This window comes from Elephas maximus, chromosome 6, assembly GCF_024166365.1.
Source record: "Elephas maximus indicus isolate mEleMax1 chromosome 6, mEleMax1 primary haplotype, whole genome shotgun sequence".
Lineage (NCBI taxonomy): Eukaryota > Metazoa > Chordata > Mammalia > Proboscidea > Elephantidae > Elephas > Elephas maximus.
In genome coordinates, this window is record NC_064824.1 from 15,008,812 (window position 1) to 15,080,900 (window position 72,089).

At 41.2% G+C, this 72,089-nt stretch overlaps 1 protein-coding gene across 6 annotated transcripts; it reads right to left on the reverse strand.

Annotated features, from left to right (window-relative positions):
* Positions 1-10,370: 10,370 nt before the first annotated feature.
* IWS1 (interacts with SUPT6H, CTD assembly factor 1) lies at positions 10,371-46,838 on the reverse strand. Of its 6 annotated transcripts, none has more exons than XM_049889093.1 (14): positions 46,772-46,838; positions 43,981-44,096; positions 34,029-35,178; positions 32,429-32,618; positions 31,825-31,882; positions 27,981-28,078; positions 24,472-24,622; positions 23,277-23,359; positions 21,722-21,851; positions 20,602-20,719; positions 18,818-18,929; positions 17,918-17,974; positions 15,005-15,116; positions 10,371-10,747 (listed from the first exon to the last, which is right to left on the reverse strand). In XM_049889093.1, the coding sequence occupies exons 3-14, from the start codon at positions 35,128-35,130 to the stop codon at positions 10,616-10,618; spliced, it is 2,343 nt and encodes a 780-aa protein (XP_049745050.1). In that variant the 5' UTR covers positions 35,131-35,178; positions 43,981-44,096; positions 46,772-46,838; the 3' UTR covers positions 10,371-10,615. The 6 variants fall into 6 exon arrangements, with proteins under 6 accessions (XP_049745050.1, XP_049745049.1, XP_049745048.1 ...); XM_049889092.1 differs by lacking the exon at positions 46,772-46,838 and adding an exon at positions 46,352-46,642; XM_049889091.1 differs by lacking the exon at positions 46,772-46,838 and adding an exon at positions 46,352-46,642 and having other exon boundaries at positions 43,981-44,099.
* Between the last annotated feature and the right edge of the window lie 25,251 nt (positions 46,839-72,089).

The window sequence follows — 72,089 nt, forward strand, 5'->3', positions numbered from 1 at the left end:
ATTCCATTCGGTGCTTGGCTGAGTTCTCTATCTCTTCACTTGGCACTTCAAGTTCCAGGAATGACGTTTGTCTGTGTCTTACTTAGTTTTCCAGGTCTTTGCTGTGGAGGGACAGTGTGGTGCTTCTGTCTGTGGCGCCATGTTGGCTGGAAGTCCTGGATGTATTTTCTGAAGCCAGTATCAGGGCAACTGTAAGGGCAACAAGAAAGTTCTTGTGCTCCTCCTTGCTGTGATAGCTATAGGTTTAGATGCCGAAACCCTGTAAATGCCGTAATATTTGTGGTTTTAGGGGAAATGAGGCAGAATATTTAAAATGGTGCGTATTACTTGATGTTGGGATATAGGAGCAGACCTGATACTTGCATTCCAGGATCTCATGAGCAATAGGCCTTACAGTTTACAAAAACCAAAGAGCTGTGCTTTAAAGGAATAAGGTCAACATTTGAAATACTCCAGGATTTAATCCAGCAGATCCCTTGGCCTTCTCAGGTTCAACATTTTTGTTTGTGCTGTGTGTCCAGATTTGAGTGGCCTGAGCTTTGAGGCTGAGGCCAGTGCATTAGTAGTGCTAGAGCTACCGAGGAAGCCCAGCTGAACACTGGCATCCAAGCCATCTCAGCTTGGCTTTGTTGTGCTCTATCATTTTTGCAGTCACTCTTGCAAAGTAAAAGTTTCCTTCACCCATCCTTCCTTTTGTCATTCCTCCTTTCCTTCTTATCTCCCTCTTTCTCCCTCCCTCTCTCTTTTTTCCTTTTCCCATCCCTTCTTTCCTCTCTTCCTTTTCTTCCTCCCATGAAAAATGGCCTCCAAAAGAAGCTCAACTATTAGAGCTGGTGGTAGAAGTGAGCAGAAAGTGGTTTAAAAGTGAGAGCCAGAAAACAGAATTTTAGAGTAAGGGGCAAAGCGCATTGCAGGCTATGGAGATGTTGAAGAATCTGGGGAGTCCCAAAGTCCTTCCTTGGCGATGTCTTGGGTATCCTGTGCCTCTCTGTGGAGGCTAGCCCTTCAGAGTTGTTCCCGCAAGGAATCGTTATTACAAGTGCAGTGAGTACATAGCAGTGTGCACACTATGCCCCCACCTGCTGTTTAAAAAGGGACTTAATGTATCTACATACATAGGCTTATACAAGAAAGCGGAAACAGCGATTACCTATGGGTGGTGGGGAGACTTTTCACTCCTACTCTTTTGAGGGGTTTATTTTTTAAAACATGACCAGGTTTTACTTTCCAATTAAAATGTAATATTAACATAAAAGTCACATGAGAGTGAATGAATGGGTATGGAAACCAAGTAGCATCTTCAGAGGCGGCAAAGTGCTCACTCCCGCAATGGAGCTTCTGCCCACGCTCTGCTGGCACCGCTTTTTTGGATGTATCTTCATGGGTTATAAGAAACACGTTTTTTACCCCACCTCAATCAGTGGATTTGGATCTCAATAATTTACAACTGTTTCCCAAATCCTCCTTCTGGAAAGAACAATAATTTGCACCAATACATTCAAATAACTGTGCCTCAGACTCTGAAAACAGTGCCAGGAATTGTTAAATATTTTGTGCAGTGGCATATGCTCAGTTTTGTGATGTGGCAGTATTCATCTAGAGGGATACCAGATTGTGATGGTTAACGTTATGTGTCAACTTGGCTAGGCTATGGTTCCCAGTCATTTGGCCAAGCAACTGGTTGGTCTAGTTGCTGTCATGGAGTAATTACATGTGATTAAATAAATTGGCCTTGAGTAAAGCAGATCACCTTCCATAATGTAATCTAACGTAATGTAATCACTTCTATAATGCAATCTAATGTAATCAATCAGTTGAGATCATACCAGTGTAGTGTGGATCCTAAACCTAATCGCTTCTAGTTATAAAAAGACCAGAATAGACAGAGATATGCACACGCTGGATGTAGACAGTCAACATGCCAGGATTATCTACAAGCCAAGGAACCAAGGAACACCTAGGACCATGTACAAAGAAGGCATCAGCATGGCCGAGACCCCAATCTGGACTTTTAGCCTCCAGAACTGTGAGAAAATAAATTTATGTTATTTAAAGTTGCCACTCATGGCATTGTTGTTATGGCAGCTCTAGGAAACTAAGACAATATTTGAATACTTATGTACCAAGCACTTCCCATGCATGGTATCTTAGTTTCTTCTAACAATACCTTATAAGGTAGATGCCACCATTATCCTCACATGAACCACTTAGGAAAGTTACTTATGGAAAGCCAAAAAGCTAGTAAATGATGGAGCTAGAATTTGAGGCTAGGTCTGGTTGAATTCCAGAGTCCAAGCTCACAAGACTATACTGCTGATAACTGTGGTAAAGGAAATACAAACTCACCAAATCTCACGCTATATGGTTAAATTGAAAATACAGTAGGCATTTGGAGACTAACCACAATGAAGTAACTCCATCTGTTAAGCACTTCCTGTGTACTGGCATCACACCAGACACCTTCATCGTCATGGCCTCTTGTGAAGTGGGCACTGAAACCCTTCTCGTCAGGGAAAAGGAAATCAAGGCCAGAGAAGTGAGGCAATTTTGGCCACATAGCTCACAGATGGCAGAAAGGAGCACAGAACTCAGGGTTACATGACCCCAAAACACCCTTTTCTGCCACTTCCATTCTTGTTTCCATTACTCAACTGTAGGTGGGCAAAGTCTGAGAAAAAGACCTCCAGGAAGACTGTTCATTCGCATCCTCATTACAGTAATGGTGTGGCCCTGCCCTTCCTGAGCCAGGAGATGGTCTGGGCAAATGCATTCTTCCTCTCTGCCTTCCCAAACAAAACCAGGGATCCTGCTGACCAAGAAGGGGAGACAGGGATGGTGAGCGGCTGTGGCTCTCTGTTTTGCCTTGGGCTGTTTCCTGGTTTCTCCTGCATGTAGAGTTGCACTTTGTGAATGTGGACACTTGTCAAAGATCAACAACCAAGATCCTCACTGATACACACTTTGGGCTGGCTACCATTCTGAAGGACACCGGCAAGGAGCAACAGTGGGAGGCCCAGGCTGGGTTTTACCTGGGCACTGGATACCTGTTGGGTACTGTGAAATTGGGAGAAGGCTGTGCTAAAATGGGTCTGAACTTAAGCTTCCATGAAACCATGGTAGCTGTAACTCCAGACAAGGCTGTGGAACCCACTAGGAAATGGAAGAAAATAACTGGGTCAAAGGTTACAGTCTTGAGACGCCCCCTGCTTGACTGAAGGGGCTTCTAATCCTGCCAGTCTGCTCAGACATCTATAGAAGAAAATGCTGCAAGGAAATCTTATGTCCTGGATAATTTGTTTAAACCAAGAAAATTTCAAAAAAAACTCCCTGAATGGTTTAGATAATACATTTGTCTGAAAATTATTCCACATAAAATTATCTGAAAATAATCTTATCTATCCAAAGATGTCAGTGCTAATGAAATCTATAGGAGGAAGGTTTCCAGCATTCACAGCTGGTGTTCCCAAAGGGTTTCACTCCCAGTCTGTTTGTCTTTCTTTGGATCCTTTCTGGACAGAATACCCAGAAGATGGTGTTCATCCACTCTGTGACTCCAGCCCAGAGCTCCAGCCTTATACATCCCAGTCAGTATTGGGCATCTTGCTCCCCGATGAGCCACAGTTACTTCAAATTCACCTTGCTCCTAATCTTCTGCACTCCCATCCAGCTTCCTCCTCTATGCTCTGTCCCAGTTAAGGCACCACTGTCCTCCTACTTACCAGATTCAGCCTTTTGCCTCTCCAACAGCCAAATGATAACCACATTCTAGCAATTCTATCTTTTAAATCTGTCCTCTCTCCTTCATTCTCAGTTACTACCCTTCTCAAGGACTTTATCTCCTATCTGTGCTACTACAACTACTTGATCAATCCCCTGACTCAATCGTTGAATTCTTTTTTCAGGTCAAAGCATATTCAGAGGCCCAAAGCATATTCAAAAGCAAGGAAGGAGGAAGGAGAGAGGAGTCAGGAGGCACAGAGAAGTATGGAGACCTGTGGCCTATGGGGTCACCTTCTTAGTGGTGTATACTCCTACCTCAGCTCATTCCATGTCTCACCCCGTATTTGAGCCATACTGAGCTTGTGGTTCCCTGAATACACACAATTCTTGGGATATGTTATTTCTTCTGCTCACAATGTCTTCCCTCCTTGTCTCCTTAGCACAGTGATTAAAGCATGAGACTTGGAACAGAAAGAACTGAGTTTGAATCTCAGTGCCACCAAGTACTAGCTCTGTAACTGTAGCCCTCTCTGAGCCTGTTTCCCCATCCCTAAAATAAAGGTAATATTAGTACTTATGTCATAAAACTGTCAACCCGATTAAATGAGACACTACATTCCAGTTGCTTAGGAGATGGCACACGGTGAGCACTGGATAAATGTGAACACATGTTGTAACGATCCTTACCCTTCATGAGCCAACACCATCTCCTTTCCCTGATCTTCTCCAGTGAAGCCAACTACGCTGAATTTAGAGTTAGGTTTGCTTACCTGTTTTCCTCCTCACATCATGACCTTATTAAGGGCAGAGGCTGTCTTCTTCATCGTTGGTTCCCTGCTATTCAGCAGTATCTGGCACCTAGCTGCGCTCAGTGTTTGTTGAATGAATTAATTATCAAATGAAAATTAAAAAAAGTAGGGCCATTCATTCACCAAATTTATTAAGTGTATACTATGTAACTAACACTGTTCTGGGTGCTGGGGGTACATCAGTGAATGAAACAGATGGCGTTCCTGCTCTCATGGAGCTCACATTCTAATGAGAATACACTCAATAAACAAACAAGTAAACATGAAGTATGTCAGCTGGTGCAAAGTACCTTGGAGAAAAATAAGCCAGGTAAGGGGTATAAAGCAAGGGAACAGGCATTGCGCTGCTGTGTAAGAAGAGCAGGGAATGCTTCAGGGCTAGGGTGGCGTTTGAGCAGAGGCCTGAAGGAAGCAAGGGAGCAAGGTGCATGTGTATCTGGGGCAGGAGGTAGTGGCACATGATCCAGATCAAGGGGACTGGCAAGCACAAAGGCTCTGAGGTGAGGATGAAGTGTTGGGTACATATAAAGAAGTGGAAGCCAGCCAGTGGGTGCTGGAGTGGGTGAGCAAGGGGAAGACTGGTAGGAGAGGAGATCAGAGGCAATGGCGGCAGGGAGATGGAGGGTGGGGGGAGAGGAAGTGGCTGTGGGATACAGATCGTGGGGCCATGAAGGGCTCAACCATTGTTTAATGAAGATACAAACTAGTACTAATTGGTAACGCTCTTGGGCTTCTTGAAAATCGTATCCGTTTACCTATTTTAAAATGCACCAGGAAGGAAAATTTTCCTATCCTTAATCAACCATGAGTACAAAAGAACTTGATTCCTATTAATACCTAAATCTCAATGGTTCTGAGTTTTCGCTTATGCAAACGTAGGGAGTCCCACCTCAAAAAAAAAAAAAAAAAAAATCCTACCTCACCAATTACTTCTAGGAATCCTAAGGGTGTGCACCTGATCCTCTATCAGGTCAAGCTGCTGCACAGGATTCGGTACTGTAGACATTTTTGCCACGAAGATACACAAGTGGCTTCAGGCCCTGATGGTTCTACTGGTGTGCCTCCAGGGGGCGCTCCACTCCTATCACCATCTGAGGAGCCAGGAAGCCACCACTATGCCTCAATGCTGGAGATACCCTCCTGAGAGTTTCTTGCATTCCTCCTGGGTTCTGATGAGGGGGCTGTTCCACAGCAAAACTTTCTGGCTGCAGTGTTACAGCATCCAATGACACAGCTTCTAGTTCACATCCAGTTCTTTCCTCCCCAGGCAGCAAAATTGGCTGGGTCAGGATATACCTGGAAGGGCCTTACTTTACCAGACTAGTCCTTCTTTTAGGGTAAATATGCTCTTGGGGCTCCCAGTGTCTGCAAATGGGCCTGTGCCAGGGCCACCCCGCCAGTCAGACCAAAAACAAAAACAAACAAAAAAAAAACCCGTTGCCATCCAGTTGATTCCGACTCATAGCAACCCTATAGGTCAGAGAACTGCCCCATAAGGTTTCCAAGGAGCAACTGGTGGATTTGAACTGCTGACCTTTTTGGTCAGCAGCTGAGCTCTTAACCACTGCACCATATCAGACAAATCATGAGCAAGGTTCAAGACTTTCGCCCCGAATCCTGGGCCCCAACAAGAAACAGTGGCTGTGATGTCTGAAGACGATATCAGGTAACTAACTACTCACCTGTGCAGCTGAGTCCCAGCACCTCCCCAGCACTGACACACTGAGACTCTTCCTCAGGGTATCAGCTGTATCAGCATCCTAGGGGGTTCCATTTATAACGCAAGGTATGATACATGCAGCTGCAACAGCAAAGCCTGGAAAAGAATGGACACAGGTGCTCATTTCAGATGACAGTGTTACAAGTTTAACAAGATCCAAGGGCAACCTGAGGCTCAACATGAAAACACTAAGCATACATACTTCAAGTCCCAGCAAACAGTGTAAATGAAAGCTTTGAAGGCAGAAAGAATTTTAGATACGTGGGTTGCTTTCTATTTACTGTGTGACTTAGGGCAGCCATTTCACTTTGAACCAATTTTTGTAAAAATTGAGTAGGGTAATGTGAGTAAAGGCCATAGTAAGACCTAACACCTGGTAGGCACAATGTCAGTAATGTACAGAATATTCCTTGTAATGCCATCTATGCCATGAGGTTGCCTTACAAGGTTTTTGTTTTGTTTTGTTTTTGCTTTACAAGGTTTTATTTGGTTGATACAAGATCAATTTCAATCTGAATTCTACTCTAAGGTTAACATTATGCTGAAATTGTTGTATTTGTTTCCTCTTCTTTATTTCCTATTGAGCATCTTTATATTCTCAAGAAACCCTTACATGGTTTTATCTAATTTATAGTTTTTTCTCTGACTTCCTCAAAAACAAAATAGCAGTAACTAGGGAACAGTCAGGGAAATAAAAGCCAAAGAACAAGTCTGAACAATAAAAGCTACCACAAAGTCCACACAGAAAAGATCCACCTGACAAGGGTACTTGAAAAGCATACAGGGTCTGGAGTCAGGAGACTCAGCTTGAACCCTGGCTCTGCTGCTATTCACTAGGTGGGGGTACCCTGGACTCCTTAAGCCACTTTCCTCATCTTTAAATAGGGACAGTACAGTGTTGTAGAACTACATATGACTGATGTAAAAACGCAAAGTGCTATAGAAATAATTAGTTCAACAAATGGAATCATGGATAACCAGATGGACCTGGCCCCTGCCCTCCAGGAGCTTACAGTCTATTTTACATGGCCACCGCTTCCTTCTGACGTGGATCTGAGTAGGCCAGCTCAGTGATACAGATGACTACATGTAGCCCTTCTCAAAAGGCCAGTGTTTACACTGACCTTCTAGCCTCTTCTGTGGGCCTCCTCAGATCTGGTCTGGGGAATTCATTCCATTCCCGCCATCTCTAGTGGAAGGACTTAACTACTTGCCAAAAGCACACAACAGAAAAAGAATTACAAAGGCATCACCCCTCTCTCAGAAGAGCAGGGAAGCATCCCTCTCCTTTCAGGACTCTCCAACGATGGATTTCCCTCACAACAACCAAAACTTTAGGTTTCCTAATTCCCGATCCAATGCCTTTTTAACATGTTATAACGAAACATTTTACAAAGTTATTTTACTTAAAGCCTTTCCCATTGCTCTCTAGTCAAAAAACTCATGGGGTATCTGGCTGCCCTGCAGCCTAATACCCCGGAGTCTCACTGCATTCGTAACTGCAGTTGTACCGGGTAAAGACCATTTCAGGCTCAGCATACCATGCTGTGTAAGAACTCAACTAGTTCTTGGAAGCACAGACCCAAACACTTTTGTTCTGAAGTGAGTGACATTTTTGCTAGTTCTCCTTCAAACTTGGCAATTCCATTTCTACTTTAAAGCAGTAAGATTGTTTTAAAAGAATCTTATGGTAAACCCTTCTGTAAACAATTACTTCCAAGCCTTGGTAAAATCTTTACTGAGTTTGCTTAAAACTGGCATCCTGGTGTAATCCTGTGACATGCACTGCTTTCTTCAAAAGCTGATATAAAGTGCATGTCTCTAGCCTAATAGCACCAAAGTCAGCCAACTTATACTACCTTGCCTCTACAAAAACCCATGTCTTTGTAACATCTATAGCGCATGACTACACTAGGCAACCCTACCTCTGAGGACTTACCTAACATCTCCACAATCCTTTTATACACCCGTAGGTAACATAAAAATTAAAAAAAAAAAAAATTTTTTTATTGACCCAATTCCACACTCAACTCTACCTGTCCCAGTGTCTGATGTTGGAGGACTTCTGTTACTGCACTAGGTCAGGAACACAGGCAGGTAGGTGGGCAGTCAGCTTGGAAACAAGGGCTAATCCAATGCTCTCCAAGTTGTTCAGTACTTCTGAAGTATTGAGCTCTCCCTTTGCCTGCTAGGTCACAATCTCAACAGAAGGTAGTAAATTGCCCCCAGACACCCATCCAGACTTGTTTCCAATCAAGTTGATTATCAGAAGGACTGAAATTACAGGGCTCTCACTATCTTATCTCTGGGATAAAGCCTGAAAGTCTTCAAGTGATTTTGTACCATAACCAAGTGGTCACGTTAGCTGCGTAATATTGGATACATTCTTCTTGGGAGAAATGTGTATCTGGAGATCACAGGGCAAAATATCAGCAAGTTACTCTCAAATGAGTTTCAAAAAATATATATACCTACATGATCAGGAAAGACCAATTGCTAGAAAAGGACATCATGTTTGGTAGAGGGTCAGTGAAAACAAGGGCAACCCTCAATGAGATGGATTGACACAATGGTTCCAAAAATGGACTCAAACACGCCAACGATCACGAAGACGGGGCAAGACCAGGCAACATTTTATTGTTATAGGTTGCAATGAGTATGAGCTGACTCGATGGCAACACACACACACACACACACTCTCTTACCATACAAGGTGACAGTAAATGTGGCAAAATGAAAAAATGCCAACACTTGGTAAACATAGGTAAAGGGTATAATAGTGTGTATTTGGGTATTAAAATTTTATTGTAAATTTGAAATATTTTCAAAATTTAAGTTATTTTGGTCAGCCAGGGTTTAGACGCCTTAAAAACATGCACCAAGTATTTTTAAAGATGTAGCACAAGAGACTATCCTTAGCATTTTGACTCCCCAGGTAATACTGCCGTATTACCAGGCACCATCAGTTATACCCTACATAAGTAAGATTTCCAGATAATTGGTGCTTACCCCATTAAACGGCAAAGTGCTATAATAAACCAGCTCTTTGTTAAAAACTGCTACTCATGCCTTTGTTTAGAACATGTGTAAGGCCTTCCACTAGATGGCTGTGCTTTGAGTCATTTCAAGTGTTTTGAGGGTATTTATATAACCAGTGCTCTGGTGGCACAGTCCTTAAAGCACTCAGTTGACAACCATAAGGTTGGCACTTCAAACCCACCAAGAAAGGAACCCATCTGCTTCCTTAAAAGATTTACTGCTTTGGCAATCCTACGGGGCAGTTCTACTACGTCCTATAGGGTCACTACGAGCAGGAATCTACTCAAAGGCAGTGGATTTTCATATAAAGTAAAACCATACCCCTGACAATAATTTAGACTTTTGTTTCCAACTAGGTGGTCAGCTACTACCTTTTAATGCCTTTAGTGCACCTGCCTCTTGCAACTTCACTATCCCATTTGTGTTTCTAAATTTGTTGAAAGTAAGTGTAACAAGGCCCTGAGAGGTTCTCTGATGAGTGACGTGCTTAGTGCGTGAGCATCATGCTGTCTTGGATGTTCAGATGCCTTACGGCCAACAAGATTCTCGTGTTTTTGAAAACTGAGCATGCCAGATACTCTGCCCCCAGTCATATCCGAGCACACTTTCTATAATTACAGCGATTTAAGGATAAGTTTTCCTGGATTTAGTCATCTTGACCCAGCAGGGATTTATCAAAACCAAATCTTTAAGTCTTCAGAGACTATAAAAAAAAAAAAAAGCTCACAAAAGCAGAGCAATGGGAAATAGAGCTATAATTCTTATTTCTACACAGTTGCCCAACTGCTATAAGCAATTCATAAAGTGATTTTCAAATGCATGTGTATTTCCTCGAAGGCAGGATTTCCCAGGCTTTTCTTCATTACTGTCCCCTAAGGAGAAAGCTTAAAAATTTAAATTCATTAATTACAATCAATTAATTAAATTTTTCCCTAAAAAGAAAAATAGTAAGGAATAAAATTTTGTTGGGTTAGATTTTGGAGGGCCACAAACCACTGTAGCATCTATGATTTTTTCAACTCCCAAGAACCAATTTTCACCCCATTGAAAATCTATCTTCTAAGACAATGAAGAGACAGCCCCCCAAAACCAGAGTGGAATTTTATTGTGTAAAGTTTATAGAGCAGTATGACTAGTATTCCTCTGTACAAAGTACACAACAAACAGTCTTAAATACAATTGACAGAAATGCTAGTCCTATGACAACATTTGATACAAGCGGAACCAACCATTTATAGATACACTAAAAAAATTTTAAAATGTCATCTTCTTCCTCCAAAGAGTCTCTCACAGATTTCTTAGAGATGTGGGTCCGTGCCAGGCAAGGTCACAATGGCATTTTATTGCCCTCGATGCTGATTTTCACTGCATGTGCAGACCTGCTTTTTTTCCTGATATCTGTGAACTTTCTCATCTGTTTATCCAGCCGGCTGATACCTTTCTTGGAGGTGCCCTGAAACTAAGAGTGGGGAGAAAAATTAAGGAGCAGTAACTGAAACACACAAATCTAGTTCTGTCCTTCCTCTCCTTCTATCTGAAAGTTAGCTGTCAGAAGACCTCCTCATGCTGGAATCACCAGAACGTGCTTTGGAGCCCTCAGAACAGCAGTGCTACAGACACTACAAAGCTCCCTCAGTCAAGGGTCATGTTTTTGTTGTCTGTGCCCTATTATTAACCGTGGCTTAGTCCATGGAAACTTCTTGACGAGAGAAAGGGTGAAAAATTAAGATGATGATCCCCCAATCCCATCAGATGGTATTTTTTATGATTTGCTTTTCTTTTCAAAAGACCGTAGCTGGGGTTGACCACCTGACATACGCTTTCAAACAGTGCTGCCAGAAAAGGTCAGGATATTCTAAGGCAAAGGAAAGTCATCTGAGAAAAACCCTTAAGTGTAAGGAGAGAGGTTAGAGAGTTAGTAAAGCAAACCCATATGCGCTGGAGCTCTAAAGCTGCAGACCTTGGCTGAATCCCTACTTTGACTCAGAAGGTTCTGTAGCCCTGGGCAAGTCACTGCCCTGGTCTGTACTCCTCACGTAACTCCTAGGAGAAGTAAATGAGGTAATGACGTCAAACTCAAGTACTTCAGCAGGTACAGAGTCAGTGCTCAAAGTTCATACTATTACCATTACTATCACTGTGCAAACAACCAGATTTAAGTTAACTAAAAAAATTTTTTTTTTTTTTAAGGCTCAACACAAAAACCAATGTGCAAAGAAAATAAAATTAAATTTCTTGATCCAAGGGGCTGATGACTACTTAAAAAGAGAATGTAGAATTTCTGGAAAGGCAGATTTAACCTAATTTAAGATTCAGCATCTCTTCCTACTTGGTCTTTATGTTTAAAGGTTTGATTGTTCAGCTATTTCTTTTATATTTTGAAAAGATCAGATGTCTTGCAAAGATACGGTCTCCAAGAAACCAGCACCTTCTAGAAATGTTGAAAGGTCTGCCATTTATGTCAAAGGCCAGGGTAACTCTTACTTGCCGACTGTGTTAATTTTAAGAATGGTGAGTGGTTAAAGAGAGATGAGTATTTCCAATTCTTCCACCCCAGTGTTTATTACTCAATCACTCTGAAGTTCAAGTCACAAGTTCTTTTGAGTCTGGGAGCTTCCAAAGTCTTCTCTCCCACATCTGGACTCAGCCTCCACCCCAGATGGGAGGTCAACCAAGTATTAGGCAGGAAACTATAAGTCATTCTTGAAGAAGATGAATGTTAACCATTCATCCCAGATTTTATTTTCTAGGAACATCCCAACTTCAAACAGTTTTATGTATCAATATAAACTTTTGTCACTAGTACTGAGAATTAGCATAAAAACTTGTCAGATGAGAAAGAACTATGCCACTGACAAACTAACTCCTGGATTCCCCAGATATTCCCAAATATGTGACTTCCTTTCTGACAATGTGCCCTGATTTTCAGTACGTGTGCTCAGTCCACATCTGACACTGTATATGCTTGGATTTCTGCCAACTGCCCAACTCCCAGCAGCTCCCTACACCAGTCTGACTGTTCTGTTTACCCTCAGAAACTGGGACATACCCCGGCCAGCACCAATCTACTCAGTTATGACACTAGTCACTCAGAGCTGGCAGATGCCTAGTTACCCCAAGCCTGAAAACATACAATCATAGTGTGTCAAGCCTAACAAGTCAAATTCCATGATCTCCCCTTCTGATGCATTAACTGTAAGTCATTACTGAACAACAGCCACAAAAGCTGGCTGATTTTAGGAGCAAAAAAGCAGAAACCACCGTGGAATCACTAAACAAATTATTATACGGTCACATGATAGACTATTATGTAGTCATTAAAAATGATGACTTTATAAGGAGGTTTAAAGAGGGAAAATGATCAAAATTATATACAGTATAATTTCAATTATATTTAAGATATAAACAGAAGAAAAGGCAAAACATGTATCAAAACCTACTTTTACATGGTGGGACCATGGGTGAGTTTTTCTCTTTATAACCTCAAATTTTTCTACAATTAAAACCAGAAAAAACTAAATTTGAAGCACTACTGGAAATACATATAAAACATAAAATTGTGAACAGTGGCTACTTAGGAAAGAGTAGCTGCTTTGGGAATGGGGGTTACTATACAGTATTTTATATTTACTTATGTAATTCCAAAAATAAAGATATTTACAACAAAAAGTTTCCCTTGAAAGCTGTTAATTCCCGATTTTCTTCTTGGACATTATAATTTTTAATAATACTCATTAGCGCCTGTATAATGTGGAAGCCCTGAGTGAACATGCAAAAAGTCTTCCTTTCTACGGAAACAGTGTCAGGTGGTTGAAGGATAAGCAGGCATGTGGCATGGTGGGATCACCTGCCCCAAAACACACCTTCCTTTTTGACAGAGCACTACAGGCCAGACTCAGGCCTAGATCGACAGCAGCACGTTATGATTCTGGGTTGTGCTGGGAGGGAAGGAAAGGCATTCTCCATGAACTCTCCTCTCCTCATGCTGGCCACCTCTTCCCTCCTCCCCACCACCTACCCAGAGGGCTGGACTGGAACCAGCAACACCAGCTGACAGGCACAGTGCTCTTAAGGACACGAGGCGTGTTTCCAAAGTAGAATGGCCACTAAGATTTTGTATTACATTTTCTATGTCACACTGTAGCTCTTAATTCTCAAAAGCAAATGTCGGGAAAGAAAAGTATTCTGAAAGAGAGAGGTAAAAGGAGGGAAGAGACTGAAAAAAGCAGAAGATAAAAAAGAAATGGTAGAGAGATGGATACCAAGATGTGGCCAAGGGCCATGGATATGGGTGAAAGTAAGGGAAAAAACGGAAGGAATTAAAAAAGAGGATATTCTTGACAATGGACTGGTACTCCTCTACCCTTTAATTTCTTCTCAGTAAGTAAGTAAGTGGCTTTGCCCTGACTGTCATTTAACAGTAAACTGGTGGGAAGGTGAGAATGGAGTTGATGGAAATAGCTGCCAAAGCAGGGGTCATGGAGATGCTACGAAAGGAAGGAGCATTCAGGCTCTCTGGGTATGTTACAAAAAAAGCACCATTTTTAATTTCAAAGCTTCGTGGATCAGTAAGTCTGACTTCACGAATGTCCCAAAGTCTTTCTCATTTCTGAGTGGTACTGGATATTTATTAAAACAGATCCATTACACTTGGTAAAGGCTTTACGCAGTGATTCTCAAATGTATGTTTCTGAGCGCTGACAAGAGGAAACGAAGCCACCCCCCTCTTACCATGAAGTCACTAACAGTTTAGTTTATGTGCCTGTAATGGAGATCACCTATGATTCTGGGCCCTAATAAAAGCCTTTTTCATAAAAATATGTACCAGCCAAGAAGACCAGAATGCTTAAGAGAGAAGTAATACTCTTCTAGTCACTAGAGTAAAGATAAATGAAGCAACTTCTGTGTCAATTTCTAAATATTCAAGAGGGCTTGAATGCTACAAAGTGCCTGTTAGAGTCATGGTTTCAGAAACTAGAAGCGGGCCTGGCCCTTTCTGGTTAAGGAAGCGCACACACCACACGTTTCGCTCTGTGACTGTTGACAAAGCACATGCACAGCACATGCTTCCTTGGGGGTACCTCTCTGACACCCCCTGGTAGGGCTAGGCCTATAGGGGCATCCTGTTGCCTTCAATGCTGAACTTGACAGCACGGTGCACTTTGCTGAGTCGTTTCTGCTCTGCAAATCGCCTCTTATGCTTTTCCAATCGGCTTAGGCCCTTTTTAAGGATACCAGACTAGAAAGAGTAGATTGACAGGAGAATAAAAAAAGATTACTGAGAAACACTGAGTAATACTTACAATGATGACACAGGAAATGTCCACCCTAAATATTTCACAACACAATTACTTAACCAGTTGAAGAGAAAAGGAAGGGTAGATGTGAGGAAGCAGGTATGTTCTGTGTGTCATGGTTCTAAAAACATGACTGTATCCAAACACTCCAGGCTTCAGGATTCACTTGAAATAGAGGTATTAGTAAGAAGAAACTTCTTGACTTGGTAATTTGCTCTAAGTCTAAAGTAAAGCTCAACAGCAGTGAACTTTAATCTTTCCTTCCTCCTGATTCTGATTTGGCTAGATAAGAGACCCAAAAACAGATCTCTTTAAATCGCATACACCTCAAGCACTGGAAGGGTTATTAAGCATGAAGTACAAGATGAAATAGCAATTTGCATCTAAGATCAACCTTGCTGTTCCCTTTGCTCACTTACCCTGGATGACTCCATTTCCACGTTCCACTTGGGCCTGACAACATAGTCCTTGTTTGAGGGCATCGGGACCCTCGCTCGAGCACAGAATCCAGGATCTCCAGGTCTAAGAGCCCTGAGAAAGGAAAAGGAAAACCATGCTTGTTCCGTAGCCAGCTACAGCTGGGACCGCACCATGCTATTGAGCATTCTTTTGCTCACGCCCATCAGTTCCGCGGCCTACCTGTTTAAACCTCCTCTGCTCTCCCTGGGCCACCCAACCCTCCTTCATGCTGTCTCAGCTGACCTCACCACACTCAGATTACCATACAGATTTCTTAACTTCCTTCCCGAAGAGAACTTCCTCTGCATTTTCACAGACCTTTACACCTCTCCTCGGCTTCAGAGACAGTCAAGCCTTTCTCCCTTTCGAGCATGGCTTGTTCCATCCGGGCTCTGAACACCAATTTCTCCAACCTAGTGGAGTTACTCAGAGGCTCATTTGTGAGGAGAAAAATCAGATAGAGTCACATGAGCCCCCCAAACCCTGTGTATGTTCTGAAGTAGTTTATGTGATTTTGCACGTGCAACTCATGCAGTAACTTTTTGTGTTTTATCTTTAAAACCCTTTTTATTTTGAGCTAATTGTAAATTCGCATGTGGCTGTAAGAAATAATCAGAGATCCTGTGTACCTTTTAACCAGATTCTCCCAATAGCAACAACTTGCAAAACCACAGTACATGACAACCAGGATACTGATGTTCATACAAACCGTCAATAATAGTATTATTTAAATTTCTCCACTTTTACTGGTATTCATTTGTGTGTATTTAGATCTATGCAATTTTATCACGTGTAGGTTAGCAACCACCACAATCAAGACACAGAGCAATTCCACGCCACTAGGATTTCTCCTGTTGCCTTTTTATAACCATGTCCACTGCCCTCCCTCGTCCCTAACCCCTGGCAACCGCTAATCCATTCTCCATTTCTGTAATTTTGTCACTTCAATAATGTTATATAAATGAAATCATACAGTATAGAGCCTTTTGAGGTTGGCTTTTTTCACTCAGCACCTCAAATCCATCCAAGTTGTTGCATACGTTATTTATTTTATTGCAGCATAGTATTTCATTACTTCTGAAAATCAGCCAACGGAAAACTCTGTGGATGACAACAGTCAGACCCCGTTGAGCATGACGTTGCCATGAGTCGGGGGCGACTCGATGGCAGCTAACAACAATATCCCATAGTACCTACACCACAGTTTGCTTAACCATCCACCTGTTGAAGGACATCTGGGTTGTTCTCAGTGTTTGGCTTTTATGAATAAAGCTGCTATGAGTATCCATGTATAGGTTTTTGCATGAATGTAAGTTTTCATTTCTCTGGGATAAATGGCCAAGTTGCAACTGCTGAGTCATATGGTAGTTACGCATTTAATTTGTAAGAAACTGCCAAACTACTTTCCATATATGCACAAAACTGAGAACTACCATGCCAGGCTAAAGAAGAACAAAAATTAAGTCTCTACGTAACGCCTACGGTTTCAAGGCACTCAACCTTGAACTATCTTCCCTGGTGGTAAATGGAGGGCAGGTGTATGTGTGTCCAGGGAGAACTGTTTCTATGGCCTTGCTGGATTTACTCCATTAACATTAAGCATCTCTAACATTCATATACACGCACATATCTTAAGAGATTAACTGGCTAGTTCAAGGAACACTTCTCATAACCCCTGCCTTCCCTGGAAGCTGTCTGTCTCATCATCAAACTTACACATACAGACAACACCCGCTCCCTTCAGCTCATCTCCCATTCTCGTTCTGCAATCTGGGTGCTGTCCTGACTGCCCTCTGCAGCTCTGCCACTGCCCACATCCCCGGCCACTGTCCTCCCCCAGTGTGGCCTCATTTCCTCCTAGGTTATTCTCTAATGCACAGGCCAAACTGGCACACTCGCCTTCACTGGCTCCTCTGCTCGGCCCGTCCCTTTTCAAAGCCCAGTTGTTCACTTAGATTCTTATTCTCTTACTTCAACAATCTTTTCTATGGAGAAAGCTATCAAATCTACATTTCTTTGAATTTCAAGTTCTAGATCCATTATAGGACTATCTGGTTAGGCATCTCACATTTAATATGCTCAAAACAGAACTCATTTGTGCCCTCAAATCAACTCCTCCCTGATTTCAGTGACTATGGTTACTAGATTAAAATTCTGGTTGGCTTCTTCAACTCTAGCCACTCCCCCTCCTCTAAGTCACCAACTCCCGGCAATTCTGCCTCTGCAATGACATCTCAACTTCTCTCTCCTCCCCACTCCTATTACTGTCTCAATCTAGCTGTTCTCATGCTTCATTGCCTCTGCCCTGCAACCCATCTTAATGATGTCACCAGCACAAGCCTTCCAAATAAAATCTGATGACTTCATGTCCACGCGCTTACGACTTTCTATGGAGCCACAAAGAAAGGTGAAAATTATTCATATTGATTTAAAGCCTTTCCACATCTCCATTTCTTACCTTATCGTCTCATCTCAGGGCTACTAACCCCAACCACTTAGGTCCATCTGCCATTCCTAAAATTGGCCTTGTATGTCTACCCCAGATCTTTGCTTAAGTTCTCTCCTTTACCTATAATTCCTGTACGGATTTAAGCTTTTTGACAGAATGGACTATGTTTAATTTGATTTTGTATTCCCAGAGCCTAGCACAATGCAAGCAGCAACAAAATCTTTATCGAATGAACTATTCCTCAATTTTCCTTATATCCCCCAGAGCAACCAATACAAAGCTTTGTTCATTGCAGACATTCAGTAAATGTTCAATGGAAAAGCACCTCCCGATGTGAATGTAACATTGAACATAACATCATTTCATTTGCTGCTTTCCTTAAAACAAAGCAGTCTAAGAAAAAAAAATTAAAAGGAAAACTTACTTTTCTTCTCCTGTCAACACCTTTTCAAGGTCTCTTCGGGGTGTCTGACCACCAGTGCTGGGATAAAAAGGTAATAAATGAAATATCAGAAATTATAGAACCCTGTAACTAAGAAAGACAAACAAAGAAAACAACCTACCAAATTTAAATATCGAACATACAATGCAATAGCTTCTTTACATTGAATCAGGGAAAATAACTCCTACTCTTTAAAAAGTACCAGTTAGGTTAGTATTTAGTTAGGTTAGTATTTATTTGTCTAACAGGTTTTATGATGATGAACCCTGAACAGTCATATTAGTTAACAAATGAGCCTACCCTCCTAGATATAACTGTATTCAATATATTGATACAAGTTGGGTCAGTAATATTTTTTTCCTCCTAGGAATTTGGAAATGGAACTGAAAAATAGAAAGTTGTTTTTTTAAGTGGGTGGAATATAAGGAGCAACCTCTGGAACCGGGAGAGGCCATGTTCATCTATTTGACCAAGTAGGTGAGGGCGGGGGGGGGGGGGTGAGGGGGTGGAGGATCTTTACCATATGCTAGCACATTTAAACTAAGAGAATATTACAAACTGGACAGGCATATCGGAGCCCTGGTGGCACACTGGCTTAAAAGCTTGGCTGCTAACCAAAAACTTGGTAGTTTGAGTCCACCAGCTGCTCCTCAGAAACCCCATGGGGCAGTTCTACCCTATCCTATAAGGTTGCTATGAGTCAGAATCGACTCGATGGCAACAGGCTTGGTTTTTTCAGTTAGACAGGTGTGTATCATGCTGAGAGGACAGACAAAATCCTGTCACCCTGCAGATTTCCTAATGTTCATATTTACAAAAAAAGCTGAGCTGTTAGTGCACCAATAACATTTATCCCACTTACTCATACCTGTTCTCTCATACCTGTTCATTCGTCGTCGTTGAGGCATTTGCTCTAGATCTCTCTGCTCTCGTTCTTCTCTTGTCATCCCTTTGTAGTTTGAGGTGAGGCCAAATATAGGCCGAGACCACTCATCTGTGACAATTACAGTTTATAAAGCCACATTCCTCCTGCCTGTCTTTCAAATAACCACACCCTCCAGGCATTTAAAATACGCTTTCTTTAAAGACCCCATGATTTCAGAACCATTTATAGGATAAACAGCATAACATCAATATCGTAACTATGGCTAATTCAGAAAACAGGTGTTAAAAAACCAGTCGAATCACTCACGTAGATTTAAAGAAAGTGACATTTGAGTCACTTTGATATTCAACTAGATGAATTGATATTTCGTAAATACAGCCTACATTTCTAATTTACGCTACTGAAAACAGAAAATCTTGCAATTCTTCTACTTTCTTATCCTAACCCAAAACAAGTCGCCTAATTACTTAATTGTCAAAAAGGTATGAATCATTGAAAACCACATTTTGATGGAGGAGGTCTGGAGTCTACTTCACAAAGTCTAAGAAAGCTGCTAAGGTGACCTTGAAAACAAGCACCACATGCACACTGTTTAGTCAGTAAAAGCCCAGAGGTACCAACTGGTATTTTTGTTCTGAAACACAGCTTACTGCTGTACTTGATACATTACAAAAACAATAGAGGATCTTTACAGAGAGAAGACAGGCGTTGCCTATGTTGAATGAAGCAGGAATTCTCAGGGGTCCATGCATCGGTTGAAAGCTACCCCCCCGCCCCCCCCCCCCCCCCCACTGGCCCCATCCCTGTTGTAGTAGCCATAGAAATTAGTGCAAATATTCTGGCTAAGTCCAGGGCAAAAACAAAGGTCAAGAACCACTACATTAAAAACATCAAAAGTTTTTTTTTTTTTTTACCATTTAATAGGCAGTAAAATGCAGTTACTGATAAGTTCAAAGATGTAATACTTCTCTGGGTCTATAAATCTACATTTCTCTAAAAGTTTCTGACAATCTAAAAAATTCAACAGGAAAGTAATTCTTGTATTCAAATGTAAAAGTTACTTTTCCTACCTAGCCGTGAAGTTTTAAAAATTCCTTTCCAACAGGGAGAGTTGAGGATAATGAAACATACATGGTTTCGTTCTTAAAAGCGAGGTATTTCATAAACAATTTAGCACTTTATTAGATGAATTTCAGTTAGACTCTTCTGGATTTCTTTAGCATCACTAAGAACATACAAAAGGTTACTCGATGAAAGTAACAACAGCAGCGGCAGTGGCGAGTATTTCTTGAATACTATGTGCTAAGCACTGTGATTTAATCTTCACAATAACCCAAACTAAGCACATAGTTATCTCAGTTTTACAAAGGAGGCAGTCAAGGTTTAGTGCTTATATCACTAGCCTAAGGATACACAGTCAGGTAGGCAGGTAGTGGATCAAGATTTGAACTGAGTATAACTGACTCCAGGGCCTGCATTCTAACCCCTCTTCATGCCCTTGATCTATGATTACTTGTTATATTTAATAATTATTGTATTTAATAATTTTACTTGTTATACTTAATAATGCAATAACAACACTGAGGAGCATTTTAGGTCCAAGAGGGAAAAGCTGGTGCCTATAAGAAGTTATTAAAATTTTTTCTATCCCGCTTTACTGATTCATTTTAAATGAACACAGGCAATTAGTTTTTTTATATACACGACTCTATATCGACCTATCATCCATCTACCTACATACACACATAAACACAACAAACAAAAAGCAAGATTTACATACTGATCAATTTCCCTGCCATGTCCTTGTTGGACCTTGACTCCTTGGGGTGTTTATAGAGATACATCACTGCTCGTCCAATTCCGCTATGTTTCAGAGTCTCCTGGCTCACACTAGGTAGCTGGGGAACATAAACACACATATATATATTATTCATTCAGAAGCTAGGAGTCCTGCTTATCTATTCTGGAGGATCTCCGAGACCTCTTTCATGCACGAGAGACCAACAAACAAAAAAAATTCCATTTCAGGATCTGTACACATTGAACACAAAGATATGTTGTGTTCACATCAGGAGTTGAGAGTTCAGTATTACCTCTGAGCTGAAGTATAAATGTAAAACCAAACAACATGAAAAAGCGTGAACTAAGCATACTTAGTGGTTGGCAATTTAACACAAGAGTCAGCACAGGCCTTAGAATCAAACAGACCTAAGTCTAAATTCAAGCACAGCCACTTCCTACCTATGTGCCCTTGGACAAGTCACTTAACTTCTCTGAGCCTCAATTTTCCCATCTGTAAAATGGAGACATCTACTTTGCAGGTCTGTTGTGAGTAAATGAACCAACGTGTATATAAATCAATTAGCACAGTGCCTGGCATAAGGAGGTTCCTCAGAAATTCTGACAGAAGTGAAGCACCTGCCCAAGGTGTCCCAGCCACAGAGGCAGTCCAGCTCAAGATTTAAATCCAAGTTTATCTAACTCAGAAGTGGGTATCTTTTCTACTTCAAAAGTTAAGTACTTGCCCAAGGTGTCACAGCCACATTGAGGTGGTCCAGCTCAAGATTCAAAATCAAGTTTATCTAACTTAGAAGTTGGTAACTTTTCTACTTCAAGTGTCTCCCTACGACATGTCTATTACTGTATTATTCTTCTCAGCCAGATACATGATAGCTACTCCAAGATCTTTTATCTTCAGTACTATAGTTACATGAAGTTTTATAAGGCTTTTCCTTTATGCTCATTTTACTAGGTATTTCCCTTCTTTCCAACTGCTCTTCTAGCACGCTGTAGCAGAGAAAATGTACAAATGCATGGTAAAATACAGAGGCTATGATAGTTAATACAAACCACATTAGATAATTAATGAAGGGCAAACAGTCAGATCAGCGGCTTCTAACCTCTTGCAAAATCTTCAACAGCTCCTCCCGAATCTTCAGAGCTGGCAAACTTCTATCTGGTAGAGGTGAGAGCCATTCTTTGATGGCAGACATCACGCCACTATCAATAAACGTTTCTTTCAAGTCCTGCCTGCAATAATAATATTTTTTATTTTTAAAGTGAGGTCTATAAGCTCTGGCTTTTCTTTCATATTTAGTGTCATTTCCAAAAACTGCTTTTAAAGAGTTACTCACGTATATTCAATATTTACTGAGTATCTATTCTGGCATCAAAAGCAGTATGAAATTCAATTCCTATCTTTAAGAAACATACAGACTTGACGGGCGAAGATGACTGATTAAATAACCGTTGGCCAAAATGCAAATTATACAGGACAGGTTAGTGCTGGTGTGAACGGTGCAGACAATAACAACAATCAGCTCCATTTATTACAACTCAAAAAAATAATGTTCAGTCTATCAGCACAGTGATTCTCTAACTTTTTCAGGTAATACAGAACTTGGAATTACGCTATTCTTTTCAGGACACTAAGGAGGATACCATTCTCCTGGCAAGAAAAAAAGACAATCACCATGAAACAGTGATATTTTAAATTCCATTTATGGAACTGAATTTATGTCAATTTCATTATGTTAATAGAAAGCATGAAAATATTATATATATGTCATCTGCCACAGTTTTGTCTACTGGGATATAAAAAACTGAATGCCATCTAGTCAATTCTGACTCACGGCGACCCCACAGGACAGAGCAGAACTGCCCCATAGGGTTTCCAAGGAGCAGGTGTTGGGTCTGAACTGCCAACCCTTGAGTTAGCAGCCTGAGCTCTTAACCACTGTGCCACCAGGGCCCCCCAAAAATACGGAATGCTTCATGGATTTGCATGTCATCCTTGCGCACGGGCCATGCTATAGGTGGCAATATTCTAGGGGCAGACTTCCCAGACCACTGTGGCTGGCTCACTGATGTCCTAACACATTTCTTCAGCTATCAAAATTAGGTTGTGGTTTGGTTCAAGAGAGCAAAGTTGACAACACTTCAAAGCTCAGGAATATGAGAAAATCAATGAAAGAGCCTGGTAACAAGGAACTATTAAGAAAAGGCATCATTATTGCAGAAGGACCAATGACATAATTTGTGATATTAAAAAAAAAAAAGAGGATCCAAATATGTTAGTTGGTGGCCATATAAACCTTGTACAACACTTTCTTCAAGTTGTGTCTCCCTGGATTTGCTCTGTTCTCTGTCACATTGGGAAAACACATGCAACTTACTAGATTCCAAACAGTTTTACAAAACACAAAATTAGTGATTAAGATTTTTTTTTTCCCATTAATAATTAGTTTGCTATTTGTTCTGATTGCATCAGGCATCAAAGGTTTAAGAAAAATTCGTGAGACAGAAACCTAATTTAGGAAATTCAATCCACTATTATTTTTCTTTGAATTGATAGAAGGCTGTCACTATTTAATATCTCCAGAACACCAGCACATGCTCTGAATACCATTCCATTAAAAGGAAAAAAAAAAAAAATTAACAAAACAAAATACTTACTTCTTAAGGTGCATAACAACAGTAGGTAACAAAGTTAATTTTTTTAGTGCTGGCTTTTTTTGATTGTTCAACTGCCTGTCTTCCTATCAAGAAAGAAAAAGAGAAAAAGTTTTTTTTTTTTTTTAAACAGCAGTACTATTTGTTAATAGTGAATTATAATCACTATAATTCTAAACCCTTAAAATGAAATCAGCAGTTTCTCAGAGAAACTACAATTTTTCCTACAAGAAAGAATAATTAAAGGATGGATTTTTCACAAAGCTCCAAATTCTGAATCTGTGTTGCTCAAGCCCCAAAAAACTATTAGAATTACTACCTTTAACAATTACCAGTTGAGAGGAACGCTTTTCATTTAAAGTATTGGTATAACTACCAAGCTTTCAAAGAATCTATTCAAGGTACAAATTACAGCCAGGGAAATTTGGTTTGTATCAGGAATACTTTTTCAACTGGGAGGCTTATACGATAGTGGGATATATTATCAATGAAGGGTTACAGTATCTAGCTGAGTATTTTTTCCCTAATTTTTTAGTTATGGAAAATTTCAAGTACACACAGAATTAGAACACAGAATAATGTACCCCTGTTACATACCCACCACCCAGTTTCACCAATTAGCCACCCGCGGCCGGTCTTATTTTAGCTATCTAACTACTCTTCCTTCTACTCTTGAATTATTTTGAAACAAATTCTAGACACATATCATGGAATCCTTAAATACTTCAGTAAGTACTTCTAAAAGATCAGGACATATTTTTAAAACATAGAACTTGGCCAATTTTTACAATTTCGGGAGACTTAAAAAGTTCAGAGTTAAATTAGTCCCTTGACAGAAGGCAAGAGAATAACCTATGAGTTTATAGCACCTTTTATAAATGAAGAAACATAAAATTTTATGCTAAACTGTCCAGAACCAAGAGAGCAAAACCAGTCCCCTGTAAAACTGTCAAAGCCAGTGAACTAAATTTATTATACTTAATACATACTCTTCTCACATTTTTCTAAACATGCAACTACAAATTAAAATTACTTCCATGTTTAAAATTTAGAAAAGTAAATGCTTTTTCACAAAAAGCAAAGTATCTTAAACATAGCTTAAGCAGGAGTTAAGCTAAAAGAAGAAGAAAAAAAAAAAGCCATCCAACCAACTATGTGAGGGAAAGAAAAGCTGGACCCAGAAGTGGACCCATCTAACCTCAGCGGCTTCGTTCATCTTGACGATCATGGCACTCACAACGTCGTCTGCATCACTAATAAAGGTGCCACCGTCACGGTTGCGTCTGCGCTTGCCACTCAAGCTCTTCTTCCGCTGCAGCATCATCTCGAAATCTGACAGAAAGTCCATACTAAGCAGCAACACAAAAACAAGTTGAAAAGACCTAAATACAAGTTCCCCTTTATATAAACATTTACCTTTATCGCAGTTAAGAATCACCGACTTTTTGAATTCTAACTAATGAAAGTGCGAGTACCTGTGTTGTTGTTACTGTCAAGTCAGCTCTGACTCACGGTGATCTTATATACAACAGAACAAAATGTTGTCTGGTCATGCACCATCTTTGTCCGTTGCTGTGGGTACTGTCAATCCATCTCATTGAGGGTCTCCTTTGTTTTCGCTGAACCTCTACTCTACTTGACCAAACGTGAGGTCTTTTTCTAGCGATTGGTCTTTTCTGATGTGTTCAAAGTAAGCAAGATGAATTCCTGCCATCCTTGCTTCCAGGGAGCACTCTGGCTGTATTTCTTCTAAGGCCGGCTTGTTCGTTCTTCTGGTAGTCCGTGGCATGTTAAATGTTCTTCACTGACAAGACAATTCAAATGCATCCGTTCTTCTTCTGTTCTTTTTTCACTGTCCAGGCTTCACGTGCACATGAGGTGTTTAAATAGACCATGGCTTGGGTCGGGCACACTATAGTCCTAAGAGTGACATCTTTGCTTTTTAAAACTTTAAAGCTCTTTAGCAGCAGATTTGCCCAATGCAACAACACATCATTTAATTTCTTAACCGCTGCTTCCATGGATGCTGAATGTTGATCTCAGTAGAATGAAATCACTTACAACTTCAATTTTTTCTACATTAATCATGTTGTTTATCGGTCTGAAGGTGTGAATTTTCATTTTCTTCACATTCAGGTATAATCCATACTGAAGACTGGAGTCTCTGACCATCAGTAAGTGCTTCAAGTCGTCTTCATGTTCAGCAAACAAGGCTGTGTCACCTAGGTATCACAGGTTGTTAATGAGTCTTGCTCCAATCCTGATGCTGCATTTTTTCTTCATATAGTCCAGCTTCTTGGATTATGTCTTCAGCATACAGACTGAATAATTACGGTGAAAGGATACAACCCTGCCACACACCTTTTCCGATTTTAAACCATGCAGTATCCCCTTGTACTATGTGAATGACTGCTTCTTGATCCATGTAGATTCCACATGAGCACAATTAGTGTTCTGGAATTCCCATTCTTCATAAAGTTATCCATAAATTTGTTATGATTCACACAACTGAATGACTTCACACAGTTCATAAAACACAGGTCATCATCTTTCTCTATTCTGCTTTTGGCCAAGGTACACCTGAAATCAACCAACAACAACCCTCCTTCCACGTCCTCTTCTGAAGCCGTCTTCAACTTCTGGAGGTTCTGTTCCGATGTGTGACGGGAGTCGTTTTTTAAATTACATTCAGCTATATTTTGCTAGCACATGTTTTTAATGCTATTGTTCAGTAATTTCCTCAGTCTGTTCGATCACCTTTTTTGGAACTGGCTTGAATATGGATCTCTTTCAGTTAGCTGGCCAGGTAGTTGCCTTCCAAATTTCTTAATATAAGTGCTTCTAGTGCTGCATCCATTTGTTAAAGCATCTCAATTGGTATTCTGCCAATTCCTGGAGCCCTGTTTTTCGCCAATGCCTTCAACGTAGCTTGAACTTCTTCCTTCAGTAACAGTCATCCTTGATCATATGCTACCTCCTAAAATGGCTGAACATCAATCAGTTCTTTTTGGTAAAGTGACTCTGTGTATTCCTCCCATCTTCATCATTCGATTTTTTGCCCACAGAAACCTTCAGTAACGCATCTTGAGGCCTGAGTTTTATCAAGCCTCAAGTACTTCCCTTTTGGTTTTCTAACTCTAGGTCTTTGTATGTTTCATCATAATACTTTACTTTGTCTTCTTGAACCACACTTTGAAATCTTCTGTTCAGCTCTTTTACTTGATTTCTTCTAATCCCTTTAACCATTCTGTGCTTAAGAGCAAGTTTCAGAGTCACTTCTGCAACCATTTGGTCTTTTCCTTCTTCCTATCTTTTTAACGATCCTTAGTTTCTTCATGTATGATGCCCTCTATGTATGATGCCCTGTGTCTTCCTACAACTCTTCTGGTCTCGGGTCATTAGTGTTCAGTACATCAAATCTATTCTTGAGATGGTCTCATCGTCTAAAGACAATGGAGAAACCCAATATCATCATACCACCAGTCAAGACAAAGCTGAAGAAAAGTCCACGAGAGCCAAAGTACAACCTTGAATACATTCTGCCTGAATTTAGAGGCCATCTCATGTACTTATAATTTGCTTTTAAAAGAACAGATGATGAATGGACATGGGAAATCTGGGGTGGAAAGGAGTAACGTGTGGTCACATTATGGGGATACCAACTAGGGTCACATAACAATGTGTGTACAAATTTTTCTATGAGAAACTAACTTGAGGTGTAAACTTTCACCTAAAGCACGATGAGAAAAAAACAAGGGGAAAAAAAACAGATGAACCTAGACTTTATGTTCAACTTCTGTACCACTCCATATAGTAAACATTACTAGTTTTTAGGCTCTCCATATACCATATTCACATTTGCATAAACCAGCTTAAGAAGGAACATTTCAAACTCTCATTCAGGGGACACTGCTGCATATATTAATTCAGTTTTAGCAGCACTGCTTTTTTGGAACAGGAAGGTGTTCAATTATTTGAGTGTTTTTATTTCAAACAGCATGAGTAGAAGAATAGACTGGTATTTTTAGTGATAAAAATCATAGGTGTCAAACATAATGCAGCTAAGATAAAGATGGGAATCTACAGGCTTGCTAAGGGCCTCAAATCAGAGTCGTAAGACTTAAGAGGGAGTTAGCTCACTGTCATCATATAAATTCAATTTCCAAAGGCACTGCCAAACTCGTTCAGCTTAATTTTGCATGCCACTAGGGTTTAAAGAGTGCACCGTTTTTTAAAGCATCACCTCTACAACTGTCAACAGTCATTTGGTTTGTGTGGCACCTATAAGATTTTCCCAAAGACAGACTCCAGTTATCTCAACAGTAGTAAGTGAAATACAATCAAGTAACATTTTGTAGTTAAGACTTTAGACCTGGTCCCCTCTTCCTAATCAGCCTTTTTTGCCTTCAATATACACATATTTTTTACCAGTTTTCAGAAGAACTTACTTGATTATCCATAAATTTAGAGTCTGGTGCTATATAAATATAATTCCAAAAATTATGATATCTGGGCACAGGGCAAATGAAAGAATACCAACAATATCAAATAATTCTTTGACAGCACTGTACAAAGAGAAGCAGAAAGGACAAAAGCGGAATGGATTCCTCCTGATCAGGGACATTAAGAAAATAAAGTTTAATCGTCTCTATTTTTTTTTTCAGAATTGTCTTTAACAAATTCCTTTTTTAAAAAACAGAAACTCACTGTTTTCCTCTCTTTATGTTATCATCAGAATCTGAATCTTCTGCTTCTTTTACATGCGTTTCACCTTTTTCTTCTTCCAAATCTTCTTGGTTAAAACCCTGAAAGTCAGGGCAAGTTAGGCAAACTTACAACAAGTACTGCACACATTTTCTTCTGTACACTGCTTAATTTTTTGCATGTTTTTAAAAGTCATACCAAACCAAAAACCTAACCTGCTACTGTCCAGTCGATTCTGATTCATAGCAACCCTACAGGACAGGGCAGAACTGACCCACAGGGTTTCCAAGGAGCGCCTGGTAGATTCAAACAGCTGACCTTTTTGGTTAGCAGCCAAGCTCTTCACCACCAAGGCTCCAAATGTAAAATGTTTACATAGAAAAAAGATTAAAGAGGTATTGAAAAGTATATAGCAAAAAACTCCCTCCCACCCTTGTCACAAGTGTTACTAGTTATCTTCCAGAGATAGTATACATTTATACAAGCAATTCCAGACGTATGTATTTAGTATCTCCTTTTATTACATGAAGGAGTCCTGGTGGCGTGGCAGTTAAATCACTCATCTGCCAACCAAAAGGTCAGTAGTTTGAACTTACCAGCGACACTGTGGGAGAAAGATGTAGCAGTTTGCTTCCGGAAAGATTTAGTGCCTTAGAAACCCTAAGGGGCAGTTCTCCTCTGTCCAATAGGGTCACGAGGAGTCAGAACTGACTTGACGGCAATGGGTTTGGTTTTCTTGGGGGTTTATTATACAAATGGTAGGATGGCATACTGTACTGCACTTTCTCCACTTAACAGTAAAATATGGAAACAAATCCATACCTGCATAAAGTATTCTCTTTTTTAAATCTTTACATGATTTCATCATATGGCTATAGCCATCGTTTGTCTATAATACTTTCCTACTGACATTTTGTTGTTGTAGTTTGCTATCATCGAGTTGCCCGACTCATGGGGCCCACGCACAATGTGATCAGGCCATTGTGATTCACAGGGTTTTCGATGGCAGGTTTTTTGAAGGTAGATTGCCAGGCCCTTCTTCCTAGTCTGCCTTGGTCCGGATGCTCTGTGAAGCCTCAATAAACATCTTAGCAATACACAAGCATTCACTGACAGACGGCTGGTGGCTGTGCATGAGGGTGCGCTGGCTGGGAACTGAACATGGGTCTCCCGCACGGAAGGCAAGAAATATTCTACCACTAAACCACCCTGCTCCAATGCTGACATTTAGATATGTGCAATCTAAAGTTTTCAGAAATATCTGCCAAACTGCCCTCCACAGAGGTTATACCAATTAACTCTTCTCCCAGCAAAGAATGAGCACATCTGTTTCCCCACCTTCTCGTTACTACACACAGTTATCCAACTTTGATCTCTGCCAATCTCCAGACGAAAAATAAGAATCATCTCAATACAGCTTTACTTGCATTCTCTTGAATAAAGCTGGGCATTTTTTTCATGTTTCAAAGCAATTTGGTTGAATTAGTGTATGTTCTGCTGTGTCTATTCTCAACAACAAAAAATAAAATTCTAAAAAAATTTACAAAGCATGTACTGCTATTTATCAAGTATATGGAAATGCTATTGCAATAATTAAAGTCAATTCATTTATATTAGACAAAGCAAAAAACCATTTGGAATTCTTTCTCTGTGAACTCTCAATACCCTCTGTCCATCTTCTGTTGGGCTACTCATCATTTTCTTATTGGTGTGCAAAAACTTCAAAAATTGGGAAAGTTAGTCCTCTGTAAGTGACAGGAACTGCTCAATCCCCCGAAATTTATTTGTGCAGTTTGACTTTGCTTTTGGTAATGTTTTCCAGGCATTTATTTTTTCTTCAGTTTTATGTAACTGAAACAGCTGATCTGTTCTTTACAGCTTCTAACTTTTGTGTCACACTTAAAACAGCCTTCCCAATGGTTCACCTATTATGTTGTTTTTCTCACTGAACTGAACCTATTAAGTGAACTCTCCAACCAAATTAGAAAAGTACATTTTAGTCTTGTAATGTGTTGCTTAAATGAGTATGAACTCCATGAGGACAGCACCCACAACGGTCTAGCATACAGGCTCCAAAATATTTATTAAGTGATTTCTTCCATTCAATGTTCCTTAGCTTTACTTTGTTAGTTTTCTACCGTCTTGCATTAGATTCTAAATTCAACTACTCTCACATTGTCTTGCCTTAGTAATAACAGAACTGATTCCTTTTTTGACCCAAGAATTGTTTAACGAGGAGGTTTTAAACGTCTGGGTGGCAGAGACGTGCTGTTTGATAATTCTGTTATAAATTTTCAATTTTATGTTTTGTATTTATAAAATGTCTATGCTTTGCATTTTTGTTGAAAAGTTATATAGTCCGAGAACAGCCAAGGCAATCTTGAAGAATAACAAGACAAAAGAAATAAACTAGTGTGGAGAATTACGTACTGCTGGTGCAAAGACAGACACAGAGACCAGCGAACTGAACGGACAGCCCAGACATACTTGATTTACAGTGAAGACGGCACTGCAAACTAATGCAAAGGATGATCTTTTCAATAAAACGGGTGCTGGGTCAACTAGGTATTCCAAAGGGGGAAAAACCCTCATCTCCACCTTCTATCACACAAAAAAACCGAACTCCAGGTGGACTGTACACTTAAATGAGGAAGAAAAAATAATCAAGCTTCTAGAAGAAAATTTAGTAGAATATTTTCATAATCTTGGGGGTAAGCAAAAATTTCTTAAGCAGAATTCAAAAAGCTTTCACCATAAAGGAAAACTTTGCTAAATTTGGTCTACATTAAAATTAAGAAACTTTTATCCATCAAAAGACTTCACTAAGGCAGTGAAAAGGCAAGCCACAGAAGAGAAAAAGATACTTTTTACCTTTTATAACCACTAATGGGCTTGTATCCAGATTATACAAAAAGAGACTCACTTCTAGTTATTCTGACCTGCTTGTTCTGTCAGTCACCGTTCCAGCTTGATTACAGATTTGTCCATCTCTCTTTGTAGTTCTGTCAGTTTTTGTTTTGTATATACGTATTTTAAGTCATCTTATTAGGTGCGTATAATTTAAAAATCTTTCCTCAATATAAAGTGATCCTCTTTGTCTTAAGTAATGATTTTTCCCCGTAAGGCCTACCTCTCTGATATTAACATAGCCACACCAGTTTTCTTTTGGTTAACCCACTGGACACATGGAGTAGCTTTTCTATCCTTTTACCTTCAACTTTTCTCTGTCTGTCTCAGACAAATCTCTTGGAATCAGTGTATAGTTGGTTTTTAAAATCTAGTCTCACAATCTTTGTTCTTTAATTGGAGGATGTGGTACATTTAAAGTAATTTCTGACACTAACAGGGCATAAATCTGCTAGGAATCTCTAAGTGGTACAAACCGTTCAAGTGCTCAACTGCTAACCAAAAGGTTGGAGGTTCCAGTCCACCCAGGAGCACCTCGGAAGAAAGTCCTGCCAATCTACTTCCAAAAAATCAGTCACTGAAAACCCTATGGAGTGCACTTCTACTCTGACATGGACAGGGTTGCCATGGGTTGGAATCAACTCAATGGCAACTGGTTTTTTAAATCTGCTCTCTTACTATGCACTACTTTCTAACTGTCCTCCTGTTCTGTATTTCCTTTTCCAGCCTTTCTTCTGGATCAATCGATTTTTATTATCCCATTTTTTTCCCCACTTTTAGTTTGAAATTTACATATTCCACTTTCTGAATCCATTTTTTTCTAGATTTTTTCCGAATACATCATAGTTCTTTATTCCAACTTACCACACTCACCTACAAGAGAACCACTGCCATGAAAACAAAAAGCATTAAAGTGGAAAAACTTCCATCTTATACTTACTGTAAACTCTTCTTCCTCTTCATCACCAGATTCTCCAAATATGTCTGCAATAAGGTTTCTAGAGGAGAAACAAATACAGAAAAACGTTAATTTGTTTCCATCTGCATAAGAGCCATAAAACCTTTTTAAAATCAAATATAATTCACGTATAGTAAAACGTGCAGCTCTCAAGCATACAGTTCAATGGGTTTTGACAAACGCACACACTCACGTAACGAGCATCCTCAAGATGTAGAGCAATTTCATCTTCCCAGAACATTCCCCCGCGCCGCTTCAGTCAGTCCACCACACCAACGCCTTCAAGGCAACCACTACACTCATTTCCATCACCACAGATAGTCCTGCCTGTTCCTGAACTTCAGGTGAATGGGATCATACAACATGTCCTCTTTGCTTCTTTCACTTAACATGGGATTTGTGAGATACAGCAGTTCAGACACTAGAACTAAAACCCTGAGTCCCCAGGTTATGCGTTCAAGGCAGTATGTATTACATTATACCTTAAGAAGAAATTTTAATACAAGTTCATAAAAACCTAAAAGACAAAACCCCTCTCCACCACCCTCTAAGAACCCTTGAAAACTCACATCACACTGTCACTTACTCTTCTTCATTCCCCGACTCACTGTCACTCCCAAAAAGATCCTTCTCTTCGTTTTTCTTATCAGACAATTCGCCTTTCCCTACTCCTTCTTCACTGTCTGACGCTACAGTCCTTTCTCTTCTGCCTGCTTTTTCTGAGGTAACATCACTGTCAGAATCATCTGCATCAGAGACAACACGGCTCTTCTTTGCTGTTGTTAAAAAAAAAAAAAAAAATCAAACTTATATTTCGTCATGGTCATGGATTACTAAGCCTAACAGGTCCTTTAAAATGGCAGTACAGGCAGTCCCCAGATTATGAACAAGTTACGTTCCTAAGTCCAATCTGTACATTAGTCGGAACAGTTAGGTACCAAACCCACTGCCGTCGTGTCGATTCCGACTCAGAACTATCTAATGTCAGTTAGTCAAACGTCTTGGTATACAGCATATAGTGTACCTTTCTACTCATAAAAAACTTGCAGATATACTAAAACATCTTTAACATAATTCAGTAATACTGATGTTCTGATGCACATCACAAAGTAGTGCCTATTTCTTATTACAAACCATCGTATGTACCTCGAATTTTCAATATAATAGGCTTTATGGGAGTTGGCTCATAACTACATAAGCTGGACATTCACAACCCAGGGACTGCTTATATGTGGCAAAAATCAAAGGGCCCACTGACACGTGGTTTTGAATAAGATAACTACAAGGTTCAGAGTCATCTTACAATTATCTGTTACTCTGCTTAGGAAAAAGTGCCCAAAAGATGGGAAAAAAAAAAAAAAACCCAAAAAACATCATATAAAAGTGGGTACCAATGGTTACCTTTCCTTTTGGGGGACAGAGAAAGTAAGATGAGACTGATGTGCAGAGCTGGCACTCCTTCTACGCTGCCTAGTATTAGTGGAACTAAAAAGAACTGGGTGTTCTTTGGTAGACTCTCCATGCTTCTGAACTGTTGCCAAACAATTTGAAATTTCCCACCTTTCTTACCAAACTGGCAGCATGTGTGGCCAATTTTCCTTTCTCCTATAAGAACTGTAAGGTTAGAGGGGATACCTCTTTTCCAAAGAAAGATAAGCTTCATAACAAAGTAATCAAGTAAAAATCGAGAGTGAAAAAGAGTTCCTAGATAGCACCCTGGAATACTCTGCAGAGACGTAATCTCTAAATACAGTTCTCTCCAAAGACTCCCTGCCTTTGGGTATTTATCAAGTGAGAGGTATCTGTGACAGCTCAGTTGCCGCTTGTATGGGATCTAATGAAGTAGCTGTCAGAGATACACAGGTAACTCTGGAAACAGTGAGGGGTTTTCATGTGGACATCTTTCTCTGAAACATTACCCATTCTGGTAAAAAATGAAGGCATTTATATTCTCATTGACACTCTGTCTAACACTTTGAGGCAATGAGATCTGAACAAAAGTTGTTAGAACAACTCAAAGAAAATTTCGTATTAAGAAGAGCCAATGAAAGCCAGGGCAAACCCGTTCCTAGTGACATTTGAGAACATCAAGCTGAATGGCAGGATACAGATCTAACGTGACAAGCAATGCTTCACAGTTATAGGCTTAGACGTTAAGTGAGGCCATGCCCAAAATAACCCCTTACTTGCTTTCGCTTCATCTTCACTATCAGAAAGCACAGCAGCTTTCCGCTTTGCTGCTTTCTCCTCCTCCCCCTCTTTTTCTTCATCTTCATCACTGTCAATTTTCTGCCTTTTTGGTTCTTCCTCCTCACTGTCAGAACTGTGAACCCTTTTTCTCTCTGTATGGCTATTTGAATTAAAGGAGTCATTTTGCATTTCTGCATCCTCTCCCCTGGTCTCCCCGTCGCTGTCATCCTCCGACTCAGGCTTCTGTTTGTGCCTGGAGGGACGCTCAGCTTCTGAATCGCTGGCCTGTCCCTTCTGTGGCTCCTCACTCTCAGAGTCACTGATGCGGGGTTTGGGGAGCTCCTCGTTTTCAGAGTCACTGGCCCGGTTCCTTGGGGGGTCCTCACTTTCTGAATCACTAACTTGGGGTTTTGGAAGCTCTTCATTTTCTGAGTCACTGACTGGATGCCTTGGGGGGCCCTCGCTTTCTGAGTCACTGATGCGGGGTTTGGGAAGCTCCTCGTTTTCAGAGTCACTGACTGGGTGCCTTGGAGGGTCCTCACTCTCTGAGTCACTGATGCGGGGTTTGGGAAGCTCCTCGGTTTCAGAGTCACTGGCCTGATTCCTCCGAGGCTCCTCGCTTTCCGAGTCACTGACCTGAGGTTTAGGAAGTTCCTCACTTTCCGAATCGCTGACTCGAGGTTTGGGGAGCTCCTCATTTTCTGAGTCACTGCCTTGGTGCCTTGGGGGCTCTTCACTTTCAGAATCACTGACTTGAGGTTTTAGAGCATCCTCTGTCTCAGAGTCACTGGCAGGACTTTTCTGGAGCTCTTCGATTTCTGAATCACTGGCAGGATGCTTCTGAACATCTTCGTTCTCTGAGTCACTCGCATGCCCGTTAGGAAGTTCTTCGTTTTCAGAGTCGCTAACTGGTAGCTTCCTGGTCTCCTCGCTCTCAGAGTCGCTCCCGTGGCGATTGATATCCTCATTTTCAGAATCACTTGCAGGAGGCTCTGGATGCTCTTCAGATTCAGAGTCACTGTCCTTCTGCCCGTGAAGCTCCTCACTTTCAGAGTCGCTACCATTAAGATTTCGGAGGTCATCATTCTCAGAGTCCATCACATGATGCCTTTTGGTGAGGCCATCCTCTCGATCACTAGGTTCATTCTGAAAAATAAAATGGGAAAAAATTAAGTACAAAAAAAAAAAAAAGTTTGATAGTGGAATGTTGCAAATTTAGACAATTTTTTAAATGTAGGAATATACACTCTTAAATGTAGAATTCTTATCTTATACCTTTATACAAACATCCCACTTTAAAGAAGGTCATCTTCAGACATGGCTAGGCTGCTTCAGATCCCAAAACAAATCTGAAAAGCATAATCCCGAGATTACTACATGGGAGATTAATTTTGAAGAGCTGGATTAAACAAAAAAGCCTAGCGTTCTCATCTAATTCTAGGTCCCAAAAATCCAGCTATATTTATCAAAGAAATGCCAGCCAACGTGTACCCAAGTTCTTTTTTACAAAGGAGCATTTCTTGGGTTTTATAAGGTTAAAATTATTTGAGGGAAATAACTATGACACAATTTTCTTTAAAGGGTCAAATAACATACAGGGCATATTCTCCCAAGTGAATCTAAACATGAAGAGGAGTTATTTATCAGGCACCTATTAAGAGCCACATCCTACGCTGGCCTCTTTCCTGACAGCTCATTATTCCTTACAACAGTACTTTTCATGAAAAGAAAACTGAGGCTTACAGTGGTCACGGTCCTACATGTATCTAGTGGTGACCCTGGTATAAAACGTTAGGTTGTATGGAGAACACGACTCATTTAACTATACTAACATGTAACTTTACTTGAAATAATATTAAAATATACGCTTTGGGCACAAAACTGACAACATGCATATTATAGTTTTTTTTTCAAAATGCATTAGAAAATATACAAAATGAAACATATCAAAATACTAGTAGCATGTGTTTTAGGATCTGGGGAATGTTTTCCCCATCTAGTATCTGAACTTGCAATAACATGGTGATAATATTCTGGTTTAAAAAGTGAAAGTATTTCTGTGTTTGCATTTTCCCTCTTAAAAATTTACTGAGCCAGATATTTCTGCTTAGAATATGTGATTGAGCTACCTGAAATGAATTAAAACCCAGTTGCTGATGAGTCAGTTCCAACTCATGGTGACCCCAGGTGTGTGTGAGAGAGTAGAACTTGTGCTCTACAGGGTTTTTAATGGCTGATTTTTTGGAAGGAGATCACCTGGCCTTTCTTCTAAGGTGCTTCAAGGTTGACTGCAACCTTCAATTACCGAGCCCATTAACTGTTTGAACCACTCAGGGACTTCACGTGAACTTACCGTAGATCAATTTTCAAGGAGCAAATAGTATTTACATAATATATATGTCTACTGACAGGCTATGACATAATTCCGTGGCGAAAGTGTTTCAGAAGATAAATAGCATGGAAATGTTTTCACACGATCCAGACTTTCAATTTATCCTAGGCTCATTTAGAGAAGACCAAGTATGCTGTGACTGCAACTTCAAAGTACAAAAATACATACTATAAAAGTCTATAAAACGAAAGTTTGAGTGTTTGTTTCCTCCATATTTTAGTACCATCTTGACTGCAGTGTTAAAAAGAAATAATTGCTATATTCATTCAAAATAATGTGTTCAGAAAATTTTCCAAAATCATAAACCTTTCAAAATTTCCCCAACACATTTTTCCTGAGTTATCACTGGGTACTCGCCACAGCGCTAGATCCTTGTCAGTCACACACCCTACCCCCCACCCGCTGAAACCGACGTTTATCTATTAAACCTGACAGTAGTGCTGGAGGATTAACAGAATCCTGCATTACGGTACAGTACTCCGTATTCCTAAACATTTACTTTTAGCCATCTCATAATTTAATAATTGTGTATTTTAAAAGACTGTAGATGAAAAATTAACTACTTAGAAAGTAAGTTCTAAGAAGGCACTTAAAATTTTTTTACTGTGGTAAAATATAAAATTTGCCATTTTAAGTACACAATTCAGTGGCATTAATTACACTCACAGTGTTGTGCAACTATCACCACTATCTACTTCCAAAACCTCTCCACCCTGAACAGAAACTCTGTACCCAGTAAGCAATAACTCCCTACTTCTCCTTTCCCCAGCCTTTGGTAACCACTAACCTACTTCATCTTTATGTATTTGCCCGTTCTAGATAGTTTACGTAACTGGAATCATACAATATTTGCCCTTTTGTGTCTGGCTTATTTTACTTAGCATGTGTATTAAAAACTCATTCCTTTTTATGGCATATGAAAGAATCTTAGAATTCCTTCAATAAAATAACACAAGGCTATCACTCCAGTGCAGCTCCTGGAGTGCTCCAGCACTTTGAGAAACTACTCTTACGAAAGCGTAATAAAATGAAGCCTATACCAGAGTCGCTATGAGTCGGAATCGACTCGATGGCACTGGGTTTATACCATAGTGGTCCTTGCCTATCAAAAGCAGGTTAATCTTAGACCCAGTCAAAAACAAAAGTAGTGGATGAGTATTGGAAAAAGAAATTTCTACACCATGGTTAAGACTTTGAGAATGAAGCAGATTCCTGCCTATGCGCTACACCAACAGGGTCCAAACTTTAGTGTGCCTAAGAATCACCTGAAGATTTGTGAAAAACATACAGATTCCTGTGCTTCTAAACTCCTCTAGATAGGTCTGGGCAGGGTGTCAAAGACTGCACTTCTGACAGGTAATCCAAGTGGTTCTGATGCAGGCGGGCCAAGGACCACGCTTTAGAAACCCTGCTCCTGATGTACAGAACTACTGGTTTCATTATATCATCTCCTTAACAAATGCTCTTCCCTTTGCCTAGACTATCATTCCTCTCCGTGTTCTTTTCACACCTCCAAACTTAGCAAAAATACCCACCTCCTGAAGTGTCTCCCATCTTTCTCTCTATGGAGAATGGACTTCCCGCTATGTGCAGCACAAAGTGACGGTTAATAGAGTTAGAAAGACCTGAGGTCCAAACTCCAGCTCTGCCTCTCTCTACTGTGTGATCTACGGAAATTTATTTAACTCTTCAAAGTCTCAATGTCCTCCTGTAATAGTTAGCAACAGTATCTATACCTTGAAGGGCTGTTCTGATTAAATGGGTGTATAGCAGCAGTTAGCACAGTGCCTAATAAGGTTAAGCTCACATACGTCCCCCGTGAAGGCTGAGCCGGTTAGCCATTCTCTCCTTCATATTCCCCACAGCACCTTGTACTTCTACCTCACTGAAAGGTATTTGTTTCCACATCTATGTTTACAATACCCTGACCTTAAGATCAGGGACCATTAAAAAAATCTTTTACCTTAAGAAGAACAACAAAACAAACCCAATGCCATCGAGTCAATTCCAACTCGCAGTGACTCTACAGGACAGAGTGGAACTGCCCCACAGGGTTTCCAAGGAGGGCTGCTGGATATATAATCATCAAAATTTAAAAGAAACCCCACAAAATAAAGTTGAACAGAAAAGAAACAAGGCAAATAATAGTGTTTTTTTCCCCTCAATTTGGCAGAATCAAAGACGAAGGCTGAAATCTACCCTAGATAAAGGAAAGCGTAAGTGGAATCAAAAGAACGGATAATAAATAGGGCAAATAAGAACAATGGTGGCCAAGAATAACCTAGATGTTTTGGTGTACTCCCCATAGGAATGCTTTCCTTACCACAGCACAACCTCTCAGGGGTTAAGATCCAAACAACAGCGAGCAGGTTACCGCAGGAGACTGCCAGCTTTACTTAGCTCAAAGTGCGGCTGGAGCTAACGTGACTGTCACCGATTTTGAGGGCAGGTGGATGGCTGGGCCCACTATGCTGTCCTAGTCAGAAAACCACGAGAAGCCAGGCTCCATTTCCATGCCACCTCTTCCTCAACAGGCCCCCAGTCTATTTTTCTCCCTAGGAAGGAATACTATTTTTCTATGTGGCAGAAATCTACAAGTGTCTAAATTTTAAAATACCTATTTCCTTCAATACATTTTCCATGAAACAGAACAGCTGACCAAAAAGCACACAGTTAAGTTCATGTGGTCCAAGAGAATATTTTAGGGAAACAAAAAAACAGAACTGGCAACTAGTTATACCTAGGTCGTATCTGATAGCCACCTCTCCACTTGGTGCACGAACTGCATTTCCCTTCTTCCCAATCTGCCTACCACAAAAGGGTGTGACAATTCTGAGTTCTCAAAGCGCTCCATACTGAACAAATACGTGAAAATCCTACTGATGTTTATCTCTTTTAACAACCTAGGCAAAAAAATGTTAGTAACCTAAAAACAGGTATTTAATATATGTAATTAACCCATCACTGAGTTTGCTTATAAATTTTTTTTTAAACCTAGCCAATGCTCAAGAACATTACTTTTAAGTTTTATTTCACATGGCATTGTTTCTATCACTAAGGCCATATTTTCCAACTACTGATCCTTCTTCTTTGCTTCCAATGTTCACATTCCAATCACCAGTAATTATCAATGCATCCTGAGTGCATGTTTGATCAATTTCAGACTGCAGAAGTTGGTAAAAATCTTCAATTTATCTTTGGCCTTAGTGGCTGGTGCATAAACTTGAATAATGGTTATATCAACTGGTATTTCTTGTAGGCATATGGATATTATCTTATCACCGACAGCGTTGTACTTCCGGACAGATCTTGAAATGCTCTTTTTGACAATAAATGCAATGCCATTCCTCTTCAAGTTGTTATTCCCGGCACAGCAGACCATGACTGATTCAAAACAGCCAATACCAGGCCTTTTCAGCTCACTAACGCCTAGAATATCGATCTTTAGGCATTCTGTTTCATTTTTGATAATTTCCAATTTTCCTAGATTCATACTTTGTACATTCCATGTTCCGATTATTAATGGATGTTTGCAGCTGTTTCTTCTCATTTCAGTCATGCTACATCAGCAAATGACGGTCCAAAGAGCTTGACTCCATCCAAGTCATTAAGGTCAACTCTACTTTCAGGAGGCTGCTCTTCCCCAGTCGTCTTTTGAGTGCCTTCCAATCTGGGGGGCTCATCTTCCAGCCCTAGATCAGACAGTGTTCCACTGCTATTCACAAGGTTTTTACTGGCTAATTCTTTTCAGAAGTAGACAACCAGGTCCTTCTTCCTATTTTCTCTTAGTCTGGGAAGTTCTGTTGAAACCTGTCTGCCATGGGTGACCCTGCTGGTATCTGAATACTGGTAGCATAGCTTCCAGCACCACGGCAACACACAAGCCCCCCCAACAACACAACAAACTGACAGATGCGTGGGGGGAATCTCAAACTACTGGTGTTTAGCAAATTAGGATAGCCTCCCTGGAGAATATCTATTAAAGCCTTAAATTTTCTTAGTCCATTTAAAGTGGTTAACTCCTCTGCTCCATTTCTAAGTAAACAATAAAAATTAGGACAAATGTTTATGCACATAAATGTTCAAAACAGCTTCACTTATAATAGCTAAACACTCTAAATGTCAGCAATTAGGGAATAGTTAAATAATAGTACATCCAAACTATAAAATACTACGTAACCATTAGAAATTATGCTTCGGAATAATGTTTAATGACACGGGAAAACACTTGTGAAATACTCTTAAGGGAAATAAGAGATTTAAAATATTATGTAGATACAAAATGTATACTGTAAAATCTCAAGTTTAAAATACATACTACATACATTATACACACGGGAGAGAGTAAAAATGCATAAGAAAAAAATGTCAAAAGGTAACAATCATTTCTGTGGTGGGAATATGGTCATTTTAATTTTCCTCTTTAAACTTTTATTTATTTTCCAAATTTTCAACAATTCACACATTTATTTCATTACAAAAAAGTAGAAGATACTTAAAGATAAGCCTGCTTATGTTTACAACTGACGTCTGAGGCTGTCAGATGACCACCCTCAAGGGTTCTCGGCTGACACTGGTCAATGGTGCGGCCACACTAAATGTGCTATAGCAATGTTGACATTCCGTTCCTTCCTCTAACACAGCAATCAGAGGTCTTCTCTACAGATGACTGACTTCTAATGCTTGGAGTTTCTCATATTCATTTTGAATATATTCAAACCAAAATCACACACGGCTTAAGTAACTAGTACCTACGGTTAATTAACACATTAAATACAATTTATTCTGAATTTTTAAGAGCGTACAAAAAACTGCATGCCATCAAAATAATGGAAGACAAGCCTTTCCCCCACCTCCAACTGGCCTCTGACCTCACCTTCCCTTACTCACTCTGCTCTAGCCACATTGCCCTCCTTGGTGTTCCTTGAAGCTATCACGCACACTCCTACCTTAGGTCTTTGCCTGGAACTGCTCTTCCCCCACATACTGCGTGGTTATTCCCGTACTTTCCGTCACGCCTCCATTCAAATGTCACTTTCTCAATAAGGCCTACATGGACTTCTTTATTTAACCCTGAAACCTGCCCTTCACCCTGATCTGATTTTCTTCTTTCTCCATAGTATTTATTACCTTTAACAAACCATACAATTAAAAAACATTACATTGTTTAATGTCTTTTTCCCACTGCTGGAAAATAAATTCAAGAAGAGAAGGATTTTGGTGATGCTGGGTGAGTGGGTGGGAGAGTCCTTTTTTAGTCACTGATATGTCCAAAATGCCTGAAAAAGAGCCTGACTACAGTGCAGTGGGTTTATCATACATATGGCCTTTCTGGCCTTGGGTTTATAATTCTGCCAAAAAATAACAGATTAGGCCAGTCTGCTCTGTGATTGCTCTATTTTACACATCTTGCAGGAACAGGTCAGGCTATTACGCAAACAGGGTATGTAAAACTACCCAATAGGATTAAGTGACCTTGTGAGAATTGGTGGATTACTATGCAAATTAAGTGACTGGCCTACCAAGGGGATTGGTCAGTTAGTGGTCCTGGTGGGAGGGCCATGCCTTGAAACTGACAAGGGTTTTCCTTACATAACAGCCAATCCCATAGAGGTTGAGGGGGACCTCATTATCATCAAGAAGAGACTGGAGTGAAACCCGTTCTTTAGACCTGAGGTCCCTGCGGTGAGAACCTCCTAGACACGGGGGAGAGCTGTTAACACCGAAGAAAGTGAGTGAGAGTGCAGCAGAACAAGTAGTGGGAACCAGGAGCCCAGTGCAAGGCGGATACAGAGAGCTTGTTGACCCACGGAGCAAGAGAGAGCCGAGTGCCTTTGGGCAGGAGGCTTGCTGGTGGAGTAGGGTGCCTCTGGGTACTTGCTGGTAGTAAAAGAGCTGTAACACTTGCCCAAGCAGGGCAGAGACAAACAGAAGTCCAGGGGTGGGCATGGCCAAAAGAGACGCTGCCTGCCTGCAGGCATAGCCCAGAAGCAGAAAGGTGTCTTGGCTGGAAGCTGTCCTGACTGACAAACTGTATCCTGTTATTTCTGTTGATCCTGATCCTGAGTTGTAACCTGTTACTTCCCCAATAAACCACATAATCGTGAATATGGTGCGTGAGTTCTATGTGGCTGCTGCAATGAATTACTGAACCCGGCACAGAAGTAGAGAGTGCTGGGGGGTGATGGCTGATATCAGAAAAGGTGAAAAAGTTGGAAAGAGGATGTAGGTGTGACCTCCACTTCCCAGGAATCAGCTTTGGGATGATCTTGATTCTCATCCCTCCATGTGGATGTAGATGAGGTCAGATGCTACTGTTATACTGATACATAGCAGGTACACAATAGGTATCTGTTGGATGTATACTAATGACATGTTAAAGGACAAAGTCAGTGATACAATCTCTAAGAATTGTATCTACTACTTAAAATTGGACAATTTTCTGTGCATATGTAATCAAGGATAATACATAACAAATAAAGTCCTTAAAAGAAAGTTTGGTTATCTTTACATTCTTATGTGTTTCAGTTTGTCTCTACCAGAGACTTATGGCTGGCTTACTGAAAAGCTCCCCAATTTTATTTTGTTAATATTGTGTAGTAGTGACTTTATCATCTGGGAGGTAAATTAATCAGTTTATAAATCTTTATGTATTATGTGAAACATGCTGAAATGCTGTACAATGATCCAATATGTCTTTGTATTATAAACAAAAATAGTTTTTTAAATTGCATTTGCTGTTGTTAGGTGCCATCAAGCTGGTTCCAACTTACAGCGATCCCATGCGTAACAGAACGAAATGCTGCCCGGTCCTGTGCCAGCCTCACGATACTAAGTATGTCTGAGCCCACTGTCGCACTCACTGTGTCAATCCATCTTGTTGAGGGTTGCCTTCTTTTTCACTGACCATGTATTTGATGATGTCCTTCTCTAGGGACTGGTCCCTCCTGATAACATGTCTAAGTCTCGCCATTCTCATCTGTAAGGAGCATTCTGCATGAACTTCTAAGACGTGTTTCTTTGTTCTTCTGGCAGTCCATCACATATTCAAGTTTCTTCACCAACACCATAATTCGAATGCATCAATTATTTTTCGGTCTTCCTTTTTCATTGTCCACCACTATATAATTTTAACAGCTCAAAGTGAAAAGCCTAAATCCTGATATAAATTTTAATAAGTGATTGTTGTTAGTTGCCCCCCAGTTAGCTCATTTTCAATCGGTATTTCTTCATAATTTCAAACGCTCATTGCCTCAATAAGATATCATTTTGGGAATAGGGAAACCTAGTCACATATCAAAGGCTTGGCCTGTTCTCTGAATTGACATGCACAATGGAAAATGGCTTAATATCTGAAATAAGACCCCATCGGAACTTTCTTTCCCCCAGACTACATCTATTTATTGATTTTTAATGCCGTTCTCTATTCACTTACACTCTTTTGTCCCTAAGGTTTGAAGCCTAAATCTGTGCCAGGGTCTCCACAACTCCTGAATAGAACAGGTCTCATGGAATACAAGGGAAAAGCCTCCCCCAAGATGTTGTTTAAACGATACCTCTGAATGACGCTCTACACTTCCAGTGTCTGATCCAGAGTGCTGCTCATTTACAACATCCTCAATGTCTGACCCTGAATCCCGTTCGTCCTGTACTGGGGTAGCACCACCATCATCTGCTTAAAGATAAAACAAAAACCCACTTAGGTGACATCTACAGCTAAAATAAATACACTGAATCAAGAAAAATATGAGCAAGTATTACCACTGACAAGATGTAACTAACGATGCTAATATTCTGAACAGCAGTACAACACTCACACAAATATCAACAATCATAACATATGTTGTGACATATATGGCAGGTAAGATATCATAAAAGAAATGGAAAACTTAAGAAACATAACTAAAGACCAAGTCAACCACCTCTAAATAATAATGTGCTACTTACCTAACTAAGTCAGGCTATTCCAACTTTGTCAAAACTGAGTATTTCTCTCCACAACACTTACCATCTTCTAGTGCACTTTGTGATTTATCAAGTTATTTTAATCTGAGTCTTTCCCCACTTAATAAAAGTGCCACAAGAGCAGGTATTTTGGTTCAAAATGCTGAATCTCTGGAGCCCAGAACACTGCCTGATATGTAATGTTCAGTAAGTTATTCACGAATGAAGAGCACAAGGAACTCCAGTCCAAAAATTCCATAAACCCATTAAAGCATATACTATAACATTATAAAATGATTGGTAAGTATGAGCTGCTACCTAACATTAACCAAGACTTTTAAAATACAAAGTCATTCTGTTGAGAAGAATTCATGGCTGAAGGATATGAGAACACTCAGCTAGAGGTTCGATCAAAATATACACATTTAAAAAAATGGAGCAGTCAACTTCAGAAAAACCAAAAAGTTGTACAAGAACTATCAGACTAATGAGCTACTTTGCTAAGAGTAAAAAACATACAACCATAATAAAAACATAATTCCAGAGTTTAAGGAAAAACCACAGTGGGAGGATGGAACAGAAGGCACCTAAGAGGTAAGATACTGTCATACCATAATAGGACATTACAGGACACCTAAAAGTGATGCAGCAAGAGATAACACAAATTAGGAACATGAAGGTAAATACAAAAAAAAAAAAACAATGGAAAGTTGCTGACGGGGAAGGTTGGGGAACTATCTTTGATATGTCTTTTAGCACTTAATCTATGTACACATGTTACATGATAACTTTTTTTAAAAAGTAATTTAAAAATAAATCAATTGAAAAATTATTTTGAAAGCATCCGAAAACATCTGAAGCAAACCGGCAGGGCATTCCTGAAAAAGCATTTTTGATGTCATTACCGTTCACTGTCATGTACAAGGAAACTAAGTGAACTCAACACTAAAGTTTTACTTTTAAACAATTATTTAAAAACCTTTGATATAGGATAAAAAGAAAAAAAAAAAAAAAAAACCCAAACCCTGTGCCATGGAGTCGATTCTGACTCATAGCGACCCTATAACTCAGAGAACTGTCCCACAGGGTTTCCAAGGAGCTGCTGGGGGATTCGAACTGCAGACCTTTTGGTTAGCAGCCATAGCTCTTAACCACTATACCAAGAGTTTCATTTGACATAGAATACTCAGTGGAAGTAAGTGACTCCACTGGAAGTCCCTGTAAGGCTGTAGGACACATACATTAACGTTTCTGTACCCTACAGGCCCTGACTTATTCATCTTATCTCCAGTGCCTAGCACACCGCTAGCACAGAATAGGGCTCAAAAGGATTTACTGAATAAACAGAACAGGAGCGTGTGGGAGGCGGGGGGGGGAGGGTGTAACTTTGGTGAGGAGAAAGAGGAAAAAATCGCAAAATAAATAAAGGCAGGCACTAAAATCACCAATTGGTAAGTGCCAGGGGTGCACTCCTTATTCTAAAATGGTTATGCAACTCAAACAACGGTCCTGCGTTTGTCTGGTTTTTTACTGGTAGCCAGTCTTGCAGGAGATTAAACTAGTACTCGACTCGACCGCACGCAAGAGCAACAATTTAGTAAAGTCTATGTGGGATCCCCGCCCCCATCGAAAAGCTTCCTTGGAGTCTCGGAAATGCTCAACTCTGAAAATTCCCCTAACCTGAGAGAGCTCTGCTTTCCTAGGACTTTGCACACAGAAACTTCGTAAATGGAAGTGGCTTCCTAATTTGAGCAAAAATCTTAGTTGATCCTAGAAGACGACTTCCCTCTAAAATCCCCTCTCCAAGGTTCTAACTTCGGGGCCCGCATCCAGCAGGCGGACTCTTCCCGCTCCGCCTCACAGTCTACTTCGGGCCGGAACAGGGCAGGGGACGTCTCCACGGCTTTTCCCCTTTTCCCCCGCGGCGGGGCCCGCCAAGTACCCGCTCGGCCCCCTAGCTGGGCCCCCAGGCCCCCGCCCCACCTGACTGGTCGCCGCAGTAATATTCTGAATCCATCGCGGGCAGGCTCTCAGCGGGGAGTGTCCGCGCCCCGCGCCGCCCCGGTCCCCTCCTTCCCGCGGTATTCCTAGATGGCGCGGTCCGATGCCCTGAGCCTTCTGCCCGACCAGAGAGTTTGGGGGACCTGAGAGCAAGACGGCAGCAGTAGCAAGACGCGAACGCTCTGACCGGGAAGCCGGCAAGCGTGCGGGTCACTGCTCTACTTCCCAGAACACCTCTGGGACCAAAATGGCGTCCACCCACGACCCTCAAAGGAATGCAGCGCGCAGGCGCCGCCACAAGCCAACTGGCCAATGAGAAGACACAACGGCAATGACACAAGGCCTGGCCGGAAAGGAGAATGCTGGGAAAATTGAACCGGCTCTCAGGCTTCAACTGAGTACCTTCTCCAGGGGGTAGCTAGTTCTGTCCTCCATGGAAATGATAACATCATTTTCTTTGTTCTGTCTCCGCCCTTTCTTTGAGGCACATCTGAGTCACTCTCTTGAACAATGACCCATAAAAAAAAAAAAAACCCGTTGCCATCGAGTCCACTCTGATTCGAAGCTACCCTATATACAGGATGGAGTAGAGCTGCCCCATAGGGTTCCCAAGGAGCCGCTGGTGGATTCGAACTGCCCACCTTCTGGTTAGCAGCCAGCGCCGCTATGAGTCGAGTCGACTCCACGGCACTGGGTTTGGTTTGGTTTATAGGGTTGGTCTTTACTAAGCGCTTAACTGCTGCGCCACAATGAACCCATTGCCCCTGAGTAAATTGGACTCATAAAAAAAAAACCCAGTGCCGTCGAGTCGACTGGACTCATAGCAAGCCTATAAACCAAACCAAATCCAGTGCCGTGGAGTCGATTCCGACTCACTGCGACCTTATAGGACAGAGTAGAACTGCCCCACAGGGTTTCCAAGGAGCGCCTGGTGGATTCGAACTGCTGACCTTTTGGTTAGCAGCCGAACTCTTAACCACCAGGGTTTCCTTGCCACAGTGAAAACCCCCTACTTGCATTTTCAGTCATACTGCCACTTAACTACCGGTCTTGTCAGGCAGCAAGGCCCTTAGTTGTCGCGAGCCCTTAGTACGCGGAGGAAGTGGCGCATTGCTCTCTGGGACTTGTAGTTCAGAGCCTGAAAGGAGATGATGCGGTATTAACTGGCGCGGTCGGGAGTGCCGCGTTTGTAGGCAATATTTCGTCTTTTCTTTTTTAAAACGTCTTCAGTTCTTTTTTTACGAAGCCACTTGGTCAAAAATAGAAAGTACATGCTTCTAGAAAGATCATCTGATGAAACTCTAAGGAGGGTGAACTTTTCTTGAGCCTGGGGCGCCGGTAGAACAGTGATGGTTAAGAAATCCCTCATACCCTTTTGTATTCCCCGAAGGTGCTTACTGTAAAGAACCACCCTTACACATATGACTTTGATAAAACTCGCTGTCTCTCTTTCTTATGACTCCCGTAAGACTCCCAGATGACCCGCTTATTTACCTGTGATGAAGTCAAACACAAACATTTCCCTTTTTGCCTGAATCAGCTAATAAGGCTAGACACAGACCCTCAGACACCCCCATTTTTGTCTCATGAATAATTAACTGAGATTAAAACTGTTTGTGTCCTTGAAACTAGCTGGACATAGAGATAAACAATTTTTGTTCAGCTGACCCGTTGAAACTTACCATGATTGCAAAATAATCCCAACTGTGTATCATTCTGCCTTTATCCCTATAAAAGTCTAAGACAAAACTACCCCGCCAAGACAGTTAAGTCTGGAGTGCTCTCTCTACCGCAATAGCCTGAATAATGTCCTTTTTTTTGTTCATTTTTTGTCTTTGACAAGGAGAACTTCTTGCCTTTTAATTAGAGAAGGACCGGTCCAGGTTTGAGCAAGGGTCCCTGCCCCCGCAGGTATTGTTGTCAGTTGCCATCGAGTAGGCCCGCTGGCTTGTGGTTCTATGCCATTCCCATGCTAGGTTCTGCACCATCCCCGTGATGGATTGCGTGTCAGACCATTGCGACTCATAGTGTACACTTGTAGAAATAGGGCCTTTGTTGGTTGGCAAAGCACAAATTTTGGACTGGATTTCTAGGCATGCCTAGCCTGCCGTAAGGTCTCATGTGGTGTACTAGAGGCTTGGAGTTGAGAGATGTGGGTTTCCTGATGCCGGCTCTGCCGTAAATTCTCAGCAGGCCCTTCATTAAGTCATAATATCTAAAATATGTAGATTATCCAGCTTTGATAATCTACAGGTATATGAACTTTTGTTAGCCAGCCAGAATACGCTGGCAGAACCTGGTTCCAGGCTCCTGAAAAGGACATGGGAAAGCATGGAAGAGAGAGGGTTGGCTTTCCTCTCGAAATTTATATTTTCTTTTAAGAGAAATCAAGAGTATTCCTTCTGTTACACGATTGGGGTCTGTGCCCTGGAGCAGTCAAACCAATGAAACATACTCCAAGCCAGAAAGAGAGAGAAAACTTTCCTAGATTCATATTTGTTACATTCTACATTCCAATTATTAATGGATGTTTGCAGCTGTTTCTTCTCATTTTGAGTTGTGCCACATCAGCAAATGAAGGTCCCGAAAGCTTGACTCCATCCATGTCATTAAGGTCAACTTGACTTTGAGGAGGCAGCTCTTCCTCAGTCATATTTTGAGTGTCTTCCAACCTGAGGGGCTCATCTTCCAGCACTATATCAGACAATGTTCCACTGCTATCTGTAAGGTTTTCACTGAACAATTTTTTCAGAAGTAGATTGCCAGGTCCTTTTTCCCAGTCTGTCTTAGTCTATAAGATTCACTGAAACCTGTTCACCGTGGATGACACTGCTGGTATTTGAAATACTGGTGGCATAGCTTCCAGCATCACAGCAACACACAAGCCATCATAGTACAACAAACTGACAGACAAGTGGTGGCAGAAAGTGTATAATAGAGATACACTTGTTCAAGTGCAAATGAGGTATCTACAGCATTATTCATGACAACATTTTATTTGTGATAGCAAAAGACTGGAAATAACCTAAATGTCTAAACAGAACTGATCACGAAAGTATGATAAATCCATACAATGGAATGACATGTAGCTATAAATAAAAAAAAATTGAGGAAGCTTTTTAGGTACTGCCATGCAAGGATTTCTAAGCTGTAATAAATGAAAAAAAAGTAAAATGCAGGACAAGGGCATTAATATATATTTGCTGTTGCTTATAACTGCATTAAGAAAATCTGAAAATAGTATCAGAAAAAAGCATTTGTTGTCTTTTGGGGGAAGGGGCAGAGAGAACTGGGAAGAAAAGTGGGAAAGAGTCTTTATTTTTTTTTTAATGTGCCTGATATGACATTTTCTATTCCATTTACTTTTACTAGGTTGTGTCATAGCAAACTAACTTTACACCTGATAGTTTGGAAAACCTTGGGTGTGCCAATCTTCAGTAGCACCTGGAGTGGAAGCTGCCTGGGTCACCTGCTTGTGATCAGGTCACATTCTGAGCCCCTGACAACCTGAGCACTGATGTCATCTTTGGCTCGGCCATCTCTCCTATGTAGCAACTGTGACCGCATGCCCTCCTGAGAAAACCTCAGCTTCACTGCACACTTATGTGTGTATGGGGGATCATTATTAAAATTACAAAAAGATTATTTGTTTCTTAATACATTTTTATTTTGTAATAGTTTTACATTTATTTAAAGATTTATTTAAGATTTAGTTCTTATTCCTGCAAAGTCCAACTGGCAATGGGGTCAGTGGTGGGGGTGGAGGTGGCACTGTTCTCCCTGAAGTTATTCAAGACTCAGGCTCTTTCCATTTGTGGCTCCACCACCCTTTAAGAATGAAAAATGAAAGAGTTGATTCCGACTCATAACGACCCTGTAGGACAGAGTACAACTGCCACATAGGGCTTCCGAGGCTGTAAATCTTTATAGAAGCAGACTGCCACATCTTTCTCCTGCAGAATGGCTGGTGGGTTCAAACCGCTGACCTTTTGGTTAGCAGTAGGGCGCTTAACCACTGTGCCACCAGGGCTCCTCACCATCCCCTAAAAACAAAAAATCAAACCTGTTACTGTCAAGTCGATTCCAACTCAAGGTGACCTATAGGACAGAATAGAACTGCCCCATAGAGTTTCCAAGGAGAGGCTGGTGCATTTGAACCGCTGACCTTTTGGTTCGCAGCTGAGTTCTTAACCACCAGAATCCCCTGCTGGACCCTCTGTGTGCCACCAGAAGATGGGGAAAGAAAGTCCTGCAGGAGGGTTTAGAGAGCCTGGCCTGAAAGTGTGGCCATGACTCACCCTCCTTCCATGGCCTCTCCTAACCATGGGAAGAGGATTCCAGTTGTGGGGCAGGAGGAAAAGGAACCTGATCTTGGTGAGCACAGAACAGTCTCTACCAAAGGCTGGATTCCAGACAGGGGTAACAAATCCATCCTGATGCCTCTTTTCCCAGAAATGAAGCTCTTAGCAATGAACCTGGGCCTCTTACCCTCAACTTCTTTCAGGAGCTAGGCAAAGTATCATTATCACCATTATTTAGTATTGTGTTGACAACTGACCAAGTTTCACTTTCTCCTCCCACTACTTCAGTCTTCCTAGGGCAATCAGATTAGTCACCAGGATGCCACTGACCTTGGTCATGGGGCAGAGGCCTCAAGTTTTATAACCAATGTCCTGGGTTTAAATTCCAGGCCCCAAGACTGAGATTTAGTCACTTGATTGCCCACAGCCCTCTGGAACTGAGAAAGCAAGGGTTTTATGGTGATAAAGGCCCATCAGAAATGAGTCTTTCCTCCAGACTGAGACTGAGGATACCTCCCTGGCCCATCAGGACTTTGGATCTGTATTCTGCCCAGCCTAGGAATGTGATCCAGGGTGGAGAAAGTACCCAGGCTGCCTGATGACACAGGCATTTGCTTGGCATATGGGAGCCAAGATCCTCTAGGAAGCACCAGTGCAATACTTCCTCCCTGTACCTGCCCTCTGAGCCATTCAAAGAGGTCGAGCACCAGAGTCATCTCTTCCAGGAGGACACCCCATTCTGACCCTTGCTGGCCTCCTTTTCCTCCCAGCCTCAATTGCACCTGGGCCCAAGAACTACAAAAATGTTTGTCAACTGGTGGCGATATTGTCCCCCAGAGGGCATTCGGCAATATTTGGAGACATTTTTGATTGTCATCATTAGGGGAATGCTCCTAGCATCCAGGGGGTAGAGGCCAGGGATGGTGCTAAACATCTTACAATGCTCAGGATAGCCTCCCCAGCTCCAAAAAAAAAAAAAAAAAAAAAAAACTACCCTGCCTGAAATGTCAATCATGCCAAGACTGAGAAGCCCCGAATGACCCAGGTAGAAAGTAACCTGTAACATAGAGTCTTGTACTGTGCCTAACTGTGTTTCCAGGGAACATTCAAATCCTGCTTCTTCCCGGATATTCCTCTGCCCTGGCCCCTCCTTGGAGGCCCTTCAGATGCTGAGCTAGGGTGAACTATTTGGGGAAACATCTCTCTGAAAATCTCTAAAAAAGTGGATCTTAAAGGCATTCAATTGTGTGGATTCTAATGAACTATGGGAATTCTGTAACACTTGATTGTGCTCATGCAGAAACTGTACACAGATCGGGAAGCAGTTGCTCAAATAGAACAAGAGGACACTGTATGTTTTAAAATTCAGAAAGGTGGGTGGGTGGGTTTTTAGCCTTTAACTTTGCTAACTTACTCTGTATAATGAACAAATAATCCAAGAAGCTGGACTATAAGAAGAAGAATGCAGCATCAGAACTGAAGGAAAACTCCTTAACAACCTATGATAAACAGATGATAAAACCTTGCTTGCAAACAAGGATGACTTGAAGTACTTATTGAAGGTAAAAGTCTTCAGTATGGATTACATTCAAACAGGAAAAAAAGAAAGAAAGAAAGAAAATCCACACAACTGGGCCCATAAACAACATTATGACAACCGGTGAAGAAACTGAAGTTATCAAGTTGCATTTCATTTGGATCAACAATCAACGCCCAAAGAAGCAGCAGTCGATAAATCAAGCAAAATATTGCACTGGGCAAATCTGCAGCAAAAGAACTCACTAATACCTTAAAAAGCAAAGATGGGCAGGGTCAAGACGGTGGAGTAGTCAGATGCTTCTGGTGATTCCTCTTACAACAAAGACCTGAAGAAACAAGGGAAACAATAATATTTACAACAAGCTAGGAGCCCTGAACATCGACGGCAAAGCTAGAAAACAGACTGAGTGGCAGGGGGAGGCAGAGACAGTTCAGAGGTGGAGAGGAGTTGCCAGACCTGAATTGCCAGGAACCTTCAGGCACCATTCCCAGAGGCAACCGCTGTGGGCTGGTGGTAGCATTCAGTCGAAGTTTCCTCAGGGAGAAACAGCCAACCACACAGCCTACACACACCTCCAGAACCAGAGAAGAATGGCACTCTTGGCAAAAGCTAAGTATTTGCATATGTTTTACTGCGCCCACAGCCCCCAAGCTGACTTCAGTGGCTGTTGATTTCCCTGGGCCTGAGATAGGGCCTGCTGAGTGCTCTGAGCCATTCTCCTGGCCTAGGAGAAGGAATAAATTTATAATCGGGAGAAAAGATAATCTGCCAGCTCCACTAAGCTGGGGAGCTCAGGACAGAAGCTGCACCTGTCCAGGCATAGACAGTCCATGGACTTTGAATACATTTCCCCCCTGCACGGACCTGTGTGGGCCTGTTTCAGGAGAATAGGCCCTTGTTGGCAGACTGCAACTGTTTCAGCTGTGGGGTGGAGAGGTGGGTGTTTTACGTTTGACACGGCTTTGCCTATTAAACAGGGTCCTCACCTACCCACATCAGGGGTCTAAGGCCTGGTGGCTCCACTCAGGTCACCCAGCCATCCAAGACAGGGGTCCAAGGATAACTGGTACCTCCCAGTCCTTACAACCAAAAGCATTGGGTGCCCACGGTCCATCTGCAGAACCCACTCACTTGTGTGCTCTAGGGAACAGGGATGCGCTTTCCTCACAGACACTCAGGGGATGGTTGTCAGCCCCTTGACTTCTTCAGAGCATGACCCCCTGCTGCAACCAGATACCAATACCTACACTAATTACTTCTTCCCCTCTAAGACTGTAGGACAGAGCCTGTACCACACACTTGATGACCAGCTACCTGGACATCTGATCTGAATCCATACAAGAAGGGTAAATGGACTCCTAGGATGATATACCTGATAACAGCTCTAGCCATCTGCTGACAGGACATTAGAGCTTCAGAAGCAAAAATAATCAAGCCAGCTTACTCAAGCAACCCATTTGCACATATCAAAACAAAACAAAGCAAGAAGGTAGGCTACAGTAAGCAAACATAAAATAAACTAATTAAATAACTTATAGATGGCTCAGAGACAATAGTCAATATCAAATCGCATAAAGAAGCAGACCATGATCGCTTCAACAAGCTATCAAAACAAAGAATCAAGTGATCTTCTGGATGAAGGTGCCTTCCTGAATTACTGGATGCAGAATACAAAAGATTAATACACAGAACTCTTCAAGGCATCAGGAATGAGATCAGGAAGGAAATCAGGCAATATGCAGAAGCCAAGGAACACACAGATAAAGCAGTCGAAGAACTTAAAAACGTTATTCAAGAACATAATGAAAAATTTAATAAGCTCCATGAATCCATAGAGAGACAGCAATCAGAAATTCAGAAGATTAACAGTAAAATTACAAAATTAGGCAACTCAATAGAAACTCAGAGGAGCGGAATTGAGGAAGTGGAAGGCAGAATTGATGAGATGGAAGATAAAGCACTTGGCACCAATATAGTTGAAGAAAAATCAGATAAAAGAATTTAAAAACAATGAAGAAACCCTAAGAATCATGTGGGACTCTATCAAGAGAAATAACCTACAAGTGAATGGAGTACCAGAACAGGGAGGGATAACAGAAAATACAGAGAGAATTGTCGAAGATTTGTTGGCAGAAAACTTCCCTGATATCGTGAAAGATGAGAATATATCTATCCAAGATGCTCATCGAACTGTACATAAAGTAGATCTTAAAAGAAAGTCACCAAGACATATTATAATCAAACTTGCCAAAACGAAAGGTAAAGAGAGAATTTTAAGAGCAGCTAGGGATAAATGAAAAGTCATCTACAAAGGAAAGTCAATAAGAATAAGCATGGACTACTCAGCAGCAACCAAGCAGGCAAGAAAGAAATGGGATGACCCACTTAAAGCACTGAAGAAAAAAACTTGGCAGCCAAGAATCACATATCCAGCAAATCTTCTCAAATACAAAGGCGAAATTAGGACATTTCCAGATAAACAGAAATTTGGGGAATTCATAAAACCAAACCAAAACTGCAAGAAATACTTAAGGGAGTTCTTTGATTAGAAAATCAATAATATCAGACATCGGCCCAAGACTAGAACACTGGACAGAGCAAGGAGAAGTCAACCCAGACAGGGAAATCACAAAAATAAATCAAGATTAAAAAAAAGCTCAAAACAGGGAAACAGAGATGTCACTATGTAAAAGAAGACAACACTAAAACAATAAAGAAGTACTAAGAAATGTAGTCATAGTTCTTTCATATGAAGAGGAAGACAAGTGATATAAAGAAATAAAAATTAGTTTTAAACTTAGAAAAATAGGGGTAAATATTAAGGTAACCACAATGGAGACTAACAATACTACTCATCAAAATAAAATACAAGAAAAAAATAGAGATTCGGCAGAAACAAAATCAACAACGAGTAAGGTGAAAAGACAATATATAAACTCCTCAGCACAAAAAAATTAACTGGGAAGAAGAAACTGTCAACAATACACAAAAAAAGACATCAAAATGACAGCACTAACCTATCCATTATTACATTGAATGTAAATGGACTAAATGCACCAACAAAGAGACAGAGAATGGCAGAATGGATAAAGAAAACACGGTCCATCTACAAGCTGCCTGCAAGAGACACACCTGAGGCTTAGAGATACAAACAAACTAAAACTCAAAGGATGGAAAAAACATATCAAGCAAACAACAATCAAAAAAGATCAGAGGTGACAATATTAATTTCTGACAAAATAGTCTTTAAAGTTAAATCCATCATAAAGGATAAGGAGGGACACTACATAATGATCAAAGGGACAATATACTGGGCGGATATAATCATATTAAATATTTATGCACCCAATGACAGGGCTGCAAGATACATGCAACAAACTCTAACAGCACTGAAAAGAGACATAAACAGCTCCACAATAACAGTAGGGGATTTCAACGTACCACTTTTGGTGAAGGAGAGGACATCCAGAAACAAGCTTAGTAAAGACAAGGAAGATCTAAACACCACAATCAACCAACTTGACCTCATAGACATATACAGAACACTCCACCCAACAGCATCCAACTATACTTTCTTTTCTAGTGCACATGGAACATTCTCTAGAATAGACCACATATTAGGTCATAAAGCAAGCCTTAGCAGAATCCAAAACATTGACATATTACAAAGCATCTTCTCTGACCATAAGGCCAAAAAGTAGAAATCAATAACAGAAAAAGCAGGGAAAAGAAATCAAACACTTGGAAACTGAATAATACCCTGCTCAAAAAAGACTGGGTTATAGAAGACATGAAGGATGGAATAATGAAATTCAGAGAATCCAATGAGAATGAAAACACTTCCTGTCAGAACCTTTGTGACAGAGCAAAAGCAGCGCTCAGAGGCCAATTTATAATAATAAAGGCACACATACAAAAAGATGAAAGGGCCAAAATCAAAGAATTATCCCTACTACCTGAACAAATAGAAAGAGAGCAACAAAGGAAACCCACGGGCACCAGAAGAAAACAAATAATAAAAATTAGAGCAGAATTAAATGAAATAGAAAACAGAAAAACAATTAACAAGACCAAAACTGGTTCTTTGAAAAAATTAACAAAACTGGGGCGGGGCCAAGATGGCGGACTAGGTGGACGCTACCGCGGATCCCTCTTGCAACAAAGACTCGGAAAAACAAGTGAATTGATCACATACATAACAATCTACGAACTCTGAACAACAAACACAGATTTAGAGACGGAGAACAAACAAATAGGGGAGACAGCGATTGTTTTCAGAGCCAGGAGCCAGCGTACCAGTCAGCGGATTTTCTGCAAAAACTAGTTTCCCAGTGATGGCTCGGAGACAGCAGTCCATATCAAACCACATAAAGAAGCAGACCATGACAGCTTCTCCAACCCCCCAAACAAAAGAATCAAAATCTTTCCCAAATGAAGATACAATCCGGGAATTATCAGATACAGAATATAAAAAACTAATTTACAGAATGCTTCAAGACATCACAAATGAAATTAGGCTAACTGCAGAAAAAGCCAAGGAACACACTGATAAAACTGTTGAAGAACTTAAAAAGATTATTCAAGAACATAGTGGAAAAATTAATAAGTTGCAAGAATCCATAGAGAGACAGCATGTAGAAATCCAAAAGATTAACAATAAAATTACAGAATTACACAACGCAATAGGAAGTCAGAGGAGCAGACTCGAGCAATTAGAATGCAGACTGGGACATCTGGAGGACCAGGGAATCAACACCAACATAGCTGAAAAAAAATCAGATAAAAGAATTCAAAAAAATGAAGAAACCCTAAGAATCATGTGGGACTCTATCAAGAAGGATAACTTGTGAGTGATTGGAGTCCGAGAACAGGGAGGGGGGACAGAAAACACAGAGAAAATAGTTGAAGAACTCCTGACACAAAACTTCCCTGACATCAAGAAAGACGAAAGGATATCTATCCAAGATGCTCATCGAACCCCATTTAAGATTGATCCAAAAAGAAAAACACCAAGACATATCATCATCAAACTTGCCAAAACCAAAGATAAAGAGAAAATTTTAAAAGCAGCCAGGGAGAAAAGAAAGGTTTCCTTCAAGGGAGAATCAATAAGAATAAGTTCAGAATACTCAGCAGAAACCATGCAGGCAAGAAGGGAATGGGACAACGTATACAGAGCACTGAAGGAGAAAAACTGCCAGCCAAGGATCATATATCCAGCAAAACTCTCTCTGAAATATGAAGGAGAAATTAAGATATTTACAGATAAACACAAGTTTAGAGAATTTGCAAAAACCAAACCAAGGCTACAAGAAATGCTAAAGGAGATTGTTTGGTCAGATGACCAATAATATCAGGTACCAGCACAATACAAAGTCACAAAACAGAACGTCCTGATATCAACTCAGATAGGGAAAGCACAAAAACAAACAAATTAAGATTAATTCTAAAAAATAAATAAAAAAATAATACACATAACAGGGAATCATGGAAGTCAATAGGTAAAAGATCACAAAAACCAAAAAGAGAGACTAAAAACAGGAGGCATTGAACTGCCAGATGGAGAGTGATACAAGGCGATATAGAACGATACAAGTTAGGTTTTTACTTAGAAAAATAGGGGTAAATAATAAGGTAACCACAAAAAGGAATATCAACTCCATAACTCAAGAAAAAAGCCAAAAAAACGTAACGACTCAACTAACATAAAGTTAAACATTATGAAAATGAGGATCTCACAATTTACTAAGAAAAACGTCTCAGCACAAAAAAGTATGTGGAAAAATGAAATGGCCAACAACACACATGACAAGGCATCAAAACGACAGCACTAAAAACTTATTTATCTATAATTACGCTGAATGTAAATGGACTAAATGCACCAATAAAGAGACAGAGAGTCTCAGCCTGGATAAAGAAACACGATCCATCTATATGCTGCCTACAAGAGACACACCTTAGACTTAGAGACACAAACAAACTAAAACTCAAAGGATGGAAAAAAATATATCAAGCAAACAATAAGCAAAAAAGAAGAGGTGTAGCAATATTAATTTCTGACAAAATAGACTTTAGACTTAAATCCACCACAAAGGATAAAGAGGGACACTATACAATGATAAACGGGACAATTGATCAGGAAGACATAACCATATTAAATATTTATGCACCCAATGACAGGGCTGCAAGATACATAAATCAAATTTTAACAGAATTGAAAAGTGAGATAGACACCTCCACATTTATAGTAGGAGACTTGAACACACCACTTTGGGAGAAGGACAGGACATCCAGTAAGAAGCTCAATAGAGACACGGAAGACCTAATTACAACAATCAACCAACTTGACCTCATTGACTTATATAGAACTCTCCACCCAACTGCTGCAAAATATACTTTTTTTTCTAGTGCACATGGAACATTCTCTAGAATAGACCACATATTAGGTCATAAAACAAGTCTTTGCAGAGTCCAAAACATTGAAATATTACAAAGCATCTTCTCAGACCACAAGGCAATGAAACTAGAAATCAATAACAGAAAAACTAGGGAAAAGAAATCAAATACTTGGAAACTGAACAATACCCTCCTGAAAAAAGACTGGGTTATAGAAGACATCAAGGAGGGAATAAGGAAATTCATAGAATGCAATGAGAATGAAAATACTTCCGCTCAAAACCTCTGGGACACAGCAAAAGCAGTGCTCAGAGGCCAATTTATATCGATAAATGCACACATACAAAAAGAAAGAGCCCAAAGCAGAGAACTGTCCCTACAACTTGAACAAATAGAAAGTGAGCAACAAAAGAATCCATCAGGCACCAGAAGAAAACAAATAATAAAAATTAGAGCTGAACTAAATGAATTAGAGAACAGAAAAACAATTGAAAGAATTGACAAAGCTGGTTCTTTGAAAAAATTAACAAAATTGATAAACCACTGGCTAGACTGACTAAAGAAATACAGGAAAGGAAACAAATAACCCGAATAAGAAACGAGAAGGACCACATCACAACAGAACCAAATGAAATTAAAAGAATCATTTCAGATTACTATGAAAAATTGTACTCTAACAAATTTGAAAACCTAGAAGAAATGGATGAATTCTTGGAAAAACACTACCTACCTAAACTAACACATTCAGAAGTAGAACAACTAAATAGACCCACAACAAAAAAAGAGATTGAAACGGTAATCAAAAAACTTCCAACAAAAAAAAGTCCTGGCCCGGACGGCTTCACTGCAGAGTTCTACCAAACCTTCAGAGAAGACTTAACACCACTACTACTGAAGGTATTTCAAAGCATAGAAAAAGACGGAATACTACCCAACTCATTCTATGAAGCTACCATCTCCCTGATACCAAAACCAGGTAAAGACATTACAAAAAAAGAAAATTACAGACCTATATCCCTCATGAACATAGATGCAAAAATCCTCAACAAAATTCTAGCCAATAGAATCCAACAACACATCAAAAAAATAATTCACCCTGATCAAGTGGGATTTATACCAGGTATGCAAGGCTGGTTTAATATCAGAAAAACCATTAATGTAATCCATCACATAAATAAAACAAAAGATAAAAACCACATGATCTTATCAATTGATGCAGAAAAGGCATTTGACAAAGTCCAACACCCATTTATGATAAAAACTCTTACCAAAATAGGAATTGAAGGAAAATTCCTCAACATAATAAAGGGCATCTCTGCAAAGCCAACAGCCAATATCACTCTAAATGGAGAGAACCTGAAAGCATTTCCCTTGAGAACGGGAACCAGACAAGGATGCCCTTTATCACCACTCTTATTCAACATTGTACTTGAAGTCCTAGCCGGGGCAATTAGTCTAGACAAAGAAATAAAGGGTATCCGGATTGGCAAGGAGGAAGTAACGCTATCACTATTTGCAGATGACATGATCTTATACACAGAAAACCCTAAGGAATCCTCCAGAAAACTACTGAAACTAATAGAAGAGTTTGTCAGAGTCTCTGGTTATAAAATAAACATACAAAAATCACTTGGATTCCTCTACATCAACAAAAAGAACACCGAAGAGGAAATAACCAAATCAATACCATTCACAGTAGCCCCCAAGAAGATAAAATACTTAGGAATAAATCTTACCAAGGATGTAACAGACCTATACAAGGACAACTACAAAGCTCTACGACAAGAAATTCAAAAGGACATACTTAAGTGGAAAAACATACCCTGCTCATGGATAGGAAGACTTAACATAGTAAAAATGTCTATTCTACCAAAGCCATCTATACATATAACTCACTTCCGATCCAAATTCCAATGTCATGTTTTAAGGGGATAGAGAAACAAATCACCAATTTCATATGGAAGGGAAAGAACCCCCGGATAAGCAAAGCATTACTGAAAAAGAAGAAGAAAGTGGAAGGCCTCACTCTACCTGATTTCAGAAGCTATTATACAGCCACAGTAGTCAAAACAGCCTGGTACTGGTACAACAACAGGCACATAGACCAATGGAACAGAATTGAGAATCCAGATATAAATCCATGCACGTATGACCAGCTGATATTTGACAAAGGTCCAGTGTCAGTTAATTGGGGAAAAGATAGTCTTTTTAACAAATGGTGATGGCATAACTGGATATCCATTTGCAAAAAAATGAAACAGGACCCATACCTCACACCATGCACAAAAACTAACTCCAAGTGGATCAAAGACCTAAACATAAAGACTAAAACGATAAAGATTATGGAAGAAAAAATAGGGACAACCCTAGGAGCCCTAATACAGGGCATAAACAGAATACAAAACATTACCAAAAATGATGAAGAGAAACCCGATAACTGGGAGCTCCTAAAAATCAAACACCTATGCTCATCTAAAGACTTCACGAAAAGAGTAAAAAGACCACCTACAGACTGGGAAAGAATTTTCAGCTATGACATCTCAGACCAGCGCCTGATCTCTAAAATCTACATGATTCTGTCAAAACTCAACCACAAAAAGACAAACAACCCAATCAAGAAGTGGGCAAAGGATATGAACACACATTTCACTAAAGAAGATATTCAGGCAGCTAACAGATACATGAGAAAATGCTCACGATCATTAGCCATTAGAGAAATGCAAATTAAAACTACGATGAGATTCCATCTCACACCAACTAGGCTGGCATTAATCCAAAAAACACAAAATAATAAATGTTGGAGAGGCTGCGGAGAGATTGGAACTCTCATACACTGTTGGTGGGAATGTAAAATGGTACAACCACTTTGGAAATCCATCTGGCGTTATCTTAAACAGTTAGAAATAGAACTACCATACAACCCAGAAATCCCACTCCTCGGAATATACCCTAGAGATACGAGAGCCTTCACACAAACAGATATATGCACACCCATGTTTATTGCAGCTCTGTTTACAATAGCAAAAAGCTGGAAGCAACCAAGGTGTCCATCAACGGATGAATGGGTAAATAAATTGTGGTATATTCACACAATGGAATACTACACATGGATAAAGAACAGTGACAAAACTGTGAAACATTTCACAACATGGATGAATCTGGAAGGCATTATGCTGAGCAAAATGAGTCAGAGGCAAAAGGACAAATATTGTATAAGACCACTATTATAAGATCTTGAGAAATAGAAAAAACTGAGAACACATACTTTTGTGGTTACGAAGGGGGGAGGGAGGGAGGGAGGGAGAGGGTTTTTTATTGATCAGTCAGTAGATAAGAACTGCTTTGGGTGAAGGGAAAGACAACACTCAATACAAGGAAGGTCAGCCCAATTGGACTGGACTAAAAGCAAAGAGGTTTCCGGGATAAAATGAGTGCTTCAAAGGTCAGCGGAGCAGGGGCGGGGGTCTGGAGACCATGGTTTGAGGGGACTTCTAAGTCAGTTGGCAAAATAATTCTATTATGAAAACATTCTGCATCCCACTTTGAAATGTGGCGTCTGGGGTCCTAAATGCTAACAAGCGGCCATCTAAGATGCATCAGTTGGTCTCAACCCACCTGGAGCAAAGGAAAATGAAGAACACCAAGGTCACACAACACCTAAGAACCCAAGAGACAGAAAGGGCCACATGAACCAGAGACCTACATCATCCTGAGACCAGAAGAACTAGTTGGTGCCCGGCCACAATCGATGACTGCCCTGTCAGGGAGCACAACAGAGAACTCCTGAGGGAGCAGGAGATTAGTGGGATGCAGACCCCAAATTCTCATAAAAAGACCATACTTAATGGTCTGACTGAGACTAGAGGAATCCCGGCGGCAATGTTCCCCAGACCTTCAGTTGGCACAGGACAGGAACCATCCCCGAAGACAACTCATCAGACATGAAAGGGACTGGTCAGCGGGTGGGAGAGAGATGCTGATGAAGAGAGAGCTAATTAAATCAGGTGGACACTTGAGAGTGTGTTGGCAACTCTTCACTGGAGGGGGGTTGGGAAGATAGAGAGAGAGGGAAGATGGCAAAACTGGCACGAAACGAGAGACTGAAAGGGTTGACTCAATAGGGGGAGAGCAAGTGGGAGTAGGGAGTGAGATGTATGTAAACTTATATGTGACAGACTGATTGGATTTGTAAATGTTCACTTGAAGCTTAATAAAAGTTAATTAAAAAAAAAAATTAACAAAACTGATAAACCACTGGCCAAAGTGACAAAGAAAAACAGGAGAGGAAGCAAATATCCCGAATAAGAAACGAGATGGGCAATATTACAACAGACCCAAATGAAACAAAGAGAATCATATCAGACTACTATGAAAAATTGTACTCTAACAAATCTGAAAACCTAGAAGAAATGGATGAATTCCTAGAAACACACAACCTACCTAAACTAACACAAACAGAGGTAGAACAACCAAAAAAAAAACGATAACAAAAGAAGAGATAGAAAAGGTAATCGAAAAACTCCCAACAACAACAAAAAAAACCCTGGCCCTGATAGCTTCACTGAAGAGTTCTACCAAACTTTCAGAGAAGAGTTAACACCACTACTACTGAAAGTACTTCAGAGCATAGAAAAGGACAGAACACTCTCAAATTCATTCTATGGAGCCAGCATAACCCTGATACCAAAACCAGGTAAAGACACCACAAAAAAAGAAAATTACAGACCTATATCCCTTATGAACTTAGATGGAAAAATCTTCAACAAAATTCTAGCCAATAGAATTGAATAACATATCAAAAAAAAAAAAAATTCACCATGACCAAGTGGAATTCACACTAGGTATGAAGGGATGGTTCAACATTAGAAAAACAATTGATGTAATCCATCATATAAATAAAAGAAAAGGTAAGAACCAAATGATCTTATCAGTTGATGCAGAAAGGGCATTTGACAAAGTTCAATACCCATTCATGATAAAAGCTCTCAGCAAAATAGGAATAGAAGGAAAATTCTTCAACATAATAAAGGGCATTTATAAAAAGGCAATAGCTAACATCAACCTAAAAGGAGAGAGTCTAAAACATTCCCCTTGAGATTAGGCACCAGACAAGGATGCCCTTTATCACCACTCTTATTCAACATCATGCTGGAGGTCCTAGCCAGAGCACCTGGGCTAGACAAAGAAATAAAGGGCAACCAGATTGGCAAAGAAGAAGTAAAAGTATCTCTATTTGCAGAGGACATGAGCTTAAACACAGAAAACCCTAAAGAATCCTCAAGAAAACTATTGAAACAGAAGAGTTCCCCAGAGGATCAGGATACAAGATAAACATCCAAAAATCAGTTGGATTCCTCTACACCAACAAAAAGAACATCAAAGAGGAAATCACCAAATCAATACCATTTACAGCAGCCCCCAAGAAGATAAAATACTTAGGAATAAATCTTACCAGAGACGTAAAAGACCTATACAAAGGAAACTACGAGACACTACTGACAGAAACCAAAAGAGACCTACGTAAGTGGAAAAACATACCTTGCTCATGGATAGGAAGAGTTAACATTGTAAAAATGTCTATTCTACCAAAAGCGATCTATAGATACGATGCAATTCCAATTGAAATTCCAACATTTTTTAATGAGATGGAGAAAGAAATCACCACTTCATATGGAAGGGAAAGAGGCCCCGGCATTACTGAAAAGGAAGAACAAAGTGAGAGGCCTCACTCTACCTGATTTTAGAACCTATTACACAGCCACAGTAGTTAAAACAGCCTGGTACCAATTCAACAACAGATACATAGGCCAATGGAAAAGAATTGAGAATCCAGACATAAATCCATGCACATATGAGCAGCTGATATTTGACAAAGGCCCAAAGTCAGTTAAATGAGGAAAAGACAGTCTTTTTAACAAATGGTGCTGGCATAACTGGATATCCATCTAAAAAAAAATGAAACAAGACCAATACTTCACACCATGCACAAAAACTAACCCAAAATGGGTCAAAAACATAAATCTAAAATGATAAAGATCATGGAAGAAAAAAGAGACAACACTAGGTGCTCTAATACATGGCATAAACAGTATACAAAACATTACTAAAAATGCACAAACACCAGAGGAGAAACTAGATGACTGGGAGTTCCTAAAAATCAAACATCCAAAGACTTCACCAAAAGAGTAAAAAGACAACCTACAGACTGGGAAAAAAATTTTGGCTGTGGCATTTCCGATCAGTGTCTTATCTCTAAAATCTACAAGATACTGCAAAAACTCAACTACAAAAAGAAAAATAACCCAATTAAAAAATGGGCAAAGGTTATGAACAGGCACTAAAGAAGACATTCAGGTAGCTAACAGACACATGAGGAAATGCTCACAATCTTCAGCCATTAGAGAAATGCAGATCAAAACTACAATGAGATTCCATCTCACTCCAACAAGGTTGGCATTAATCCAAAAAACACAAAATAATCAATGTTGGAGAGATTGTGGAGAGACTGGAACACTTACATACTGCTGGTGGGAATGTAAAATGGTACAACCACTTTGGAAATTGATTTGGCACTTCCTTAAAAAGCTAGATATAGAACTACCATATGATCCAGCAATCCCACTCCGTGGAATATATCCTAGAGAAATAAGAGCTTTTACATGAACAGATATATGCAAACCCATGTTCATTGCAGCACTGTTTACAATAGCAAAAAGGTGGAAGCAACCAAGGTGCCCATCAAGGGGTGTACGGGTAAATAAATTATGGTACATTCACACAATGGAATACTCCCCCACCTCCCCAGTGCCATAGTGGAATACTACGCATCGATAAAGAACAGTGAGGAATCCAGGAAACATTTCATAACATGGAAGAATCTGGAAGGCATTATGCTGTGTGAACTCAGTCATTTGCAGAAGGACAAATATTGTATGAAACCACTAATATAAGAACTCAAAAAATAGTTTAAACAGAGAAGAAAATATTCTTTGATGGTTACAAGAGTGAGGAGGGAGGGAGGGAGAGGGGTTTCACTAATTCGATAGTAGATAAGAACTATTTTAGGTGAAGGGAAAGACAACACACAACACAGGAGAGGTCAGCACAACTGGACTAAACCAAAAGCAAAAAAAGTTTCCTGAATACACTGAACACTTCAAAGGCCAGTGTAGCAGGGGCAGGGGTTTGGGGACCATGGTTTCAGGGGACGTCTAGGTCAGTTGGCATAATAAAACCTATTAAGAAAACATTCTGCATCCCACTTTGGAGAGTGGCATCTGGGATCTTAAACGCTAGCAAGCGGCCATCTAAGATGCATCAATTGGTCTCAACCCACCTGCAGCAAGGGAGAATGAGGAACATCAAAGACACAAGGTAATTATGAGCCCAAGAGACAGAAAGGGCCACATAAAACAGACTACATCAACCTGTGACCAGAGGAACTAGATGGTGCCCAGCTACAACTGATGACTGCCCTGACAGGGAACACAACAGAGAACCCCTGAGGGAGCAGGACAGCAGTGGGATGCAGACCTCAAATTCTTGTAAAAAAACCAGACTTAATGGTCTGGCTGAGACTAGAAGGACCCTGGAGGTCATGGTCCCCAGACCTTCTGTTACCCCAAGGCAGGAACCATCCCCAAATCCAACTCTTCAGACAGGGATTGGACTGTTCTATAAGATCGAAAATGATACTGGTGAGGAGTGGGCTTCTTGGATCATGTAGACTCATGAGAGTATGTGGGCAGCTCCTGTCTGGAGGGGAGATGAGAGGACAGAGGGGGTCAGAAGCTGGCCGAATGGATATGAAATTAGGGAGTGGAGGGAAGGAGTATGCTGTCTCATTAGGGGGAGAGCAACTAAGAGTATAGAGCACGGTTTTTATAAATTTTTGTATGAGAGACTGACTTGATTTGTAAACTTTCACTTAAAGCACAATAAAAATTATGAAAAGGAAAAAAAAAAAAGCAGAGATGTCACTTTGATGACCCAAGCCATGGTTTTTCCAATCGCCTTATATGCATGCAAAAGCTGGACAATGAAAAGGAAGACCAAAGAAGAATTGACACATTCCAACTGTAGTTTTGACAAAGAATACTGAATATACCATGGACTGGCATAAGAATGAACAAATCTGTCTTGGAGGAAGTACAGCCAGAATGTTTCTTAGAAGCTAAGTTAGTGAGACTTTGTCTCCCTTAGTTTGGACACGTATTCAGGAAAGACCAGTCACTGGAGAAGACACCATGCTTGGAGAAGTAGGGCATCAGCAAAAAAGGGGGGACCCTCAATGAGATGGATTGCAGCAATGGGCTCAAACATAGCAACAATTGTGAGGATGGTACAGGGCCAGGCAATGTTTTGTTCTGTTTTACATAAACTCTCTATCATTTGGAGCCAACTCGATGGTACCTAACAACAACAGGCATCTTAGGTGGGGGTCTAGATTAGTGTGAAGATTGGAGTGGTGTAATATAGTGGAATGACCATTGGCTTTGAATTCGGGCAGAACTTGATTTAAATCTTACCTCCATCATTAATAGCTGTGAACGAAGCAAGTCTATTAACTTCTTTGGCTCTAACTTCCTTACTATAAAGTTGGGACAAACCAAAACCAAACTCATTGTTGTCAAGTCAATTCCTGGTCATAGTGACCGTAAAAGGACAGAGTAGAACTGCCCCATATGGTTTCCAAGGAGAGCTTGTTGGAGTCCAGGGAGTGCCGACCTTTTGGTAGCTGTTCACTACTGTGCCACCAGGGTTTCCCAAGTGGGAGTAAGCATCCCTAATTTGTAGGGTCTTTATGAGGGTTGAATGAGATGACACATGCAGAGCCCAGTACACAGAAAGGACTCATTAAATAGTCATTCTCTTTGAGACTGAGAATTCTAAAATCCTCTGAAGATCAGTTCAGCCACAGGTATCTATGTTGACAGTTGTGCTTTTTTCTAGTGTTAATAGATAACTTATCTGCTGTAGGCTAAATGGAAAGATTAGGGCCACCAGAAGCAAGCCACTTCGGGTTGCTTTACGACGTGCTGGTAGAGCTGATATAAAATGTTAACTATTTTTATGCTGGTGGCACAGTGGTCAAGAGCTCAGGCTGCTAACCAAAAGGTCAGCGGTTTGAATCCACCAGCTGCTCCTTGGAAACCCTGTGGGGCAGCTCTACTCTGTCCTATAGGGTTGCTGAGTCGGAATCAACTTGACAGCAATGGGTTTGGTTTGTTTGTTTTTTGTGGAGCCCCTGTGGCACAATGGTTAAGAGCTCAGGCTGCTAACCAAAAGGTCAGCAGTTCGAATCCACCAGCTGCTCCTTGGAAACCCTATGAGGCAGTTCTACTCTGTCCTATAGGGTCGCTGAGTCAGAATTGACTCCACAGCAACAGGTTTTTTTTTTTTTTTTGGTTATGATCTCTTGTGATTGCTATGATGATGCTCGATGATCATTGGACAGGAGTGGGTTGAACCATAGGTGGTCCAACGGGTGCATTTTGGCTCAGCTCAATGATTTATCTTTAAAGGTGAGCAGAGCATTGGCATTTTGAGGAGGATTATGAAAGTGGCCTTAGCATAGGGGAGAACTAAGTTTGGGCAGCAATGTGGTGGAAGACCTTGCACTGCCTGTCAGCAGCTGCTCTTCTTGATTTCCAGGGCTGGAGGTACCTCAGCTGTGGAAAGCCTGGTGCTCCAGGGAAACTGTCCCTCAGGGTGTCCCTCTTTGTACCCATTGTATGCCTTTTGCTGGGAGGAAGGACTTGGCATGCCACAGGACAGGTTATCAACCAGCACTTACCAAGACCCTTACAAAATGCCTATACCCCTTGTTTCAGTGTGTTCCCTCTGTGGGCTCTTGTGATGACCTAACACAGACAAACCTGTGAGCACAGATTCGCCCACTACAGTGCTGGGTATGACAGCAAAAGATGGGGCACCTCTCGATGCCCACCCAGAGAGTAATGGGGCGCTTGGGTGAGGGACTACCATGCAATCTAATGCCTGGTAGTAAAAAACTGATAGAGCATAAGAAAGGGCTTATGAAATAATGCTGAATGTTAAAAAAAAAAAAAAAAAAAGGAGGAGACAAGTTTGTGGGTATTTAAAATGTATTTCAATCACATTTTGCTTAAGAGTGACTCTGGATAAGGAAGCTTGAACCTTGTTCTGTTCACACAGATAGTCTGCCCTGCTATTTTCTTGCCTGAGGAGTGGAGGGGTGGTGGTGGAAGAGGTCATGAAGGCCCTGTCTGTAGTAAGGGGCTTGTATTTCTGGGAGCTGCCAAGAGCAGACAAAATGGTATGTTTCTAAACCTGAGATGCCACATGGAGCATGAAGGCCAAAGAGCAACTCCCAGGAACTGGACGAGATTTCAGGGGGCAGGAGGCTGGTTAGAGCAGGAGCAGACCTTGGGGCACAGTGCTCAGGGGAGCAGGGGGTGGAGGGGCTGCCTGGAAGCTCAGTGCCCACAGCTTCCTCCACATGGCTCTTCACTAAGTCAGCTTCCATCTTGCTTCCCTATCTCTTTCCTGGTCTGTTTGAATGTGAAAAACAGAAACCCGTGCAAGCCAGGTCAATAAACGAGTATTTAGTGTAAGGAACCTGGGGACTCCATGCACTTCACCCGCCAGAAGTACATGTAGCCTCTGTCTGGGGCTACATGTGCTCACCTACCCCCCTCTTTCCCTCCAGTGCTTGGTTCCTGCTCCCCGAGGCATGCCCTTGGTCACAGTCGCCAGCCCCGCCTTGGCCTCAACTCTATCAGAAGATTATGCTGTTCCTGTGTCCCTTCCAAGTCCTGAGAGAGGGGAGGACTCTGGCTGGCTCTAGGTGGATCAGATCTATGGACCACTGAGGCCCCTCTTCACCCAAGGAAAGGGCTGCAGCTGAGCAGGTATCTTCAATGGACCATGTTCCACCTGCCATCAAAGTCACTCATAAATGGGTTCCTCTCATCCTTCCAACACACTTGGGAAGTTCCCTCCAGCCCAGCTACTCCAGGGCACACTGCTCTGATGCCCTTCCCTTCAGAAGGCTCTGCGTTTGCCTCATAGCCCCAAATCCCTCCTCTATACCTGTCTGAGCCCTGGCTAGTCCCTTCTCTGCTTTCAGGGGCCCCACTGAGAATCTTGTGGCCTGATGGCCTTTTGCTCTCTGTTTCACAATCTTCTAAACTGCCCCAGGCATCTCCTGTGTTTATGTCCCCAATTAGGGCATGGAGTGCTCAGGATCAAGGCCTGTGCCATAGGCTTCCTTGGTGTCCTCATGGCACCCAGGAAGATGCTGAGGTCTCTGGGTCATCAGCTCATTGTCACCACGTGATCTGGCAAGTGTGACTTTGATGGCCTGCAGTACCTAGAGCATCTGGTCCCTGCTGAAGAAGACAGGGTTAAAGATCAGACCGCAGTGGGGTTCCGTGTTCGGGCTGCAGAGGCGTGTGGGATTGGATGCACAGGGAGCCTGAGGACAAAGTCCTGCAATAAATTACGTCGGCCAAGTGCTCGGCCATTTCCTCCTGGGGCGTTTCCCCTCTCTTACTCTCAGCACACTGAAGCCGCCGCACTGCCTGCTTCCTTGCTCTTTCCATCGCCTGGGGCAGAGGGGAAGGGAGTCAGCAAGGCCTCTGTCCTGACAAGGTAAGGAAGACCACCACAGCCTTCGTGCTGACTGCCGAGAGGGTGTGAGTAGATGGCCCTGTTCAGGTGGGTGGTGGCTGGGCAGGAGCAAGGTTGAGAGTTGCAGACCAGGGAAGGGCTGCAGGGCTCACCTGGAAACAGGATGGGAAAGGCCTGGGGCTGTAGAGAGCTGTAGATCCCCTTCAGGAGCCTGGAAACCAGGAACCCCAGCACTGGGACTCAGTCACCTGGCTTGCAGGGCCCAACCCTGGGAGCCGAGGAGGAGGAAGAAGAAGCTATCTTCCCCTGGCAGAGGGAAAGGGAGGTCCCTGAGATGCCCTGAGCCTGGCAGCCTTCATCCATAGCTGGAGGAGCTGTCAGGGGCTGTAGGGCATCTAGGGTACCTAGCTACCAGTGTCAGGGCACCTGCTGGACACCAGCCGTTCTGTGCACCACATATGCCACTCACTGGCCCTCTCTGTACTCCTATGGCAAAGAAAATGGACAGCCATAGAAGGTAACGTGTCAAGGGTGGCACGCAGAGCCTAGACTGACTCCGAAGCTTGTACTCCTAGACTTGCTCATGCCATCTCTCTTGAACTATTGCTTGTGGCCACCTCTGAAAGGCCTGGGCTCAGAGCAAAGACAGCACACCCCCTGGACGGGCCTTGAAGCATTCGCAGGCACTAGTACTTGGTTGTTGCGGAGAGAAGAGGGAAATCACCACTGAGGAGACACACCCGGGAGGTCAGAAGGGTTCGCTGAGGGTATACAACCTTCAAGTGTAGAGCCCTGGTCCTAAATGAGGCCAGGTGATTCCCATGACCAAGCCCAGCCTCAGGCTCCATATTGTGTCTCTCTCTGGTCTTGAATTGTTTCTAAAATGCCTGAATTCTGTTTAGGATTTTAGCTCTAAGGAAACCAAAACTCTTTCTTTGGCCTTACCAAAGCCCAGCGTGGGGATCTTTCAGACTGGAGTCCCCTCCCGCGTGGCACATCTTTGTAAAGAACCACTCAGTCCGACAGCACTTCCTGCCTGTCCCCCCAGACCCATGTGGGTGCTCCTGTGGGCTGGTCCTCTTGACATGGCAGAGGACTGACTCCCTGAGTGTGTGCTTCTTGGGCCCTGACATCTAAAGCTCCTAGCATAGGGCTGGGCAGTTGGAGGTGTCAGCAGGAACAGAGAGCTACATGTATGCTCCATGTAACTTCGTGTTTTACCTGCTTCACGATAGCTCCTGCTTCCACATTCTCACTCAATCCAGGTAACAAGCTTTTTTAGGGAGGAAGAGCAGGAACCATTGTGCCTTTCACAAAAGAAGACACTGAGATGAAGGAGGGTAAAGTGACTTGCACGCAGTCGCATAGCCAGTCTCTGGTTTGTGAGCTCTTTGAGGGCATGGGCCGGGGCTCCTTAGACATTCCTCTGTCCTCTGCACCCACCCAGGTCATGGCAGAGGGCAGCCACTCAGCAAATGCAAGCAGAGTGGGCAAATGGGGTAGTTAGCAGCAGAAGGAAAGCTGGGATGGTCAAGTTTTCTAATCCAGCAGTCCCTGAGCGGGCAGTGAAGAAAGGATGGCTTGATGGTGGCAGAGCACAGCAGTGTGTCGAGGCTGTGGTGACACATCCACACAGATGCAGAGGGAGGCAAGTACAAGTTCAGCTTGAGCACCATTGGTGCCAGGCAGGAACTGAGGATGGGTGTAGGGGACGGGTAGGAGATGCTCTAGAACTTTCTCTGATGATACAAATGTCATCTTTTGTGCCATTCAATACAACAGCCTCTAATTACATATGGCTACCGAGCTCTTGAAGTGTGGGTGGTGAATTTTTTATTTTAATTAAAATAGCCATGTGGAGCCATGGCTA

Excerpts from the sequence above, each read along its gene's own strand:
- IWS1 (XM_049889091.1), bottom strand. The coding sequence starts at position 46,385 with ATGGATTCAGAATATTACTGCGGCGACCAGTCAG. Across the intron at positions 23,360-24,471 it reads AGATGAACGAAGCCGCTGAG|GAAGACAGGCAGTTGAACAA; the intron begins GTTAGATGGGTC and ends CTTTCTTGATAG. Across the intron at positions 10,748-15,004 it reads TGGAAATGGAGTCATCCAGG|TTTCAGGGCACCTCCAAGAA; the intron begins GTAAGTGAGCAA and ends CCCCACTCTTAG.